Source organism: Tyto alba, unplaced genomic scaffold, assembly GCF_018691265.1.
Source record: "Tyto alba isolate M040663 unplaced genomic scaffold, T.alba_DEE_v4.0 Super-Scaffold_21, whole genome shotgun sequence".
Lineage (NCBI taxonomy): Eukaryota > Metazoa > Chordata > Aves > Strigiformes > Tytonidae > Tyto > Tyto alba.
In genome coordinates, this window is record NW_024881295.1 from 22,836,428 (window position 1) to 22,908,516 (window position 72,089).

A 72,089-nucleotide genomic window follows, 5' to 3' on the forward strand; every position below is an offset into this window, starting at 1 on the left:
AAATCAATGTTTTCATAATAAGGCCCTCAGAGTTAGTATTTTGTATCTGTACTTAAACAGATGAATAGATTTGCTTGATGACAGCAAAAAAGTATCTTATGATTTAAAAATCAGGTAATTTAAGTGTGAAAAACAAAGGTAGGAACTAACTTGTGACACCCATGTTATACAATGTTCTTCTAAAATAAGATTTCGGTTGGATTATTGAATATAATCCATGAGAAATAATGTATAAAAAGCAAGAAGTTCAAATTTTACTTGAGAGGAAAAAGAAGAAAAGCACAATACACACATGCACATACGCACATTATAACATTATATATACATATACATACATATGTGTCTCTATATATATGTATATATCTATATATACATACACACACCCTTTATGCAACTAGTATAAGATTTCCTAATGTAAGCATCAGGGAGGTCCTTCTTGTTTTGATCTCTGCTAGACTGGTATCTCTATACTGTACTATATGTAATCAAGTTTCAGATATTCCCATAATAATCTTGATGTAAGAAATCAAAGAAGATTTACATATATATCAGATACTGTGTGTTGGGACAGTTATAGTCCAGTAGAATATTCCAATGTTGTGAGAAGCAAAATGTGTAGTGTAGAATTAGAATCAGTAAAAACTTTCTGTTAATAACATTTTTTCCTTCTTTCAAGACAATTTTAATCTAGTTGCTTTACTTAATGCTACTTCCACAGATGAATTGGATAATTAGTAATCCCATGAAGGCAAATTCTTTATTTTTTTGTGGATTGTACCCGAGAGGAAAAAATCTTAATCACTTGAAATCCTCATCTCCTCCTCCTTACCCCTGACCCGCAAATCGAGACGTGAATCGAAACAAAACACCACAGCCTCCCCTTCCCCCTCCCCCCCCCCCCCCCCAACAAACAAACAAACAGACAAACAATAAAATTATGTTGCAATACTGTTTTAACTAGCCTTGCTGTGAGGAGGCGGGGAGGGATGAATGTTGGTTCTGAATAGAAGCTTAACATTTGGAAGACTTGTTTGCACTGAACAGTATCATTAAAAGAGGGACCAGTATAGGTTGAGTCCCTAAATAAATTATTACTATTCCTTTTCAGACTAAAAATAAAACATTTTAAATATATTGATTATACCTTAATCAGAACATAAGTATTCTATCTAGCCTATAGGTTCCAAGAATCTCTATTTGGGCTTAATTTACTATCATTTCAAAATAAAACAATTAAATGTGAGATTTTGCACATTAGGATGTTCATAGTGACCACATAAAGTTAAAAAAAAAAAAAAAATCACAGACCATTAGCCATATATTTCAACTTTTTCTCACAATTTGAAATTGTTGAGAATTGAAAACAGTATCAGTTTCATTTTAGGAAAATATTCTATTTTTTTCATTCCTTGTCAAAATCAGATACATTTCTTTGTGCTTTTTTTTTTTTTTTTTTGAGAATATTGACTTTTGGGGGGCATGCCATGAGTGAGAAGGTAATCAGGTAAAAATAAAAACATGTGCTCAATGAAAATCTCGATCAGATCATGCCACCGACTTTAAGTCAAGCTATACACTGATTTCAGGCTAGAGTGTGGCTTAAAAAGTCTTTGTCATGATATAGGACTCACATTAATCTGAACAGGCTTTCAGTCCTATCCATTGTTCCCTGACTTTAAATGCTTTTCTTCATCTATATTTCTGACTTGGAGTAAAGATTCAGAATTGCATTTCAAGTCTATGAATATTTGTGTCATTCTGACTCTTCTGCCCCATCTGCACCAATTTAAGATTTCTTTGCCATTGCTGAGTGACAAAAAGTTGAAAAGTTACGGCTAGTTGTATTTCTATTTTAATAACCATACCTATCTAGTTGTCATTTTCATACATTAAAAAAATATTTATGCTTTCTTTTATATTTTAGTCAAGTACTTTCTTAAACAAAACAATAGCACCACTTTGGCATTGTTGGCCAAATCAGTAACAGGTAAAGCAAATATGCATACGCTTTTCTGAACTTCTCTTATCATGCACTTGTTTGTTAAAATGAAGAGACAAAAAGACACTGCTTGGCCCAGAGTCTTCATTAATCAACTTTAACCACTAACACTAAGTCAACAATGAGCTCATGGGACAACTGAACATAGATACTAGTTGCAGCTGGAATTCAGTTCTGTAAAGAAAGCCTACTGCTAATTTACCCTTTAATCTGTAAAAAGGAATTGACATTGTAATCTGTTTTGGGAAAAAAAGCGCCTACTTTAATGTATCTACAGGGACTGAATGCAGTTGTCCATTATTTTATTTTCTTTTCTCTCTTGACTGAATGTACAAGTGAGCCTCATACAAGTCTTTCACACCAATGCAAGGATTGATTTATAAGTAAAATTTGAACAGAATTTAGAATTTATTAATTTTCCATTTAAGCTCTTAATGATTAATTATGGATGAGGCTCAGATTTTGCTACCTTGATGAAAGAGATCTATTAACTTCAGTGGGTTTAGATTTGCAGTTCTTTTTGAACTAACTGAATGTAATGAGGCTTTATTCACTTTTTTACTTCTGCACTTCAGTGACATTCTGTGTAATAATTGGTGATTTATGTCTCTTCTAGAATGCAAAGTTCTGTGACTTCTGTCATGTGATTTACATGATATGGAAGGATGGGGGGTGGTATTTTCTTTACAACTTAAGTGATTTATGAGAATCAGTGACATCCAGTGGGAGCCCTGTTCCTAAATATCTGGAGTGCTTTTGAAAATCCAGATGAACCCTTCAATTTCTCTAATCAGAAATTTTTCAAGTCAGGCTGCTTTGTGCTTTTGGGAGGGAGGTGTTTTGGCTCATGCTTCAACTTCTTTAAATAGCAGTTTTATTGAGATTATTAAACTGATGTAGCCCTGTATCTTTCACACTGACTGGTATATCATGTGCTCTTTCCTATATAACTGGAGATTTCTTATACAAGTATGCATTTTCCATCCATGCATTTCTCACCTCTACGATGGTGGAGCTACTCTCTATTTTGTCATACCATTTATTCTCTAGTAAAGCAAAGTGTTGCCTGTGAAGCTTGTAACTATTAATTATTTATTGTAGTTTCTTTCAAGAATTGTTCTAATCTGTTTAGACAGTTGTCAAGTTCTGATGTTAGGCATTGCTATCTATGAGTGACATTTTCTAATTATGATTTCTCAACAGGGGAAATATGGTGGCATGAATTTGAGTTCATGAATCCCAAGGTAAGACCAGAATTTGAATTAATTTACAGGAATTAAATAGCACAATAATGTAGGGTTATTCAGTTATGTTAACAGTGCATCAGTAAAATGTTATCTACAATGAAACTTGCCACCATGGAGATCTGCAAATTGCTTTTTGCACTCACAACTTTCCTCCCTCCTCCCCTTAGAACTTCAGAGGAAGTAGGGGAAAGAAAGAGTCACGGGATATGAAATGGAAATATTTTGATGTCTGTGACATCAAAATAATGGCTTATTCTTAGAATGCACTTCAGAATTCTTAACAGCCATTGAAGTAAAAATTCTTCCCTCTCCATCCCCTCTACCAAAAAAGAAGGCCTGTAAGAACTGTGATAGATAACAGAATTGCTACCTCTGTTTATTGAATCGACGGTAAATAATTTAGGTTAGTTTCCCCATTTGTTTCTCTGTACTTCCTTTTTTAACACAACTACCTTAGTCAGTCACAGCTGTGATATTCTTTTTATTCATTTACTGTTCTGCTTTTACAATGCAATGACAATCTATTGCGTATGTAAACATGCATTTCTCAGAAAACAGAGAGTTTATAGAATTGCCTAGGAATATATCGAACTTTCCTTTGGAAAAATATGAAACCCAAATTTTCTATGGGAATAAAAAAGGAACTATAATCATGTTAGACTTTTAAGACCTACATTTCCTGTCTGTTTCACAAGAAACTATTGAGGAGCTATACAATATCCAGTTTGTAGAGATTCTTCTCTGATGTTTAAATCAATAGTCGTCATCTACTCCCATGGATATAGTAGAAAGCAAGGCAAATTTGAGCCCTTAAAAAGATCTAACTCCTTTACAGATCTAAGCTAACCTCTTCCTAATTGCTCCCTTCATACAGTAGTCTCTTTGCCCCTTTTTGGGGCTGACCAAGGGATACTTTATCCCTTGTCTGGGCTTACCGTGTGCAGGGCGATGGTGGGAAGAAGCTGAGTGGAACCATGCTGAAGTTCTGGATAGGGTGGAACAATACATTTTCCCCTGCCTTCCCTTCTCTCACAGAGAAGTTTATTGCTCACCTTGGGACACTGCTGTCTACCTGTCCCCCTTTACTGCATGGCCGATCTAGCACTGAGTTGACTTACAAAAATGGAGCACAGGACACGGTGTTATTCAAGGTAGAACCAGCTCAGCACCTATCAATGTTCCATGGCAGAGATTATCCAGAAATATGCGTCTCCCACAAAAGTGCATGAAAGGCTATCGAAAGTAGCAATTTAAAGGATGTTACAGTTCACCTATTCTTGAGGACTCTTTTGACACTGTAATTTGGTGATTAGATTAGTTTTTCTGATATGCAGAGAGATGCAGCAGCCTAATTAACATTCAATTTAGTCACATCTGATTGTGGGAAGAATTAAAATGACAGAGAACTCGAGTAACGCTTTGTTACATTGGAATAGAATTCTGATATTTAGGAAACATTTTAGCCTTGATGGGCTACCCTTTGAAGTCATTTGAGGGCTGTTTTTCAAATTGTCTTCTCTGGGCCTAGGCATCTATGACTTTGTGTTCCACATAACTGTAAGTGAAAACACCTCCATTCAAATATCTAAAAGGAAACAAGTATCTGAATTTTCTTTTGAAGATGGGAGAATTATTTCCATGTTGGAATCTAAAGCCATTTTAGTTCATTTAAACTGAATATTTTAAACACTAGTTTGTTATTTAATCTTTGGCTTGATCTTTCCATATTTGCTTCTACCTATTACCATTTTGGTCAGACCCTTTCATATTACAAACTATAAAATAGCACCTTTGTACTATAAAACAGAGATTTTTTTACATACTGTTTGATATATGTGTATTATTGATATGCTAAATTTTACATACTGCATTATATGGAGGAAGAAAGAAGTTACCTATACTGTTGAAAAATAATTACCTGGAAGAATCATTAATGGTTTGAGAGCCTATGTATGCTTTAACTGCTTTTAAAAATCCTTTGTCTCACAAATTGCAATAAACTGCATCTTTGCAAGAGAAGGAAAAACAAAACTGTCTTAAAACAAATGCATCTATAACCCATATTCTGTCAAAATGCCACAGATGGAATTAATGGATGTTTAAAAATGGATATGTTACCTTACTGCTGCTGTTACTGGGAATGTCAAACTGTGCAAATATGAAGGGGTAGACAAACAATGTTATCAGACACTGTAAAACAAACAGCCTGTTGCTTGTACAGAAGTGCAAATAAAAAAAACACCACTTAGACAAGGCTGATGAATGACTCCAGCAGCCAGTGTTCATAGGTTAATTTAGTGCAATTGGATCCATCAAAGGCCCATAAATTTGCAGGCTTTTGAGGGGCACAGGACTTTAAGAGATTTTGTGCAGGACTTTTAAAACAGGTTAAGAAACAGTAATACATCAACCACAGAATTTTTTAGCTCTGGGCTGGTTAAAATGTTCTTTTCTCTAAAGACTTAATATTGGAATGTTTAGTTGCATTGTTCACTGGGAGAATGCCCATTGGTTGAGATTGCATCAAGCTTATTAAACCATAGGGTTTTTTAAGTCTTCCAATGTTTAACAAATAATTTATTTACAGCAAAGTATCCTGCAGATGGCACATTCATTCTTCATTCTTGTGGATGGCATGTTCTTACATTCTGTAGTTTCTGTTTCCTGTGTTCCCTCTGCTTGTATTCTTCAAATGCACTTCCTGAAGGTGTAGAAAAAAATAATTATTCCAGGTAGATTTTAATACACTGTATGACCACAAAACTTATATTAGTGCGAAAACAGCTATCCTGAGCACTGGAATTGTTAGAGCCTTTCTGCCAATTCTCAGAGAATATATCTATGCAAAATTTCTGTACACTGAATTCCCTGTTCTCCTAGACATAAACACCTCGACTGCTGTCACTGTTGATCTCGACAGAGGAAACATCTACATCCTGGAACCTGCATGGGCTTAGACATACAGTAGGTACCAAAGATTTTCTTTCTTTCAGAACAAGGACATTTGCAAAAGCAGGATGTACAGGGGCTAAGGCACTTCGGTGTTTTAACTGAAGGATTTATGGAGTCTCCTGAGCTTTGGTACTCTGTGGTCAGAGGTTTTCAAAATTGGTGAGTGGGACTCTGTTACCCACATTTTCCATAAATGGCATATTAGATGTGTTAAGGTTTTTGTCGGATAAGGCCTTTAGGAGCATAGAAAGTGTGGGTTCAGTGCAGGAAATGCAGCCAAATGATTTGTATTTTCAAAAAGAGACAGAGTGATGTGCCAGGCAAATCAAGAGGGCTTTGGAATGAATAATGCCCTCAGTTCACTGTCATTCCATGCACAGGCATTTCCAGCAGCAGTGATGAGTGTGACGTATATCTTTTACTTTGATTTCCTTATTTGCCATGCTCGTAAATATTAGCTGGGCCCAAATCTTTGCACGTTCTGTACCAAACTTGAGGCAGAAGCGTTAAGTGACTCCCCATATTTATAATCCTAATTAGAAGTAAAATTCTTAGTTAACTGAAATCTTATATGTTGTCCTTAGAAAAGCCAAAACCAAAATATCTCCCTGAGAAAGGTGAGGCATGTGCATGTAGCTCTACCACTGCATTATCTGCTGTTTAAGCCCTAAAAAAAAAAAAAAAAGGAAATGTAATCTCTAAAATTTAAAAAATAATTAATTTTAACCTGCTTTTTTGATGGACAGAAAGAAAATAGAAGCTGATTAGCTGATTTGGTGCATTACAGTAGTGTTGTAGGTTTTAATTATTTCCTATATAAAATATTAATCTATATATGACTTTTCCATTTGCTTCCAGTATCTATTAAACATAAAATAAATCAGAAATTGGCAGAGATCACAAAACTTGAACTCACATAGAGCTTATTAATTTTCACTGATTTTAGTTTGGGTTCTAATGGATATGAATCCCCAAGTAGCACTAGTAATTGTTAAATTAATTTTACCACCAATAAGTAAGAACATTGAGCTAAACTAAATTTATCATCCCTGACAAGCCAAATTTGTTAATAGCAAACTATTCATAGTGAAGAAATGTCTTTTCTAGGAATCCACCATTCTAGACATTCTTGGGCTGAAATGAAGAAGAACAGATTAATCATCTAGTCACTATTCTGGTGATTGGTTCAGTAAGATACTGCCTTGTCTTTGTTAAAATATTGCTAATACGACTATAAAATAGCTTCCTTAGCATGGATCGAGTACAGAAACTGAAATGTCATCACAATTATGCTTATCCATAAATTTTTTTTTTTTCTCTTTTGGTGCTTGTTTTCATAAACTACCTTTTCTGTCTTTAGTTTTCCCTAAGTTGTACCGTAGTTTTCACCCTGAAGTAGTCATTCTGGATGAACACTTCAATTTTCACTGATTTTCACTAAAATCATCATTTCAGCACTTCATGGACACTGTTAAGGATCCTGCCTTGTGCTACAAATGCTTATGTTGGTGACAATGAGCTAAGAAAACAGGCATTCCTAGACTCAGGTGCCCTGTATTTTTCCTCAGGTCAAAAAAGTAAGATAACCTTGTCAATGCTGACCCTAGGTTCTCCTCTTTGAAGAGAGTTTACCAGACATAGGAAAAGTTATTTGCTACATTTGAAAAAAAAAAAAAAAATCATACATTCTTAAAGACTACTTGTGATCTATAAAATGGACAGTGAGCGCCTTATTATGAAACAACATCAATTTTGCAGTGCAGTGGCTTTCAAAGTATACTCAGATCGAAAATTAACTATATGTTTCCCAAATGAAAATATAAATTCTCTCCACTGCTGTTGTTAAATGACTTTAAAATGGCTGTATCATCCAAATAGAGCAAATATTAAGATGCAGTAGGGTTTCACTTATACCTTTTAATACTGACATGTAGATGGAAAAAGAGCTGTCACACACAGGGCCAGCTTTTAAATTGAGGGAAGATGGCAACTTACTTTTAGAACAGTTTCTCCTCTGGAATCAGTATTTTGATGAATAACTACAAAGAAGTGGAACTGGTGGTGGCAGCAGTAACATGCATGCCAGAAAATGCTTTGACCCACATAACACATTTTTTCAAGTATGCAATGTCGAGACCATTGGAAAAAAAAGAAGTGTGAGTGCCTGAATTGAGTTCTCAGACCCGCATTTGCACTGATATAGAAAAGCTTGACTTATTTCTCAAGTGTTTGGAAAAAAAGGTAATTGGAAATAAAATTGTTATATGTGATGCTTGTTTCTTTATCAGATCCTCTGAGATGATATTCAAACCCAGACAAACACAGTAAGCATTTTAAGATAACAGGTGCAAAATTTCACCTTTGCATAAATCAATTCATGAACAGAGAAGCACAGTTTTCTAACCTATTACCTTAAGCGTGGATCTTTGGAGACAAGGCAGCTTTAGCATGTGCATAACTACTACTTCAGTGATAATAAACGTCATTTAACTAAGATGGAAGGGTATTGGGAAGCATGCAGCAGCATTCTTATCCTATTAGGATGGACAATTCAAACTTCATATTGGCATTAAAAGATCTCTTGCTTTACTGGTAATAAATGGAAAGCCTAATGTTTGTGGTATCAGGCATGATATCTTAACTGTGAACTCCATGATCTCTTTGGAAGCTTTTTAGTTCTGTGGGCAGTGTGATCAGTAATGTAATAACAAGGCTGGAAAGTAAGCAATGGGAGAAAATAATTTTCTGAAGAGGCCAAGTTCTATCTGTTACACCTAAAGGTTCCCTCATTGGTGTGGTGAAGTGATATGGCTATAATAGGAATTAGGATCAGTGCCATTGTGCATGTTTTGACCTGTAAATGTATCTGGGAGTTGATACTGAGCTAATACAAAAGAATCTTCCAATCTTAGAAATATTAATAAGAAATAATGCAGTATTTTTTCTGTTTCCTTAATGGCATCTTCTTAAACTAAAAATATTAGCATCTTTTCCCTCTCTCTCTTAGTCCCACTTAGTATTTATTTAAATATTGAAGTTTAGATAAAATCTGAAAAGTATTTTTGAGAGAATCTGTTTCCTTTTGATAGTTTTCTGGTACATATATTTGTCTGTTTTCCACATATGAGTCCTAAGGAAGAATAAGGACTAAAAATCTGAGGAAGAGCAAAATTATATCAAGATGTACACCTCTTTGGTCCTTTTGCTCAGGGTGCAAGAGGATGGTATGGCTCTACATTTTTTGCTTTCCCTCTTCTTTATTCACTGGATTTTAAAATCAGCCTTACCAGTGTTCACATTCATGTAATAATTTTCAAGGTACCTTGTAGCCTTAAATTGGTAAGAACTTTGTACCACTGGTTCTGTGACGCTGCTTCATTCAAAAAGGTCACTGTCTTCCCTCATGTGCACAGTAGTGGAAATAGCTCAATTATTTCCTTTGCCTGAACAGAGAACAGTTGTTTTTCAGAGTTCTATTCATTAGTTTTCCAAATTGCTTTTAAAACTTAATGCACCTAAGGATAAATATACTAAAATTTTATTATAATTTCTCAGAAGAGAAATGAATGAATGAAATAAAAGCTAGATGGAACCACATACATTGAAGACAGAACTTTAATTTCTTCTCTTGCTCCTGTTTCACAGTCTAAAACTCTAAATATAAACATAGTGTAAAAATGGGTGAAATCATTACTTTGCTTTTTAGCAGATAATGAAAGTTTCTCCCTGTTCCTTAGTCCTATTTTACTAGCTGATGTATTTGCTCATTAAGTGAGATTTTAATCTGAAAACAATGTCAACAAATATTCTCATAGTTTTAGGTTTAAAAAAAAAAATCTTGATCTGTAATATGCTTTGGTTTCACACATGTTCTTTGTTAAAAATTCAGGGACATCTTTAGTTTTGTAAATGATGACATATAATTCAGTTGTGTCCTCTTTAATAATCTCTGCTCATACACATGACTACCTGCAATTGAGGTAGAATTTTATAATTAATTATGTAGTTGATCACTTCCTATTTTTTATCAGTTCTGACAAGATGAATACCTAAGTATCTCTCATTTCTTAATGGTAAGAATTCTACTGAAAGCTTTCAACAGAGTATTCAAATAGCAAGTAAGTAAACAAAAAAGGATTTGGATGAGCATAACTGATGAGTGATCAGTTAGTGAGTGAACAATAGATCCTGCAGGTTGGTTGAATTTCTTTCTTCATTTCTTTTGTTATGAGTCTGTGAGATACATTGTGTGTATAATACCCCTAAGTATATCATAACAGTGTGCTTATTTTTCACTTTTCAACATGCTTTTATATTTATTTGTGAGTAAAGGTCTTAGAACAAGACAAATAATGGTCCTATAATGAAAGAAGTATTTTGTTCGTTAGCTACAAACAAACAAAACTCTATACATACGGTCTCTTTAATTGGATTAGAACTATTTCTTGATGTTGGCCTTATAGGAGCAAATAGACATTTTTGGGCTTCCCAGCCCACATTAATCATCCAGTGCCTGGCCCTCATCAGATTTGTGTGTGTAGTGTGGCAACACTTGTTAACCTATAAACGTAACCTATGAACAGAAGAACAGCCCTGCCCCATTGAACTAAGTTATTCTACCAAATTGTGCATAGGAGAAATGATCTGCTCTAATTGGGAAAGCAGACCACTTACAAAAACACTTAAAGCAAATCCCAAGTCCTGCATATTTATTTATAAAGGTTATGAGGAGATGCCAAATAAAAACTACATTAGAAGTATGAAAGCATAAGAAATTGATTGTGTATGAAATCTGAGAGTAATTTTACAATATATTATATAGTCCACTTAATCCTGCCTTAAATCTTGTGTCTAAATAAGAAAATATTATATTGTATATATTATGAATATTCACTTTATATGTGTATGTATCTCATATGTAACATATAATATTAAGAGAGAAAAATATTCTAAAGCAGAAAAAAAATTGCTCAATTGAAAAATAATCTTACTTTAATTATTTTTTAAAATTAAAATCAGTGACATATCAACACTATGAATTAGCTAAATAAATTCATATTGGGGTAGCCTATCCAAAGAAGAAAGTATGAACATAGCTTTGACTTTCCTAATAGAGGCAGGTACAGCTGACTGCAAAAAGAAAAAAGAATTACATGAGAGATTTTTTTTCACATAGCTTTTCTTAATGAATTTTGTTTCCCCTCACTTCCCTGTATTTTTCTTTTGTCTATCATAAATCTGAATAATAATTTCTCCTCTTACTTCTGTATTTTTGTTTCCTCAACTAATTTGCTCCATCCACAGATATTAATGAAAATTTCAGTTTGTTTTTCTCATCAGCTTTCTGTTATCACAAAGTTCCCATCAGGAATCATTTATGATTTTTCTGCTTCTGTTCACTTCTCTACTTTTCACATACATTTTCTTTAAAGGTGTTTTTTTCTTTAATATTATTTTTTTTTTCTCTAATTTTATTTTCTCTCCCCTTTTCTCAAAATCCTGTCTTTTCTGTTGCACCGTGGTTCATTCAGTTCTTCAGTATTTCGCATCTTCTCAGGCTCTTTGAGCTAATTCCCTCCCCTTCCTTTTTGTCTGCTCCTCATTGCCCTTTCACTGTCCGTTTTACCTCTTGATTTTTTTTCTCCTTTTAATTTCCTGGATGTTTTCTTCTGCATACTCCCTCTAATTTTTTTCTTCTTCCAGTATCCTCTCTCAAGCACTACCTCCCCTGTTGTTGCAGAAAGATGTAAGAGCTTGCTGCTTCTCCTTCCTGTTTGTGAGGGAAGTGTTTTCCTGCCTATATTTTGAAATGGGAAGAGGACAGATGACTAAAGAATGACGTTATTCCTTATCCCTCCAAGGAAAGTGGTGTGGAGATCCACCAGAGAGCTGACAGGTATCTTGTATTATTTTACTTGAAGTTACAGGATGTTTTACCCATCATCTTAGCAACAAGTATGGGAAGGAGCACACAGTTTACTGGCCAAACCTGTTTTCTTCTTTTCCTGCAAGGCTTAAATATATGTGTACGCAGATAGGACTAAACCACAGGGTTTTCTTGTCTATAGCTGAGCTGTACCTGAAGAAGACTTCACGTGTTGTTATGTGTGCCTTTTGAGATGTTCACAGCTAAGGCAATACTTTCCAGGAAGAATCATACAGCTACTACTTTAAAAGGTTGTATGATTTTCTTGAGGAAAAGGTGAAAGGATTCCATTCTGTGGATTGACTTATGGAAAAGAAATTGATGTTGGAATTATTACAACTGTTCTTTTCATAATTATGACATTAAGGAAATTAGTGTATAGTTCTGGTTCCCTGACTTCCTATGAAATCTTGGGATTTCCTGCAGTTCCATCTTTTGAGAAAAAATTTTCAGATAACTGCAGGAGTGGGACCAACATATGTGTAGGACAGACAGGGTCAACAGCAATAAAATATATCACTAGAGGCTTACAGCAGATGACAGATAACGTGTAAAACAGATGTTCAGAACTCAAACAGGAGAGACAGTTGGACATGAGCTTAATGGTAGCCTAGTCTACGATGGGTTTTCTGAACTAGAGGCTCTGTTGAGGAGAGATGAGATTTACTTAAATATATGTACAATATATCTAGTATGACTGGAACAAAAATCTAGGTACTCTGAACTTCACAACTGTACAACTAATACCATTGAATATTTGAAGTGCTTGGAGACTACACATATTAAACACTAAATAATTAAAATGTATGTAATGATTGCAGTGACTATCCAGTTAATTTAGTTCTGATAAATAATAAAAAAAAAAGGCCAAAATTATGAGGAAAGGAAAAAAAAAAAAAAAACATTTGTTCATTTGCATGTAAAATGAGTAACAGAAGATCTGTGTTTTCCCTCTTGATCACTCGCTCTACGTCTTCCTGACAAGGAAGGGTAAGTGAGGCGGTTCTGGATAGATCAGTTGTTAAACATTCAGTGTTTGGCTTCTCTTTTGAAAGAAGTCTTAAGTGCTGTTTATGATTGGATGATAGGAGTACTTGTCACCTACTACCCAGTAGCAGGATAAAGACTCAAAACTACTAGATTAGCAATTCCATGTTTTATTCAGTGTTCTAAAGGATGAGACAGAACACACCACTTCCTATTTATTTCCTGCCATGGACACTATTTTCCAAAACTCCACTAAACTCAGTGTCCTTAGTAGGCAGAACACATCAATTGTTTGCTAAGTTACCAGCCTTGATAAAATTTTCCTTCCCTAAAATAAATAGGGTTTTTTTTGTGTTGTGGTATGATTTGGGTTTTTTTGGTCTTTCTTTCTGTTTTTTTTTTTTTTTTTTTTTTTTTTTTTGTTTTTTTTGTTTTTTTTTTTTTTTTTATTCAGCCTGGCCTACCTTTTGTGCTTTTGGCATATCAGTGTGGCGCTGAGCACGTACAGAGCGTGCAGATTTAGGTGGCTTTATTGGAGCACAATACATCTCCAGCCTCCTCAGGTCACAACTCTGGAAGCAGCATTCATCCACTATTCCCTTGTGGTGTAAGCGTCTACTGCTGGATCCATACCCTGTAGGTTTACCTAGTCAAAACAGAAATGAAAAGTTTTTATGTTAGAAAGAAAATGCAAAGATCTCAGAAGCAATCATATTAAGTTGCATTATTGTAACTGAATCACCAATGACAGTTGTAGAGGCTGCCTGTGTGTATCTATTCCAAGACCTTGTTCTCAGATACAGTTTCGAAAGATGTTCCTGGAAATGGCCAGCTTTGATCTCTGTCTATGGGTGGTTGCTATTTAAGCATTTGAGCAAAATTACATCTTCTTAGGAAAGTATTATTAAAAGATTTTCTTGAACTGTCTTGGCATTGAAAACGGAGAGGGAGGAAGTTGAAATCTGTCATTTAGAAGCCTTGCAAAGGAAATTTGCCCTCTAGCTTTTGGATGAAAAGTGATTGCTGAGCTGACTGAGGTAGCTGGTGTTTAAAGATCATAGAACATGCCTGTGTTGTAGGCAAGTATTTTCTAAGAAGTCTACACTGAGCCACTGTGTGAAGTCGGAGGGTATTCCAAAGGGGAAATAAATACTGTATACCACTGGACAGGCTGTAAGATCTGCAAGCTCAAAAACTGCTGGGAAGGAGTAAGAAAGATAACAAAAGTATTCAGTGAAATGCAGCAAAAGTAGGAAGATGGTTGATGGAACAGATAAAAGCAGAAGATTTTATATGCTAGAGCTTTACACAAGATAAGAAACAGGACTGATATAACATGGTCTTCCCTATATTTTGTGTTTGCACTGGGCATCTTTAGAAACTACTTGATTGGCAAATGTTTTGCATTTTTCACTCGACTCCAGTGAAAGGTGACCTCTGCATTCATAGAACTCTTACACCTCTCTTTTTCTTCAGTGATTTATGATTTCTTTAACAACTGTTGATTTCTCTACTATACAGTGCAAAAATTACAGACCCATTATTTCCTGGGCTTGTTTGTGTGGAACTCATTTTGCTGTGCAGTTGGCCTGTTATGATGGACTAGAAATGAAGGAACAACAAATTCACAGAAATAAGTAGTTGCTTACTTACTACATCTGTTTTAAAATTCTGGTAGAATTTGGTTTCAGACAGTAAAATTCTGAAAAGATTAAATGACATTTTCAACATTAAATTTTTCCTTTAACAGAATGATCCACATTGGTTAAGAACCCAAAAATATGGAAAAAAAAAGGAAAGAAAATTGCACCAAGAGCCAAAAAATGAAGTAACTCAATTCAGTCAGTTCTACCAATGTTTTTTCTTTATTTTTTTTTTTTCCCCTTCAGTTTTATCACTGAGACCAAAAATCTGTTATTCACAGAGTTTGGCAGGAGTTTACAGTTTAAGCAATTACTTAAACTGGATAAAGGATAAGGGTACTAAAAAAAGATGAAAATTCAGTTTCTCTCTGGGAAATTATTTCCTTCGATGCTTATACAGCAAATTCTAGGTTAATATCCATATACTTGTCCTGTAGTTATCAATTTGAAGACAACAGTGTGTTTTGCAATTCTCTGTGATTAAAACATATGTCCCACTGATGAAGAACCCTTGAGGCCTTAGTACATCCATAAATGAAAAGACCTCTAGTGGTAAAGTATGTCTAACATTTTAGCCAGCAATACAGTCAGCTACTAACTATCCCTGTGAGCTTTGTAAATGCAGACAATAGGTTTTTTAAATGTCTTTTTTTCCAGGGACTATAAATTAAAGAAAAAGAAAAACTTGCTTACTTAGTATATTGCAATGCACTGAGGGCCTCTATACTGTACATTGCCTGCTAAATTATTTTTTTCATAAGACTAAACAGAACAGCAAGCCAGAAGCAGATTAGAGTAATAGTTTGATTTGTCGGGGGAGGGGGTGGGGAGGGGATGGCTAGGGGAAGTTGTTTTCTGTGTATTGCTGAAAAGTATTATAAATATTAAGACATAGAGTTTGTGGGGTTTTTTTTTGTTTGTTTGTTTGTTTGTTTGTTTGTTTTCCCAGACTATTATCGCTCACTGAGTTATAATATAAAGTTCAAGCTCTCCTGTGGAGATTTTTCTGAAGTTGTTAATCAGGTTGACTTAGCCTAATACTTTTAAAATTTAGCAGTCATGATAAAATGTGGAATGTCATTACTGTGCAGGGTACCCAGAGCTGTTTCATATTTTGTCTTGTTCCCATTTAAAACATGCAAAGGCAAATTCTGTTCCTGGATATGCAGGTGTAACGCCTACTAATATAGCCAGCTGAACTGTAGGTACAAATAGTTGATTACTGAAACACATTCTAAAAGCTTCTGTTCAGGAATTTTCCTTTAAATGGTATTTCATAATAGCTAACAGGCATAGAGGTTTGGTTAATTCCCTGGCTACAACTAACACTAAGGATGGACCATTCAATGGTTAGTATCATCTGGCTTATCATGACCTTTCTACCCAGAAAAGAAGTTACCTATTAAAAAATTTGTATCAATTCAATAGAAGATTTCAGAATTAGTTGTATTTCACACTTCTAAGAATCTTACAAATATTAGCTCCTCATGACATTCATGCTAGGTAGATAATATTACCTCTAGCTGACAAAATTTAGAAACAATAAAATGAAATGTGTTGGCCAGAAACTTCCATGAATTAACAACAGAACTTGATAGAATAAATCTTCCTGCCATGAGTAACAAGACTATAAGTGTTTAATGACTGATGGAGGAATTTTTTATGGGATCCAGTGGTATATGAAGAGGTTATAAAGGAAATAGTCAGATGGAATGTAAAGTTTGCAAGGTCTCAAAATTTTGTTATTTAATATGGTTAACAATTAGCTTTTTCATTATTAAAGCCAAAGATGAACTGCTTGGTAGAGGTGAATTTATTTCTGGAAAACCTTTCATCTCCTTTAACAATCAATAGTTCTTTCCAATTTGTCCGTGTCGAGCCTGTACTTACACAGCATTGTTTGTATTTTGCCATCTTAGATTTAGCTCCGTTATGTAATCTGATGCTTTCTTTCCTTAATTATTTTTTACTCAAGACATAAGATAAAACAGTGACATGCAATAGGTTATATAGTGTTCTACCAGTTTATCAGTATCATTTCTTGTAGGAAATCTATGTCTTCCTGGTAAATACAGTAATTTCAACAGGAATGTGTTTGATTTTTCTTTGATAGTACATGAACTAGAGGAACTAGAGCCACATACTCTGACTTTTAATAACATCACTCATTTATTTGTATATGATATCTCCCCAGTAAGTCAAGCAGGAACTCACACAATTCTTTTGTTAGCTGGAAGTTGTTAGTTCTGAGTTTTATTCTCATCTAGCTACTATCTTGTTGTGTGATTACATGGAAGTTATTTTACCCCTCAGTGTCTGAATTTAACCATTTATAAAGTTGATAAAAATCCTTGAATAGCCGATGAAGAATTGCCTGTCTTACTTAGTAATCAGTAGCAACATTTCTATTGTATTGTCATATGCATAAATAGTGAATACAAATACTGAATCCTGCAATCCGTCACGTGAAGATCTTGGTGTACTTCAAAATTATTTTTACTGTAGCCAGGCCAAAGACATATATGAGTTGTTTGTTTGTTTGTTTTTTATGACAGAATAATAACTTTCTTCATAAAGTTACATTATCTTATAGCTCTTTAAAAAAACCTGTATCATTGACACATCAGTGATGTGGTCAGCAATGAGACATTTATTTATAGACTTAAATATTCATGTATTACATGGCATACTAAATGCTTTTCCTTCATAAAAAGATAACATTAGTATTGTGAATTCAAATGCTTTTATTTTTTTCTTTAAAAAAAGATTTTTGAAAGACCTAAGCAACCAAGTATACTTAAAATTCGTATGAAATAGAAAGTGATATTACCTAAAGTGCTGTACAACAGAGCAAAGAACTAGAAAAAAATAGGAAAAAACATTATTTTTCAGTAATCATTATTCTGGACTCTACTTTTGAGAAGTGTCCGATGTATAAATTAATTTTAAACCGATAGATTTTAAATTGCTGATGTCCTCTTAGGTGCTGCAGTATACAAAGATGCTATCACAGACAAAGATGAGATAAAGAATTATAAGGAGACACTACCAATTCTACAGATATTATCAGTATTTGGCCCATCTTCTTCTGGAAGGACTCCACGATAAGATGGTCCTAGTTCATCAATTTACCAAAGCATGCACTTAGATCTAGGCAAATATTTAAGCTCCTACAGTTTGTTGGACTAAAACACATATTCAACAGTAAGCACATGCCTGGGTGCTCCCCTGTATAGGGACTGATCTAACTAAGCACTTAAGTTAATTTCTAGACCAAAATCCATATTAGTAAATATAAACGGCTGTTGGTTCTTAATTTTTCATATCAGTTTCCCGTTCCTTAATTTTTTTTAGATATTGCTTTAAAATACTGATTGATCTTGCTGTATCAGTATACTGGGCACCCAGATAGTTTTTTCTCATCTTTCTGACACAATCTCAGTGCTGCCTTCCAGCTGTTACCAAAAAGTCCCTTATATTTACTCAACCTTCAAAGTGGTGCCTGTGGACATGTAACAGTCCTAGGCATTCCTTTTTGCTGATGTACACTGATTTCCTTGGAGGTTTCTTTCCTTTTTTGTCAGTTGCTAGCTCAAAAGAGGTTTCATATCATGTAGGTCAAAGTTTACTGCATAGCATTTTTGGCTCTCATTTAATCTACTGTACCAAACATGTGAATGTTTCTTTCCACGTGCTACCAGCAGTTACAAAGTCTAGTTACACTATTCTGAAGTCCACTGAAAGCAGGCCAAGGTACAGAATTCCAGGAGTTAAACAGCTGGCTTCTGTACTAACAGCTCTTCCCTTTAAATAATGCGAAGTCAGTGGAGTAATTCAGCAGGGCTTGGTTATGCTTGAGTTCGTTGATCTCCCCTTTCCCTCCAGAATATCTCACTGGTGCTGCCTTTGGTTCTCCTCTACTGGTGGTTTCAACGTGAGAAGCACTGGTGTAGGTGAACTATAGAAGTGTCAATTGTCAAACTATCTAGCCATTCTGTGGAGAATTGTAATCTACTGTTGTAGGATTAATGTTAGAAATTACACGAGAAATAGCCCAGGATAAACATAAAGCTCATCTAGTGTTTAGAGGACTCCAGGAAGAACTGAGGTAATGTGTCCTGGCACTTTTATGGGACTCCTTATGTTTGTACATATCTGTACATAAGTGTCTTGTTTAGCCCAGCAGTAGAACCTGAGAATGTCATTTAGACTGTAGTTCTGAAAAACATCATAAATCTGAAAAACAGTTAACTTATTCCTAACCTATTATTAGAGTTAATCTTCAGCTATAACTGCAGTTTTTAAAGTAATGTGAAAGGCTATTGACCTATTAGTGTACTATAATCTTGTACTGAGAAACTCAAAATGTTTCCATCAAAACATCAGAGTAGTATAATTTGTACAATTTTGAAGCATTGATAGCAATTTTAGGGCACCTCTGTGGGGGATCCTCCAGAGAAGTTTGATGACAAGCTTTTTTTGTCATTTACCGTTGTGCCCGGTTTGTAGCTTATAATATCTGGATGTATGTAAGCATGCTATGAGGCAGTAGGTTCGTCAGAATTTTTCTGTGATCTGAACAAGGTTGAGAGTCTCTGGTGCTATATTACAATGTACGAACTGAACAAGCACATCCTGTACGCTAGATCCAGACTGGCAGCTGGTGGTTGGAGCATTTTTGAGTTGTGTGTACTATCTGCCGTATGGTGGCACAGAAGACTAAGGATGCTGAGTTTGAGATTCATCTTACTCAGCTTTACTATCTGAAAATTAGGGATCTAGCAGGTGTGTATAGAGACGGAGTTATTCCTGTTTTGAATGCTTTGCTTAAAATGAAATGAATCCTTGTACTCTGAAAGAGCCCATATTCTTTCATTGAGTACAGATAAAGCTACTTGATATAGTTGTAGAATATACACACAACTTATTCTAGATAACTGAACTCAAAGGAAATTAATTCCATTGGAAGTGTTTCTTCCTAAATCACAAAATGTGTCACTGGTGGAGTACAAAGCCATCCTCTTTCATTTCCATTTTAACAATTAAATATAATGACACATATTCTTCTAAAAGGCATACCAGCCAGTCTACTGTTTAACTTTAGATTTCCATATATCTTCTACTATGTCCTGTATATCAGGCTAGTATTCTTGTCTATTTTTGCATTTTAAATGCATGCATATGCAAAATAAGGGATTGTTGATACCACTTTTCACCTCCTTGGGATCTTAGACAAATAGTTTAATGTTATATTGGTAATACTTCTTGAGGGTACTCTGGGATTTCTAATCTGTATTTGGAAAATTATGAGTCAATGTTCAATCAGCAGGAAATGCCTGTATTTTGGTACTTCTATGAACTGTTAAAATAAACACACAAGCAAACAACAAATCCTGTGAACTGTTGTAAAGTCCCTTAACGGAAATGCCTCAAGGTTTAAACATTGCAAAGTAGGTGATCTGATTTTCATGTAAATAAATTGCATGCATTTTGAAGCTGCAGTATTTAATGTTTAGTTTCCATTTTTCTTCAATGTTTTGTTAGTGCCAAAAAATAATTATGCTTAGACTGATTTTTGTTTGTATTCATCAAAATGAGCATATATTAGCATTTATAAATGCTCAATGAATGGATGCTCTAGCTCTGAAGTCTAATTTAATATGCATTGGAATAGAGGATAATCTTTATCAGTATGCACAAGTAAAATCTTTATGAAAGCATATGCATTTGTTAATATTGAGATACTGCACTAGAGCTACTGCTTTGTGGAATACAGGATTGCATTAATTACCGAGTCTAAGGCAAGAACGTGTTTGCTCATTGCTCTGAAATTCTGGGCAAGTAAGACTGGGAAAACATAGGTGCTCTGTTAGTACTGATCTATAAGAGAAATCTATCAAGATTTGACAGAGTGTTCTGTCTGAATAATTAAGATTTATAAGCTGTACCTTATGAAAAAAATGAAAACTCTTTGATATTTCAAATGGAGAGTAAAATTACTATTCCATTTCTTTAAGTCAGTTGGCCAACAAATGTAGATTTATTCCAAAAGGTGTCTTAATTTTTAATTTGTATGTCTGTGTTTATTTAGTCTGCCACACAGTTGAAGAAGGTAATTTTTTCCTCTAGAAATATGCTTTCAAAAACATTTTTTTACTTCATCATGTATCTTATTGGAAAAAAATCTGCTCTTCCCCTAAACTTATTTCCAAAGTACAGCACTTGTGACAATTTCCTCTCACATATAGCGGCACTGTACTGTGCCTTTTTTATGGAATGGCTGATTTGGAGGCCATTAAGTGTACTAAGCATGTGATAGAGCCATTATGCTTCACACAGTAGCTCCTAAGCCAGTTGCAATGTATGAATAGAAAGATCTATAGTTTTGTGAGCATTGAACTGGGATATGAAATGGAAATTTCAGAGTTTAGAATTCTTTTGAGGAAAAAAAAATAGCAGAAAGAGAGGGAAACAATATAATGTATTATTTTACACCAATTCAGTGCTCTAGAGGGTGAAAACTTTGCCATCCGAGCACAATTTACAAGCCTATGTCAGATTCCAGGGCTGGAAAGTGCCAGGTGCTGCCAAAAAATATATGCTTTGGCAAGGGAAATGCTTTGCTGGAAAGAAATAGACTATTGTGAATAGTCAAGTTTATCAGAGTTTAGGACAAGATAATTAGAAACCAGTAGGTCATTGTTACATTTAAATATTGCCCCCTATAGTGCATCAGGGAGGACAACGCTAATATAGTCATTCATCCACAATGAAAACACATTCTCTCTTCTTGTATGTGCTCTCGCACTAAATAATTAATGATTATCCTTGTGCGTGGTAGAAGGATGAGCAGTCATGATAGGACCTTTCATACCTTTCTTATCCCATAGCCAATGTAAAACTTCCTGTTATTTGGATTATCAAATGAATAATAATGCAAGAACCGTAACTGAGTGAAATCCTGGCATCACTGAAGGCACTTCTATATAACCTGATCCACAGTCTATTCAAATCAATTAAAAGAATTCTGTTGCCTTTAGTAGGCTTTGCATCAGGCTGATAATGAACAATCCCTCGCTTTTTCTTCTAATCTTGCATTTCAGTGAGTAAATACTATTTTAGTGGCACCTAGAGAGATTTGCAGGGAGTGGGAGTGATGTGATTCCCTGAAGGAGGCAAGAACAAAAGAATACTGCTGTACAATCTGAATGCTGTGTGGTTGATGACTGCTCTGGTTAATGCCACTGACCACATAACAAGCACTACATTGCTTTGTGCTGTGTAATCAAGATTTTTATAGGTACTCTTTCTCAGCTTTATTCTGAGAAACTAATGCAAATAGTAAATGACAAACATGGTACTCTCCTTCCTTCATTTTGGAATTATCAGCTGATTAGAGGCACCAGTTATTACTGCTGTTGCATTAAGTAATTCCTGTCTAATACCTTTCACAGTATCCAGGAGTGCACCTATTGACGCACGTTACAAATTTATTTCTATTTATACAGCAGTAGCACTGACAGGAAGGTAAGCAGTTGGGTGCAAGCCACTGACATCTGCAGAGGTAAACAATTTTCATGCCCTTATTAGAAACAAGTGTGACAACAGAAAAGAAAAGAAAACAGGAAGGGAGAAAGCAGCTAACATTGAGAGCCTGGCTCGCTTCTCACACTAGTTTTGTATTTGTCTAATGCAGTTAACTTCAGTGGTTTTACTCCAAAGTGCTCTATGCTCTAGAGCCATAAGCTCTGTTTAGTAAGATCTGATAACATCGCTGAGGGCTTTGTCAGCAAGAAGCATCCAATCTTGTACAGTGATGCAGCAACAGATCATAAGGAGCAAACGTGATTCAGCTTTGTATGTGTGCAGTGTTATCTGAATCTTGTTTAGACTTTGAGTTATTGAACCTTTCTGTACAAGTCAGAACGACATTACTTCAAAATTACTTTAAGTATGGTGAGATGACTTAATGCTTTTGACAAAAGTCCAGCGTGTAATTTTCTTATGGTCCACATTTTAAATGTGAATTATTTTCCAGAAAACTTATTTTTGATTGTCCAGTAGTTTTGGTGTATTAGAATACTTCTACTCAGAAGAGATTCCTGATTAGCAAGGACAAACTATCCACTACATTCAGAAAAGGAATTAAGGCAGAAAGATTGAAAGGCATATTCTTTTATCTTCACTGATGTTAAACAGTACTTTATCCTAAATTAAGAGAGAAAGATAGTACTTAATTTGAGTAACATTTATGGCATCTACCTATCAGTTATTTGCACGGGAGAAGTCTCTGACAGTGCCAGGAACTGAACCTACATCAACATAAGTGCCAGGCCAATGCTTTAACTATACACCTGTCTTTCTTTAACCTTATTTTTGAGTCAGTAGGGCATGTAAACATCTAATCTTGAAATGAAACATTCCTTTGAGGTCCTGAGGCTCCTGTTAAATTTGTCTAATGAGAAAAAAGAAAAAGCAAAACTGTCCAGTGGAGTACGTAGTCATTAGGGAGTGAGGATGAAGTCATTGGGATGAGAAGGGGACAGTCAATTGTGTCTGGAAACAAAACCAGAACTAAACGTAGCTAAAATATAGTTATGCTCAATTCACCTTTCACTCACACTGGTTTTCTACCAGATGTAGCTCCATTCTTTAGTGATTTAGTACTGCGATAGGAACTAGGAAAATCAGTTCTAGTGACAGGAACATAAAGACAAAAGAAGTCACTGCTGAATAACAAATTAAACTACTCTTTTTGGAGTAAATAGGAAATAATATTTCTTTTACAGGGCTGACAATGCCTGGTCCAGTCACAGTTTTTAAAAGGTAATGTGGTTTCTGAGTATATGTTTAAGTTCTCACTTACTAAGTTTCAGTGGCCTTTTCAGAGAAGTTCAAAGGTTTTAGACGTTCATTTCCATTTAAAGAGAAGTTTTTCTAAGTAACCAGAATTATTAATTTCTCCTACTATTTCCTTTCCAATTTTTTTTGACTTGGTTAATGATTGAAAACTCTGCATCCGTTAAAGAAGTTTTTCAGTGGCTTCTCTTATTTGGCAATCTTGCTGTCCATTTTTTTCATCAGGTTTGTTCTGTGGGTCATACAGGTATACTACAGACTTTAAAAGGACTGTGGCAGTGTTGAACGTGTTCTGGCTTTTAAATTCCATGTGCACACTGACTTCTTTTAAGCCACAACTTTGTGTATCCACAATCATTTAAGCAAGGGAGTCCAGTTCAGCGGTAAAGAAGCAGGATGAGTGTGTATGCCTACAGTGGTTGAGACTTTTTAATTTATCTTATGGGTGTACTAAAGTGTAAGCTTAATGGTGACTCTCTAAATGTTAATCCTTTTAGATATGCTTCAGCCTACAAAAATCATTCTTCCCAACAGTGATCTGGTGTTTTTGCACATCATGACATCCACTTCATCAGGCTCAGTCTATCCCTGCTCAGGAGCCATGGTGGTTATGAAAAAAAAAAAAAAAAAAAAAAAATTCAAAAAATGAAAAAAATACTTGTCTTAAGCACACTTGTCCAGTGGAGGGCTTACATGGTATCACAGAAAATGAGAAAGTAGAACCAAGTAATTCCTTTGAAGTGCATTTCTCAAGAATCTCTTTTATTCCTGTATTGGTTATTAGAAATCATAGCCATTTTTAATTCTCAAGTCTTCAACACCTATTGTTCAATTTTTATTCCTTTAAATGTTAATAAATCTCAAAGCCTGGAGGACTTTGAAGAAACCTTTTGATCATCTGAAAGCATAGATTCTGATTTGTGTCTGAAGATATTTCTTGCACACAGGTATCAGTATTAAGGCCTTTTCAAATATTTGCGTTGTGAGTCTTTAGCTATTTAGTTCTGTAGTTACAAGTCACTTATCTGTATTTGAAATTAATAATCCAGTATTGAAATATGTCATTAAGAGTCAAGATATACAAAGGAAAATTATGGTCAGGCATACTCTGTTGCTGCCCAAACTTTGACTTAATAAGATCATAAATATTTCCAAATAACTGTCATTAAGTAGCTAGTTGTAGTTAATCCTACAATTAAATCTGATATTAATATACATAAACCAAATCAAATAGGACAGAAAATAATAAGGCCACCCAAAAAACCCCACCAAAATGCCAAAATCCTTGTAATTTTTTCTTTTATCCTTCTATTGAATTTGATACAACTAAAGGAATGGGCAAATGTCCAGGGAAGGCTAAGTCATTTTCAGATATTATAGTTGTGCAGTTACTAAGTGATTTCTTATTTATAGCTTAGTCAAATTAACTTTGTAATTAGCCACTCAAATGTCATTAAAAAGTGGAATAATATATACAATTTCCTGTGATTCTGCCTCCTAAAAGTGATATTGCATAATTGTGATAATACTTGCAACCTCCTGCACTTTGAGTGTGGATAGAGATGCCAGCGTACAATATTTCTTTCTCTTAGTCCTTGTGAACCAAAACTTTTTAGAGTTCTTTCCATTGAGAGTAATTCTTGGATAAAATACGACCATTGCTCACATTGAACCTTTGGTCAAAATGTATACCAAATGAAAGTTTTTTTGTGGTTTGGGAAAGTTGGATTAATTTTTTTCCCCTTATTTTTCATTTTACATTCCTCTGAACTCCTCTTTGCTAGCCAGAAAAGGAGGTGCCAAAATAACCCAAGGAGGCTCTTCAGCCTGTTCGGAAGTAAGAAGTTCAGCAAGTTTAGTGAGACTGGCTGTTCACATATGATTTCTAGCATAAGGGCCTTAATGAGGATGACACTTTAATTTTGCAGAACTCATTTTCCCCATTTGTGAAATTCAGAAAAGTTTCAGGTCCATACCCAGGATAAAATCCTAAATGGAAGTAAAATTAAGTCACTTTCACACTTCTGTTTGCTTAAAATGGGTCTGAGTTTTTTCTTCTTTGCTTCTAAACGATTATCTAAACTGCATCTCTTGTGATTTTGCTTAATTATTTGCAGCCTCTCCTCATCTGTCAGTTGCTTATGCCTCTCATGCATTACTTCTTGTCTTCTTCTAATATCACTTAGTAACTTTTCTAATGAATTTCTTAAAGTCATTCCAGCATTCTAGGTATTCTTTGTTTATCCCTCTAGCAGTTAAACAGCAGGGCATTAAATATGTTGTTATCAATTTAAACTTAAGAATTGTTTTGACTTTGCATCCAGCATCATAAAACTGCTATGCAATCAACTGTGATCACTCTACAGATTAAAACCACAAAAATAAACTACTACGTATTGTTTTCTCTATACCACTTCAGAACAATACTCGTTTTAAACCAGATAAATTCAATATGTATCTCATTTAGAATTTGTGACAACAAAACGCAATCAACATAAGCATCATCCTTGCTATTTTTTTTCTAATCTTAGTGATACAAAGAATAAACCAAAAGTTTTGATGCAGGAACTAGCTGCATATTATGGATTTGTGTGGGACTAAATCTCTCTCTTTATGTGTCTTTCTCTCTCTACTTGCACAACTGTCATCTTTTGCCAACAACTACTCTGCAGTATCTTCATAGAATACTGCAGGTACCATGGAGATGTGTTGCTTCTCCAGTGGCTTCTCGTATTTTCAACTCTATATATTATGTAAATATTACATGAATTACATGCTGTAGTGAAGCATACAGAATTGTTTTCTCTATCATATGAGAGAAGATTGAGTTGCGATGAAGTTGTTTCACTAGCAAATAGATCTAAGAACTGGAATTTCCTTGATGTTATTTATGTTATAGAGCAAACTGGTTATGCCTCTAGAAGATTTGAGTGATCGGCACATAATATATAAAATTTACCATAGAACATAAGGTTTACAAAAGACTTTCTGTGCTTTAAATTTTGTTAATCAATTGTTCTTAAGGTCAAGGTCTACTGAAAAATTTAAATGAAATATTTCTCTGATAGGGACTGCAGTTTATTTCTGCATCATTCTCAAGTTTTCTAATTCCTTTTTCAGTTAAGACTGGTTTTAAGGAGGATCACACATTACCGCTGAAATCACAGTATCTATAACAGCCATTAAGACTAGCTGCAAGTATATATGCCTTTTTTACTTCAGTGTTGAGATCCGGGAGTTTTTACAACTGTTGCATCCTCTGCCCAGTGTGTGTTGCTGGAGACTGACAGTGGCATAGCAGTCACTGTTTTGCTGCGGTATTTGTGTGCAAAACATGAGTGGTTAGGTTCAGTTTCTTTTTTACACTAGAGGGCTCCTTCACTCTTGGTTAGCAGCGTGGCAGCACCTACAACTCGGAGCAGTGGAAACACACTGAGTGTAAGGGTTTGCCTGCACTACAGGACGTAACAGGCTCATCGTGTCTTCCCTTCACAGGAACTGCTCGTGCGTATTGTGATGCTGTCACGTCACAAGCAGTAGCAGAGTGGCCTGTGATAACTTCCCTTCCTTCTTACCACGTAACATGGGAAGAACGGAAACATTATGGAACTATTTTTGAACAAAGAGAAGTTAATACTCGCTCTTTGTCCAATTTATAGGTACACATGAGAATGGTAAATGCCATAACCAAGCCACCTGGCAAACTGGAAATCTTACCTCGAATGTTTCCTAAAATTATGGTCTCTAGGTAAGATTTTTGGAGGCTATTGAAAATCATGCCAACTTGTCTTTCTGCTGTTGGAGTGACTGAGTAACTTTAATTTCAGTAGTGAGACCTGTATTTTTACAGGTTGAAGAAAATGCTTATTCTAGTGCTGCACGTTGCAGTAGTTTCTCCTGTCAGTATTTGGATCTTGGACTACAGTGGCTCATAAAACAGACAAGAACTAGGAAGTGAGAAGAAAGCTTAACTGCTGGAGGAAGGCACCACCATGTGATAACTCCTCTTGGCCTTTTTTAGACCAGAATTTCAGATAATTTGACCTGTAAATACAGTTCTGGAATTTGAAAAATAAATACGTAGAGAAGATGTGCAAACCAAGAAGTAAAACACCGCTCAAATATCTGTCCTGTACTCTGTCCTTTGGCCTCCTTTCTGCATTACTAATAGTTTTCTTAATTGTCTATACAGAAATTTCTTAGTATTAATCAGGGTAGGCTTTCTTCATTTATAGTTTAAATGAAGAATTACAGTAGAAAACCAAGACACTTACAGAAGAAACAGCTGTGTGATGTAGTTTAATAACCTTGTAATTTTCTAAAATAACTATATGCATTGTGAGGGGTTGTGTAGTAAACAGTGTTGTCCATTCGAGTAACAATATCAGAAATTGTTACCAAAACACTGAGTTATGTTGATATTTTAAAATATTGCTACTGATCTCCACAGCTTAAGCACCTAAGCCCTACCTGGCTCTTTGTCAGCTTCATGCTTGGGAAATGTCAATGGAGTGACAGCTGGAAGAGTGAAGGCAAAGAACAGAGAGGAAGCATTGAAAAATACTTGGAACATGTTGCTGCATTATAGGGAGAAAAGATACTAGAAATGTAGAAAACAACATATGACTTTTAAATCCACAAGTGCCATCCTATGTAAAACACTGTTTAGTATTGGTTGTAATTAAACTTATATGCATGATGAGAAATATATTTATCAGAACTCCTTGTCGTTCTATAATGCAGCAACATGGAAGATTATCCTTTCCCCTACTCCAGGATGACGTCATTGTACTGATAAATAGGACTTAGGAAAGGTTTATGTTCTTAGCACTAGAATTAAAGAATATAATACTCCTTTTAATATAGTAATTTCTAGCTGTACTAAATTTCAATGTTTACCTTGCAAGATCATTAGGAAATTCAGAAATCATTTCTCTGGTTTGAGAGAAAAAGAGTGGGGTGATCTGAGGATAAATAAGCTTGCTGCTGTAGTGTACTTCTACCACTTTATCACATCTGGCAAGTATCTACAAGGTCTTTCAAAGTGATATGCTGTAAAATTGCTAAGAAATGCAGTCTTTAAAAATTCAAACATATTGTTAACATTTTAGCATTGAAGCTGGTAGTAATTATTGAGTACTATATTTGTTTCCTAATAGAACATGCGTTCTTAATTTATCGTTTCACATTGAAAATTTTCACATTAGACATGATACTGGCTCCAGACAAAGTATCAGTGATAGGACACTTGTTCTTTCTTTTTATTCAGAAAAAAACAGTCATTATTACACCATGTCCTATATCTTGCTAGGATTCATTTTGACTCATTTCCTTACAGAAATTGCTGAAACCTCTCCAGAGTTCTTCATGGACCATTCATTCATTATTGTCTCAGTGCTCTGGTGTAATTATATAAAGTCGTATTTAGTGGATGTAGAAGAAAGATTAAGAGTTATCTCTTCTGGATGGGCTATATGGCATCTGGTATAGCTCAAGCTGGAATCAGTGAGGGGCAGCCCAGTCCCTAAAGAACAATTAATTCTATCTTATTGCACAAAGTGCATATACGTGTTTAAAAATTAAATACTTCTGCAAAAGCAAGCTAAATATCCCATAACATTATGATCAACTGAGCAGCAGAACACAGTTTGGTAATCATACATATAAATTATGATTGTTTGGCACCATAATATTACCACTGACACTAATATTTGGAGCAGGCAACAACACCTGAACTTCAGATTGCCTGATACTTTTAATATTAACATCTGCGTTAATGTTGTTACAATTTAGCCAAACCTTAACTGACTGGTTTTCAGGTTTTTGCATTGTGCATGTTTGATAAATTTCTGAGTATTTCTGTTTTCTTATTGTAAAGGAATGGGAGACAGAAAGGTGCAGCTAAACCCATTGAGTCATTTCTGACAATAAGGTTAGAAGCCGCATGGTTTTGCCCCTAATAAAACATAAGTCCTCTTCTCTGAAGTATATGGCTGTTTTATTGAATAATGCTTGTGCTTCTGTGATGGAAGGTGGAATTTGGAGAAGAGACAAAAAGGAAATTACTTTGGTTGAGATATGTGTAATTGTGTCCTACATGTGGTAATGCACCTGAAAATTGCAAATGTCAAAGGTTCTGAGGTATTTATCAGTAAAGGTAGATATAGGTATTTAGCAGTCCAGTATAAGTATTTACCAGTTCAGTTCTCTGTATAGTTGGTCTGACATAAGTGTTCTCCTCTTTATACCACCCACCCCCCCCCCCTCACCCCCCCCTTCATAATTTCAAGGAGTTGTCATCTGGCAACTCTCCTGCTCTTTAGAATGGCTGCTACCGTTTGTTAATGCCACCATAACCGAGCCTGCTGTCTCATATAGACATTTCCCCCTCGGAATGTTGCGGAGAGGTTTCTCTTAAAAACATTTTTTTTTCTTGCACTCTACTGAGATTGAAGTCAAATGAGATGTGTCTTCTTTGTGGTTAGGTGATCTAGTGCAGGTATTTCTACAGAGATGCTTCACAATCTGTGCTAACCAGGACTGCAGGATTGAGATTTCTGTAGCTACCCACTGACATGCAAGTGCTAGTACACAGTGCAGTCGCTGCCCAACCCAGATCTGGTAAGAAAAATTGGACACAGCTGCATGTGCTGTGCATTTCTGAGAGAAGAACTGTCCTTGAAACCTGGTTCAAACATGATTCACCCTCAAAGGAATCAAAGTCCTAGTTCAGGTAAGGTAGCTGCCAAATACAGAACTTTATTAGTAACCTTTAAAGGCTCCGCCATCTAAAATTGTGTTTTCTTTTGATTCATCATTTTTACCTCTTTGCAGATGAAACTTTTCTGCTTTGCTTATAACACTTTTCTCTTACTGCTAATTCTCACCTTCTTTTCTTCTGCAGGTAATTCTGATGTATAATGACTGTTTTTAAAGGAAATATACTAGAATATTGATTCCTTTAAATTAATGATGGATATCTGAAAGCTCAGACTAAGGGATTATTTTTTTTTTTATTATTTTTCCTGCCTTAAGAATACTGGAAACTTTTGAACGCAGTTTCTATGGAATTTGAAAGAGTAAGACTTTTCTCAACTGATTTTCCCAAATCAAAATTACTTAGCAGTTCTGAAAAATAATACCTTCACAGTTCATTAACGCAGTATTGACCCAGAACTGACAGATATCCTACCTACGGGGAAGTCACTGACTTCAGGAAAGTTAACCTCATGGGAATATTGATAGAAACAGGGCTAGGAAAAGAGCATGCAAGGCAAGTGTGCTGTTCTCCGAGGTGACTCTTTTGATTTATTGCTTCATCTCCGTGTTAACATTGGCAGAATGCTGTGGAGAATTAAAAGAAATTGCTTAGTAGGCTCTACCACTTTATTGAGAGGATGCAAGGAAAGCGGTGTGAGAAGTGGAATGTGTGGGGAATTAGAGTAAGAGCACGTTATTTTATTGCTGGCAGATGTCTGCTAGGCTTCACCATTTTACTGGGGTGGTACAATTCAGTTGTTATGACACATCCAGGAAGAAAAACAGAAAACACGAGCTGGAGGCTTGGAGAAAATTAAATGATGATGACTCAGAACTTACACCCCAAAGTAAAATGAAGATTAAAACACTGCGCCAGTTTGTTTAGCAGAGGAGTCTGAGGTGCACACGGAGAAATTTTGCACTGGTCTTCAGATGAAAAGGGTGATGTTAGAGAGCTAGTGTCAAGGTGAAAGGCAAGGACAATTACAGATAAAGTGCAAGCTGAGCTTACGTTTTTGCTGCCACTCTCTTTTCAAAATACTCTTTTTGTTCAGTGTGTAGCAGCCCCACATCTGCTTCTGCTGAAATCCAAGGAAAAGTGTTTCAGCGCCTAGAAGTGTTATTGTTTGACTCGTTTGGCGGGGAGAATGGGTCTCAAGTAACCTATGAACTCTGTGCCATATACTTGCAGTAAGCAGAGGGCCTGCTGGGGTGATCTACTTAACTTACCATTAAGTTTTATGTAACTGTTACTGTATTGTCTAAAAACAGTTTGAGGGATTCTCTGCAGTAATGTGGCATACATTAACTTCTAGTTTGGAAGTAGTAGCCAATTGTTATCCCTTATGTAAACAGATCTACTTCTGTTGTATTTACTGAACTGTCTTCCTAAGTCAGATAGACTATTACCTATAACTTATCATCCTTACTGGAATGTGGCATTTTACTTAAAACTTTAACCCTTCCAGTGCCTGAGTTATATATGGGTGAGCTTCTAAAAAATAGTTTTTGGATAGATCTGAATGGTTACCTGAATTGAGGGATTTCAAAAACATTTTAAAGGTGAATAAATATCATTGCCTCATTTTCACATATGGTGAAAGTAAGACAAATACAGATAAAATGGATTTGTTCAAGGTTATGTAATCTAGTTAGTCCCAAAGCTAGAAATAGTCATGGCCCTCCCAGCTTTATCCATTATCTTTATTTTCTTTATCCATTGCCTATCTACAAAAGCACTTGGTCTGTCCTTTGAAATATTGAAGGTGACAGAGTTTACACCAATTAAGCTTCTCGTATTTGGAGGTCTAATTTCTGGATTCATGGACTGCACAGAAAGGGACTGTGTTAGCCATAATTGTGTACTGCTGGACTCATATATTTCAACACCTCACCATTTCTTTTTATGGGTGAAAATTTTACAAATAAGTTTTCTGTACTGCTGAGAAACTGATTATCAATAAGATCATCTTATGCAGCATATCAAGAAATCAAGTGACTGCGGGTTTGGTGCTGGAAGTAATTTGTGTCCAGAATTATTGCGCACTTTAAGTAGCAGTTAAAATTGCCAAGTGTTGAAAGACCAGATGATGGTCTTGTTATTTGTTACCAGGGAAATTCAGGTCCTTTTATCTTTGCCAAAGAAGCTGTAATTCAGACTACCCTAGGGGATGATGTTGTATGAAGCATATCATCCCTTGTGAAAGCACAGCCTCAAAATGCATTGAATAGTATGCAGGCTATGGGGTATAGTAAGCCTTTTTTTCATGTTTTTATGCATCATAAAGACAGTGTTAGTGGTCTCCTTGGAGGGCAATGACTACATTACACCACTGCTGATGACTGTGATCACGTAAAGGGACAATGAGTCCAACATAGTGACTCTGGTTTACAGCTCCAAATACTGATATTCTAAAAGGGCAGGTAACAGATAACACCAGATGCTCCCTACAGCATGTCACTTGAGGCAAGGGGTACGTGCCATTCCCTTTACTAGTACCTGGCAATACTGAATTCTATTTATCACCAGCCACTTGGCAACAAGCACTCTTCCTGGTCAGTGCTTTGCTGCTGCCCTGCAGAGCAGCTGCTCTGGAATTTCCACAGCTTGCAAGGATGAGGCAATTGCTGTCAGTCCAGTGAGAGCAGAAAGAGGCTAGTGGTTCTTCGGAAGGGTGCTTAGGCTAGAAGAAACGGAGAGGAGGATTACATTTCCAGTTTCTGTTACGTGCTGCTCTCCATTGCTTACCGTTGTCAGGCCTAATCTATACTCATCTAACTTGGACTGACAGACCATTTACTCAGAAATTTGGGAGTACTCTGCTGTTTATTGACTGCATACGTTTAAGTGCATCATGGCCCATTTGTAATGTAGAAGCTCAAGTTTATTGTCATCCATTAAAATGATCAGGATTAGCTCTCTTAACAGACTATAACACTGTGAGTTATATCAGTGATGAAACCTGTTCTTACTGTGTCTGTTGTCTGAATCCAAGCTTCCACTGCTAACATTGACTTAACAAGCTTTACATTTTCTTTTCCCCTTATAAAAGAAAATATAAAGAGCTCAAATTTCAAAATAAAACTCCCGAATTCTACTTTATTTAATATCTGACACAGTTGAGATTTTAAGCCACTGAATGCACATATAATGCATTTTTAAAAGTGACATTGCTATGGTTATGAGTTACACAACAACATGATGTCAGCCCTCTGATTGGTGCCATGGTATTTAGCAATGCCACTTGGACAGGAAAGTCCACACACAGAAGCCTGTCCAACAGTTCTAAGAATTTTATAACTTTTGAAGTATTCAGTATATTTCTTTATGTGTTGAAGCACTGGCCTTCCAAATCCTTGTTTTTATTTTCCAGCAATCTCAGTGAACTTGGAGTCATTGGATTGCTTGCTTTCTCACTGGCTGCACTGAAATCAAGCAGCCATCCGCTAAAGTACTGTAGTTTAAATGTGTCTAAATGGAATTCAACTCAGTACTTTAAAACAGCATTATGACTCTGCTTTCAACATGGCATGAGGATATATAACACATTATGTTTTTGTAGTGACTGTTGAGAAATGCACTAGTGGTCTCTGCTAACACTCACATTATAAAAATACTTGAATGAATTCTCATCCAGTTGGTAGTTTCAACATCCCATGAAGGGATAAGCCTAATTTATGTCATCATTACTGAAGATAGGAAATTACTTATTCCAGCTGAAAGTTTAGCATGCAACTCTGAGAGGTGTTTACGGAGCTACGGTACTTAATGAACTTTACGTGAACAGATATAGGGCTTTTCTGTACCACCTTTTGTGAACTCCTTCATTAGCTGAAAAGTAAAATAAATGTTTTTATGTTATTTCTTAATTGTTTTTAACCTTTTCATCTAAAATTAGATCGTTCACCCATACTTTTTAATTATTTAAAATTTTAAGTGATTCTGCACTGAATTCTACTTATCACCAGCCACTTGGCAACAAGCACTATTCCTGGTCAGTGCTTTGCTGCTGCCCTGCAGAGCAGCTGCTCTGGAATTTCTGCAGTTTGCAAGGATGAGGTAATTTCTGTCACTCCAATGAAAGCAAAAAGAGGCTAATGATTCTTTGGAAAGGTGCTTAGGTTTGAACAAAAAGAGAGGAAAATTACATTGCTTTTGTTTCCAGCCCCCTTAGCAAAAGTGCTTTGATAGCTCAGGTATGTATGCTGAAGCTGCTTTTGAGCAAGCAGCACACTTGCAGCTGCATGCTTAAAAATCTGCTTTTGCCTTTTGTTTCAGCTTCTCCTATATTAAAGGAAAGGTAATATGTTACTATATCTCTAGGTTAAATACACTGACATTTATATTCTGTTTTGAACATACGAAGCACTAGCAGAAATATTAAAACCACTTTGCAAAGAAATCCTTGCCATCTCCAGTTGGATATGCAAATACTAGGGCAAAAAATCTTACCAATGCTCAGAGGAACAGATGATTCCCTGGGAAATTATAAGGTATAATGTATTTGTTTGAGTGCTGCAATCAAATACTTCTATGATGAACACTCTAGAGGAGTTTATGAGGAAAATATTAATTCTTACTGTCTGCAGTGTTTGGATTTGGAAGTCAATAGGGCATGAGACTACACATTACATAATGAAGACAGAATAAACAATTTTTTGAATAATTGTTTCCTTCTCCCAAGAAGTGTGTACCCTACATAACTATGGATACAATTTTTTGTTAAATACTGTAGTCATTTAGTGATGGACTGTATCATAATGTAAAAGCGATTTGACTGTGACCAAAATTAAGGCTAATATTTCTTGATTTTAAGGGATTCTTAAGATCACAAATTAAGTCACTAGTTCTTTCATTAAGCTCTTCTGTTTGAGTTGCAGCACATTTAAAAAATATGCTTAATACACACATTCCTGCATTATTTGTCATTACAGAAACTAATACTTTTTAATAAAACCTGCAGATTTTCTTACTCCTTATATTATAATAAATTTAGAATTATTGTAGAAAATTTAGGTGCTGTCAGATGGTCTCATTGCAGTGGATAAAAGGTCTAAGTCTCAAGTACATGAAACTCCAAAATAAGACATCCTAAAGAAGTTTGAGAGGTTTTTAATTATTTTTTTTCTGGTCAGAAGACAGAGGAAACAATAACATGTGTTGTCTCTAACTTCTTACAGTGATTGTAGTTTTTCTTATGTTCAAACTTTATCCTGTATAGTTAGTGGTCCGTGTGTAGGCTTTGGCACCTTGCAAATGAAGTTGGTAGAAAGGTAGCATTTACAGTACTTGTTAACCACTGACTGTTCCAGAATGCATCTTAGAATATTTATTAAAATTCAACCTTCATTATTTTTAGCTCACTTGGGAAATTATTAGCTTTCATTTGATGCCTCACATATTTATGCTAGAAATAAGAAGATTTAATACTAAGCATATTAGTATGTTTAACGTCAGAGAGGAAGCCAAGTCATTATGCCAATTCTTATTATAAGGAGCTTTTAATAGTGATAGCTTTTTCACAAGTGTTCAGTAACATCCATAAGCAAGATTTAGATAAGGAGTTAAGGACCCTGACTCGTATTTCCAAAGCTACTGAGGCAACTAAAAACACATGCATATACCTAGAAAGATTTTTTTAAAAAAACTGAGTAGGACCACGTATCATTGATTTCAGTGGAAATCAGATATATGACAGCTTTTTAAAAATCTCTTGAATATCCATTTGCTTCTTCAGTGACTAAAAACCATTGACAATCTGCATTATATGCCTTTAAGAGTTTCCAAGGTCTCACTGACTTTTCATGAGATTCATACTAATTTTTGAAAATAGATTAATCCTTATAAAAGGTTATTGTTCAATCTTGTAGATGTAGCTATCTACCTGCCACAAAATCAAGAGCAATTTAGGTACTTCAGCAAACACTTACGTACAAAGAACTGATAATTTTTAATAGTTTGTACCATGGATTGTAGATGAACTTTAAAATTACACTACAAACCTTTCAGGTTGGTTTGAATCAATGTTAAAAATGAGGATTTTTTTGATGTGCATGTACCTTTTTCAAATCAGGCACAAGTAGTATTTATTGATTGCTCAAAAGAGCCTCTATTTGCTAGATTTGTAATACAGAAGGAAAAATATCAGAAATTCAGCTGGTAGTTCTTAGGAAAAACGGATGACTAGTTAGAAACCAGCAGGAATCCAGTCAAGGGAAAATACTTGTGTTGCAGTGATACCTATGGCCAAAAGACCTAGGAAAATAAATGATCAATGTTTTCTTTAGTGAACATAGAGAATTCCTCAGATTAACTCACAATATTCTCATTACACTGAGCCAAAGCCAATTGAAGTTAAGAGATAATCTTGAGTAAGTATCCATGGACTCATGACTGTGGATTATGAAGTGAAGAAACTCTTGGACAGGGCCAGTCTGGATTATTAACATCACTATTTTCCCCTTCTTTGGTATATCTTTGTCTCTCCTTCATCGTACTACATATCAGCTTTTCCTTGACAATGTCTCTCTTTTCTCTGCCATATGAAAGTGTAGATAAGCACTTTTTTCATATTATATCCTAAAAAACCCAACAAGGTTATTCCCACCTGTTATTTAATTCAAAGATAATTTTGCATTCAAAATCTGTTGCAGGTTATTTGGTACTTGATGGGAGTTCAAGCCTTATTTATTAAAGAAATTTTACTCTTTTGTCACAGATCTGAGCTTCGTTCTGTTTCATATCAGAGTATAAATTTCTATTTGTAAAGAGCAGCAGACAGAATATCGCCGCTTATGAATTCTAATCATTTTGTTAGTCTTCATCTTAGTGATAGCAGGCAATAGTTGCCTTTTATTGCATCAACTCCTACTGCTTTCAAAAACTAAAATTAGATGACTATGTAACAGAAATTATAGTATTTGACTTAAAACCATTAGAGCTGCAGTTGTAAAATTTCATTCCGTTGAGTGCGCAAAAAGAAAGGTAAGGCACAAATTCTGTAAACAAATCTTCTTACTATTTTTTGAATGACCATCTTATCTTGACCATCCCAGTTTTTGAAATGATTGTATGTTGGGATAGTTATATTAAATCTACTATCTCTAATTCCTGAAATAACTGGCGCTCTGCAATTCTATGAAAATCATTCATGTGAGCATCTCAAACAAGATCACCCTTCATGATTTTTAAATGCAGTGGTCAATATATAACTGTGAAGTGAGAGAGTGTTGTGGAAATACTACCTTAATTTATTCCGTCAAGTCAGACCAACTAGGAATGGTACAATGAGTAATATTAAGAGTAGCCTGAAATAAGCTAAATGATATACATGTTAATTCATAGCAAATATAAATAATCCTTCCTGTTTTTTAGTGTTGTGCTCTTATTCAAAACAACACAGTTACTGAAAAAGTTTTATCAAGATCTTAACAACCTAAAGTACAGTTCTTACACCCCGTAGCTGGTTTGGAAATTTTAGCTATTACAATTACTATTCCCTGCAAAGGAATCACTTTAGAGAAGATCATGGAATGTGGTTACCTTTGAAGTGTTTTTGTACCGTTTCTGTATTGCCTTGGATGAAGGGAGGAACTGAAGTGAGGAGGGTAGAGGGACTTTGTCGTTGGTTCAGCTCATTGAAGGCTAACAACCTCAGGCAGGGTTCTGTCTTATTTCAGGCATATTATTGCTTTATACATGAGCTAATTAGATCAGCAGTATCTAATTTTTAAATCTTCAAATTGCCTGACTATCTCAAAATTGTACTTGAGTATCATTCTGTCTCCTTTCTCCATGATGATGCTTTATGGCCCAGCATTCTAACAGAGAAAAGGCTTCTTTAGCGACATCTGATATTTAGATGTCACTCTTGGTTTTAAATATTGTCATTGTCTCAATTTCTTAAAAAACCTGCTGGGCCATGTATATTCATAGGAATAGAAATGAATCTGTGTGAACAGCAGCGTAAAAAATTGCTTCATTGTTTATGCACGGATAAGTGTACCTTGTCTCATTATGCAGGAACAAAACAAGAAGTGTTACTTATTATGTCATGTAAGAGTATATTCTATCTATTTTATCAAGAAAGAAAACATAGATAAGCTTTTCCCTTCTACTTTTACTGTCTCAGAGTGGAGTGCTTTCTCCAGCAGAATTCACACTGAGTCAGAGTAAGGTCCGGGAGTTCTTAAAGGCCAAAGGAGTAACTAACTGGTGTTACCTGCATAAGGCACATTCTGGGTCTTTGCTTAACTGTATGATACCATGGGAGCTAAAATAAGCTTGGATTTGCTTTGATCTGAAATGTGGTCCATATGAGTGCATCCTTACCTCCACATTGAAGTTTGCTGTGTGGTTTTAAATGGATTCATCCCACCAAAATGTAGGCTCCTAATGGAGGATCCCTACTCAACTGACTTATTGCCATAGCTTCCTTGGTTAATTTAGTGGAGAAGGAAAAGGATGTCCTACAGGATATTCAGAATTTAATGAGAACTCTGAAAGTTTCTTACTCCTCTGACTGACTGTAGAATGAGCTTGAGTAGGGTCCTAACTCCGATACCTTATTTAAGTGCCCAAAAGCAGATGGAACGAATCTGAACCAGCATCTGCTTGTGTATGTTGGATCAAGCTCTGTTTAGTCTTTAACATTCAGAAAGTTCAGTCTGAATGTGGATAAATTAAAATTATGTTTGTCACAGATTGTCTGGTTAGAAAGAACTGAATTTAAAAGTCTTTGGTCAGAAAAGAGGTGAAAGGAAGAATATAGTCAACAACATAAAATAAAGGTGAGATCTTTCCTAACCCATCTGTATGAATCATGGAGGTGTAATAACATCACCTATTCTTTCTATGCCTCTATCCCCCCTTGGAAAAAAAAAAAAAAAAAAAAAAAAGAAGAAAGAAAAAACCCACCAAAAAACATCAGTAAGGAATACTTTGATATTACTGGACTCCAAAATACAAATAAGGTCATAATGCAAATTATTTCAGTAGTACCTGTGTTTTCATTCAATGCCTAGTGATTTAGAGTAAAATGACAGAAACAATTAGAAAAAACAGTAGTGTTCTAAAAGCAAGTATATATGGTGGTTTTGCATTTAATCTTAGCTATATATTTCAGGAATAAACATGGCTGTTATTCAGGACATGTATTTGCCAATAATATATCTGATTAAAATAGGAAAATTAGACATACTATCAGTAGCTTGCTCCCAAATTACACAAGAAGAAATTAGATATATTTTCAGTAGCTTGCTCTCAAATCTCTTCAGTCTATGAGTCACCAGATTCTTCCTGCCAAACTAAATATGTCTGTGAAAGGCTGGAAACTTTAATGGAAAGAAACATAAAACTTGAAATACGTAGGAAAAAGTAAGTTTTTTTCATGGAAGACCTGTTGACTAGTAATTCAGGAATTCGGGGGATGTAGAAACATATTATTACATCTTATTTGTCTACAGAAGTTTCAAGGTATGAGACATATTCAACTTAAACCTGTTACGTTAACCTCAAATAGATGTCCTATTAGCTTTCATGTAACCTAATCAATGAAGACTTATAAAAAGTTGTAAAAAATTATAATAATAAAAGCTCTTACTCAATCATTTGGATAGAGCTGAGTTAAAAGAAACCTTCAGTATAGTTAATGCAAGTCTGAAAAAAATCCCTCTGTTGTAAATTAGATTTATTATACATAGTACCACACAGCCATCAAAGATAATTAGGAATGTACTCATCTTTTCAGATCCACAACCATAACATCTTCTCCACTATGTTTTCCACAAAACATACTTTTTCTACCTTTGCCTAAGTCATACCTCTGTAAATATTCTTCAGAATACAGACTTCTTGTGAAATACAGAGTTTATGCGTGTAATTTAAGCTTTTATCCATTGCCTTAGTAGGGCACGGCTGTTAATTAACAGTAATTCATTAATTTGAAGTAAACCCAATTTTCAGTAGTATTACTTTCCTTAGAAGTTTCTTTAGGAGCTGGGGGTGTTTCTTAAGTGCTTATTTGTTTGGAGATAAAAATAGTTAATAATTATTGCTAGAATATTTATTTTCAGAAAGAAAACAGTTTTGTTCACTAAGCTGGATTCAGTCAGCATGGTCTGAGCCAATCCCTGCTTTTTTCTGCTTACTCAGCCTTGTGCAAATTTCTGCCCAACATACAAATACACAAACAATATAAACAAATAGTTCTGTATCAAAAAAAAATCATATAATTTCACACTTGGGCATGAGCCATAATTTCCTAATAGAATTGCTTTAGCAGGACACTCTTTCCCTAATTCCACACTTTTATGGGCACCTAAGGAAGCAGAAGGGTCTGCTGTCTGGAAGCATTCTCTTACTCTAAAACAGTTATGACATTAATGGGAAAACTGGGATCACAACTGAATTTCAAAAGTAAGATGGGAAATATATAAATACGCTGCGGACTCAGAAGAAAAAAAGAAAAAAAATAGAGAGGTGAGCCCTAAATTGTTTATTTGATAAAAGGAAGCTATTTCAGTTTTCACTAGCAAAGGATTTAACGTGAGGTACGCAAAGAGATTCTGCTCTGTCTTGTAAGAGCAAGAACATTGAAAGCATATTAAATTTGACTGTACATGGAATTAATTCGGAAAATACAGCAAGTATCTGATTTGTGTCTGATTTTATAGGATTTTAAGTTTACTGAGGAATTCAAAGCAGCTTTCTAAGAAGTTCCAAACCAATTTACCTGGAATTGACTTTGGAGTGGCAATCAGAAATTTAACCTAAAAGTTGCTCAGATAAAATTGACCAGATAAGCTCACCTATGTAATTTGTTTAATACTTAAATTAATCTGAAGAGAATATAGCATTTGACTTTTCTTGCTTTGATATCATAAGAAAAGCAATTAATCCTATTATTTTAAAAGTTATGTGTTAATCGGTGCCTAAGGTAGAGCTTTCTGGTTGAAATAGGCATTCAGTATCTAAATAGATTCATTTTTTAAAAAACATTTTCTTACAGTAACAATGCAAAATTGTCTATAAATTGGAGTGACCCACTGGCCAGTATACAGTATGCCCCTCCAAAGTTATGGATGTGTTAAAATTCTTGTCTTCAAAACTTCATTCACTGATGCAAACATGAAATATGCCTGTCATTACTTAACAATTAGACCTAGTACTTGGGTATTGATTTAGCATTAAGTGCACCTCAAAGAAAGGATAAATTAATGGCTTTTTCTTCCTTTTGACATGGATGTTTCTGTGGTTATTAACAGATAAATTTAGCATAAATTCTTCAATATATATACATTTGAGGTATTTCTTTTGTCTTGATTTCTAGACTGAGAAATTTCTTAACTCTTGGTTACCTCTTTTATTTTGTTGTCATATTTTTGAACAATTGCGCTTATATCATAGGGAAATATATACATTTGAATATGATTTAATAAACGAGTTCAGATCCATCCTTGTTTAGCAAAGCTTTGAAATGAAAATGCCTTCAAGTCTCTATTTGATTTTCAGTGCTGTGAGAGGGTTTGAAACATGCACAAGAGCTAAAGTGCTGAATAAGTTCTAGAGAAATTAACTTCCTTCTTTGAATGATCACTCTATAGATTGCAATAGATGCTCAGGTAGTTGATGCAAGGGGTTTTAATTAAGAGACCGTGTGATTCTGCTAAACTGAATAATTTGCTTTGCAACTCTTGCTGCTGTTGATTAAATATTGCAAATGCATTATTAATACTCGAACAAATGAAGAAGTCCATATGCAAAGGTTTTGGCCAGTTGCATAAAGCATATGCCATAATTGAAGTCAGTGAAGGGTTTTTCTTGGTATTTAAGATTCTATGGAAAAGTAAGAGGGGCAGCTATGCCAAGAATTAATGCTGATCTTGCCAAGTGCTTCTCTGAGTGACTTTATCCAACATGAGACTAAACAATGTATTAAATACACATATAGCAGTTCGGGAATCAAATGTCAGATAACAGCTTGCTTATATTTGAGACCAAATTTGAAACTTGGTCTAGTGCGTAGATAAAGGCAAACATAATAAAAAGCATTAGCATCTCTAACATCTAACAGCTAATAAGGACACATATAAATTGAACTTCTGGAGAAACTGTACTTATTTGGTTTTGGCAGTAGACTCTTTTTGCAGAGATGTTTCTTGCTGAAATTTTGATCAATGGTTTGCTTCCAGTCACCTCATTAAAATTATCATTACTACTACGTTCCATTTAATGAAAAGGTTGAAAAATTATTAAATCCTTGGCGACCTGAGAACTAGCTGTAGAGGAGACCTGTTTGCAGAGTCTAAATTTAGTGTGTTTTAGAAGCTAAATCCTCCTAGACTCACTGTGTGATCCATGGAGAAAGAAGGCAGAACATCTCCCTCTCTGTTATTAAAGAGGTAACTTAAGAAGATTAACCTCACTAAACTAAGGTTAGCGTTTATGAACACTCTGTAGCCTTTCTTAACGTGGTAAAAAAGGACAAAATTTTTTCAAAGACTGGCTTATTTCAAAGAACTTCCTCAATGATTGCTACCAGGGACAACAGAGCACACATCAAACTTATGTATCAGTTATTTGACTATACCATTCCAGAAACCAGAGCTGTCTTTTTTCTTACAGAAAAAATATATCAATAATTGTGCCTATAGTCCTGGTTCCCTGAGCACTGACCCTGCAGACCTGGCTAAAGCACATCTTAGCTCCTTTCCACCCTAGCTTTCCTGTAAGTAAGGAACTTGGGGATAAAGACTGAGGAATACACTCAAATATTCCATGGATACAGAATTTGGACATGGATGGGGCATGTAGCCAAACCAAGGAACTTAAAAACACTCTCAGATCTTGCTGTGTGAACATAGCTAAGATGACCAACATTTCTTTGCAAAGATTTGTAAGACTGTCACTGACACTGCAGGCTGTGTGTGTCCACAGCAGCTTTTCAGCATGCCTCTCCTGGGCTTGTAACATTAGCATTCTTTTCAGTCAGGCATACAGAGAGGAGCTAATGACTCATAGCTCCTACAGGTATGGAGTAGCTAAAGAACTGAGTGCCATGCGATCTATTGTAATTATGTTGATAGGTTTGACAGGCTTAGAAACTTTAATAATGTCTTAAAAGCAGACTTCCTGAAGTAAACAAGAAGCTGTTAGAGGGAAATGGATGGAAGCAGCAAAACGTTATTGCTTATTGCTGTGCACCTTATGTCCTCCCTTGTAAGGCAGCAATTCCTCCATACATACCTTAGATCTACAAAGCAATGAGATCTGATGGCAACTCTGGTTACCCAAAATTGTGTTTACTGTCTCATCCCGAATCTTCTGATGATTATAAACCAATAGTCTTACGTTGTGCACAGCTAGGGATATTTCCAAGGACAACACACAATTCTGATTGTCTTAGTGGAAAAAAATGTAGTAAAAATCTGTAAGGATTCTCCACAAAGCAGTTGTCACAGCGAGCATTTATCTGGAGAACGGAAAAGCCTGTCTTTTATGGGATCTACTCTTTCACATATGGAACTATGTGCTAGATCATTCTCCATTCTCTGAAGAATATCAGAGGAACTCCATTGTGTCAGGTATCTAAATTCAGGTCCTTCTTTTCTATGCAAGTGATGCTTCAGAAGATTCACCATAAGCCCAAAGCAGTTTTCTTACAGAAAGCAAGATGAGTTTTTAATTCATGGAACTGATTACCATTGGTTTCAGATAAATATTGCCATCTAACTTGGGCTTTAGAAATTAGAATGACCGGAAGTGTCTAAGGAAATAAGAAAGCTATTTCTTTATTGGCATTTGTATATTGTTAGCCAAACGATTATCCATTTATTGGAAGAGGAAAAGGTTTATTTTCAAAGGAGAAGAAACTAAATAAAAATGAATATATCATTTGCTCCTTAGAGCAAACTACATGTGTTTTCCTTTCTCATTAACGGTCCTCAGTAAACAGCATGAACAATTGGCCATCAAATTCAACTTGTATGAAGAAAAAAAAGATATGTTTTTGTTTGATCTACAAAGTAAATTCCTGTCATAAGACTAGACTATTTCAAGCAAAACTTTCCCCCTCCTGGGCTATCACCTCTAAGTTTCCTGTAATTTGTCATTTCAGTTCTTCCAACATTCTCTTCCCTCAGCATTGTTTTGTAATAGCAGTGGCTTTTCTAGGCACTAAAATTTAAATGTACATAGCAGCCATGCCACTTTTCTTCATGTCCATTGAATCCAGAGTTTTTGAGACTAGAGAAACAGTAATTGATAAGAGCTGTGTTTAAGTGTAGCCACTTGTGTGGCTGTGTCCAGGCTCTCTGTTGGCTTCTCTCAACATAAGCTAGCACACAGGAACTTGAGTGGCAGAAGTTCTTCTAGAGAGGTATTGCTAGATAAAAGGTGCAACCAACTGTTATTCACTCATGAATCATGGGAGAGAAAAAGCTGTCCAAAAAGTAACCAGTGCCCACTGGGGTTAAATGTGACCAAGGAAAAAAAACAGATATTCTATTTTGGGATCTGTGCAGTGTTCTCCCCTAAAAAAACTTTCAGAAATGTTCCTTGCCAGTCTACCTCATGTGGTAGAAACCACATTTGATTTCCTCTTAAAATCAATACTTTTCTTTGTGTGTGGTAAGCAGATGGGGCATCTCTTCAGAAGCTGTAAAGAATTTCCTTTTATAGCTAGGAACTTGGGCAGAGTAGGCTATATAAAGGAATTTTTTTTCTTCGAGTCCTAGCTGTAGATACAGCCTTGTGGCTGTGGAGTACAGAGTTTCAACAGAAAGTAACTCAATTATTTCTATCTTTATTTCCACCCACAACTCCCAAGGAATAGTCAGAAGTTTTGACCTTGAATCTGAACCAGGAGCTCCACCTCAGCCAAAAGGTATTCTTTATATTTGGAGTCTCTAGTGAAATACAGAACGATGGAAGAAAAACCTTCCCTCACAGCTATTTCCTGTGCAAGTTAAAAGCAAACTTTACCACTGATTATATAAAGGAACCAGGGTATGAGAACAGAAGGCTTAAAGTACGGTTTAAATTGACATCCTCTCTAAAATAAAGGGAAAAACTTCATTGGACTTTTGCTTCTGCAAATGATGTGACACTCTTAAAAAGTCCCAAGTAATGGAGCAACATTTTCAACTTCCAATAATATGCTGCATTCTGTAGTATGTTTAATATGAGCACCTCAAGTTGTTTTACCAGTGTTACTGAACTTACTTTTCTATAGTTCTGTATTTTAGACTAAACACTAACAAATAAGAGGGAGAAGGGTAAAACAGATTAAATTGCTGCCTCATGAATCAGAAGTAGTCAGGTAGAGGATACATATTGCTTAGCGTCCAGGGGCCACATATCAACTTCATAAAATTCCTGTTGAATGTTGCAGTTGCAGTCTGTTGAATACAACAGTTCAAGACTTTCCTGAAACAGGGTGGTCATTCATTAGTAAAACCCTCCATAAGCTGTCATACAAAACAAGGTAGACCTTTATGGTGTCAGCAGTTATATTATTTCAAATGAAAACTCAGAATGTAGGAAGGCAACAAAGAAAACTAGAGGGAAAGTCTTTACTGACAGCAGATAAAACTCAAGATTTCAATGACAAAGATTTCCTTTAAAACTTCAGAAACCCATTCTGGTATTTTACAGTAAGGATGATCTAGTTTAGGGAACGTAGAAATAGATGATGCGACCTTAGAATAGCTGAGATTGAAAACAGAGAGTTGTGCCTGATGATTAGCGTTTCACATGTCCTCTTACCTTGAGGAGCACAGACTACAAATAACAGTAAGTCTGATTGCTTGGCAGTAACAGCCACTCTTGTGGTAAGCAAGTAGGATAGTTCTCTGAATGAGCAGCAGACATTTTGCCAGGAGAGGAATGACTGGGAAAATGCCTAAGATACATGCACAGCAAAAAATTTGCTGTGCTTTTCTAAGGATGCAATACACTGTCTCGTTGTTTTCTGGTGCAGAAACAGGAGGGGGAGATGAAAGACTTGACATTCCTTCCAGCCATAAAGAGAAAGTATTTGTAGGACACGCATAGCCCCTTAAGTGTAACTCAGCTGTTGATAAACGTAACAGATTTTGGTGTTCCTATGAACACATAAAGAGTTGTAAAAAAAATGTAAATTCCTTCATGAGAGATTCCAGGATATTTAATATTGTGTTTAGCACCAGAATATTGAGTTAAACAGCACCTGAGAGTAGATGCTCATGAACGATACTAAAGTATTAAATACAGAAAAGAAGGGTTCTTTAGTGAATTACTTTGCATATATGAAACTAAGGCTCCCAGTTTCAAAGGCAAACTCTAAAAGAAAGTGCCAAGAAGATAATGAAAATGCCTACAGCTTGAAATCAGGATTTTCTGTAAATTAAAGGTGCAAGAACCTGGATTTCCCTAATTCATTTCTTTTCTGCAAGCAAGGAGAAAAATATTGAAAGCAATAACTCAGTTGCTTTACTTGCTTCACCAGGAATGGGGTGGGTAATGTCAGAAAAATGAAAGTGATAGCTTAGAAGGCAAGAATTAGTAAAATAAAATGAGGATTACAGGAAAAAAAAAATCAAACTAGACCTCATATAGAATATAAAAATAAATAGAAAAAAGCCCCTTCAGTTAATTTCTTGTCTTTGTAGCCTAACAACCCTATATTTCCTTTTCTTAGTTATATTCTTGTTTAGAAAGGTAACTGAGGCCCTGAAGGAGATGTAACTTCAGACAAGAACTTTATACAAGCACATATTATTATTAAAAGTAAACACTAGCTTGAAGGCTCTAAAAGCACAAATTCTTGCATGTTTTGAATAAATATATTAATGAATTAATTCAGAATTAATATATTCCTAGCTTAAAGTTTTATTAGCTTTATGTTATTTGAGTAGCAAATAGCTGAGAATTAGAAATAGGTTTCTAGTATTTACAAGTTGTATATTTCTTGATCTTGACAGCACTTGTAAGAAGGTACTAAGATAAAAGAGTTACTTATATAACCACTCCAGTTTTACACAACCTAAAACACAGCAAAGGAAAAATATTGTGATGTTCAGTTCCAAAGTTTATGTCTTTCTCCAAAAAAGTTATTTGAGTGCTAATATATCCACACTCTTGAAGACATAATTTATCTGTCGTCTGTACTGGTGTTAATCTTTATTATCTCACCATGCATGAATTTTCCTTCACCTGTGTTTAACTGATGAAGCATGTGAATACTTGGATGCGGTAACTTTCTGCTTGCTGCCTTCCAGCTTTTCTTTTTTTCAAACCAGATGTTGAAGCTTAGTGTGTTTTTAATATGATACAATGTGTACTTAAACTGTTTACGAGTAGTCTGACATATAAGGTACATGCAGTTTTGCCTCATGAATATCTTGTGTCTAGTATGTGCTTTCACTTATTTAACTTCAGTGGCGGATCAGCAGAAACCAGTAATATAACAGGTGGAATAGGAGCAGCTGGAAAGTGGTTAAAAACAATAATATATCTGAAAAGGAAATTTTGTCAGAAACTCAGAGAGGCTGAACACAAGCACAGCTTTATTCTTTACTGAGAGTTCATGGTCACTGAAGACTTTGGCATCTCCAAGATACAGGATACTGGTCATATTCAGCAGCCTGGTTTGATCATTTCTAAGATTGCTTAGGGCAGTTGCAAACTCCAGTGGATTACATGGAAAGGTTTAGCAGTTGAATGAAAGAAAGGGTTGACTTACTGAAGTAAAAGCCTCTGTCTCCACACACGAACTGAAGAGCATCAACCAGCTCAGCACCACAGAGTGTTTCTGGGCCAGCAGCAGCAGAACTGGTTAAGGTAAGCAAACACAGGCCAAGGTAGAAGAAATTAATGTAGGACACAGTGTGCATCTTCACCTGCCAAGGAAGCAAAAACAGTGTCAAAATTTCCCAATGGATTCCTGAGGAAAATGACTCCTGCACCCTTGTGAGTTGAGAATGCATATGTACTGTAATATGTTAGACAATAAACACAGTATCAGGAAATGCCTTGTTATGATTTTACAACTGTCTACATATTCTAGTCCATGTATTTTGTAAACTGATTACTTCCTCTGGTGAATATTCCTGGTTCACATCCACATGTAGAGAACCTTGTAGTAAATATGATTTATGGTTGCTCCTGCAAAAAGAGGATATGGAAGAGTGCAGTAGACAGGCAAAGGGAAGCTCAGACTAATAAGAGTAAGGAAGACAAGACAACCTTATTTTTTTTTGTCTGAGACCAGATAAGATAAGAGAGAATATGACTGTTGCCTGCCAATGTACTGTGGTAGTTGGAGGTGGCATATAACAGAGAAGAGCTATTTAAAATAAAGAATAAATGGCTGTATACTGTAGGGAAGGAAATTTGGCCCAGTAGGAAATGGGTTCAGAATCAGTACTCCATGGTTCTCCAGCCACCTTAAAAAGTGAAATACCAGGATGAAACAAAAGAACTTTCAAGGCAGAGCTTGCCAAAGTTACAGAAATGTTGTTGTGGGACCTTCCATAGTAGGGGACTACATTCAGTGACTCTTACAGCCCCCTGTTACTATCAAGTTAACATTTGGAAGCATTCAAGAAATTAAAAGCACTAGTGGGAGTGTTAGGGATTTGTGTTTTTACTTGACGGAAGCAGCTATACTTTCACTGACCTCCATTATATCTTCTTGGTCAATCTTAGCTATGAGATATACAGAGAGGTGGTAATTCTTTTCTCATTTACGTTTGGTTACAAACTATCTTTTTCCTGGATTTATGACTGAAGAAAGGCCAATCCTCAACGGGTGTAAATTTGCACCTTTCCATTTATCCATTTCTCTTTATATCCATTTATATCAATCAAAGATCTTGCCCAACAAGTCAAAGAAGATAGCATTATTTTTTAAAAATACTAGAAAAAGCTATATTTAGTAGTATGACAGTGAAGAATGTGTTTATTGCATATTCTGAACTGATTTACATCACTTGCCAAAAATGCTACTTTTGAAATGTGTATATCTGCATTTAATTTCATTCTGTTGCAAGGTTAACATTAGTATTGCAGTCAGGTAAGAAGTTACAAATCTTTCTTGCACATACAGTTAACAATGGCTTAAACCAGTTTTGTATTAGCAGACTAGTGCAAAGTAATTGGAGTGAAATGATTAATCTTCCCTAAAGTTTCTTTCAGGGTTTCAGGGACCATTTAATTTTATGTTTTCCCTGAACTTTTGAAAAAACGATGAAAATATCTATTGTCTCCTCATATGGGATCTGATCCAGTGGGGTATAGAGCCCTCTCTAGCCAATAATTTTTAAAAATTCTTTTCTTGGCAAGGGATCTTAACACCTTGCTGGATGAGTCCCCTATTTCAGCTTAAGTCAAAGCTGAATAAGTAACAAATCTATAAATAAGTCAGAATTTATTCCCATTTTTTTTCCTGATATTTCCACTGTGAAAATAATGAACAAATCTAAATCCCATGATATATCATAAAAAAGAAAGAATAATTATTTTCCCATGCACAAGAGTTTTTAGCCAACTTTGCCATCCTAAAACCAACAAGCTTTAATGCATGGACATGTCTTCAATAGTAGATGGAGGAAGATCAGATTATAAATGAATGATGATAACATGAGGCATTATTTCCTGTAATGATTCCAAATCTTAACAACATCAATTTCTTTTTTCCATTGCCATATTTTTGAATTTCTAAGATAAATGTGATGCACCTGCAGTTTAAGATGGTTCCCAGTTCTGAGGATGTAAAGCAGAAAGCTGTTTAGCACACCACCTCAGAAGGCTGAATGACATTAAAAATACAAGAACATTATGTATTTAACAATTTGTTCTTGTATAACATTTGGGCCAGAAATAAACATAAATCTTAGACATTTAACAATATTGTATTTTTCAAGACTTTTCAGCTGGGTTGTATTTTCAGATAAATATCAGCACAGAACTACAACAAAACAGATTATCTACTGTTTTTCCTTTAGTGAAAGCCAAAAGGCTGCACAGTATAAACCACAGAGAATTTCTAACTTTATCTCCAAATTTAAAAACAGTCAAGAACTTTCAAACGAGTAAAAACTTTTGGGAAAAGAAAACAGACTCATGTGTTTTTAGGGCTCAATCAATTATTTGTTAATTTAAGTGCTGTTTCATCAAAACTAATCCCAAAACATAGTTTAAAACTTTATTTCATCATTTTAATTAAACATAACATTAGTTGATTCGATGTGTTTGTGATAAAATCAAGTTCCCATTTATGTCTGAGGGGAATAGTCTTAAGAAAATACAAAGTTGTAATCCAATATTTCTTCAGGTCCTTTGCAAACAGATGACATATTGCAATATCCCTAATTTGACTAGAAAGTTGAGAGTTTAAAAGAAAACTCATTGGCATGTGGGTGGGGTTTACTGAGGCATCTAATTACATTTGGAAATTGGATACAGGTTCAGGATGAGCCTGGTTAAGTACTTCTTTTAGTTACATAGAATGACTGACCATATTTTCACAGCTGGAATTTCCTCTTTTTTTTCAGTAAAATAACCAGCTTTTGCTGCATTCCTCTTTTAATAGTCCAGAAGATTGGCACCACAGAGGAACATCATATATGAACACTCTACATCTCTTTTACTTCTTAATTCTTCTATATGTCATCTTCATCTAACAAACTATCATTTGGCACAAGTTGTGTATAAGAATTCTTCACATGCTTTATCATTTTAATAACAGATAAGAACATCTACAATAAATCTAAATATCTTAAAGGGGCAACATTTTTATGGATAATATATGCTATAGAAAAAAATCAAGAGTTTTATTCAAAATTACATTTTGCTACATAAAGGTTGGACCAGATTACTAAGTCATAGTAGAATTATGTAGTTAGTATGTAACAACAGTATTTACTAGTAAATTTTATATAACTAAAGCATATATACTCTAGGATGGATCGAGGTTTAAATACTTCTAACTTTGATTAAGGAATCTGGGCTACATCCTAACCTAAATCAATATGGTCCATTGATTCCAGGGAAGCTTGGCAGGATGCACCAGCTGAGGAACTAGCACATTACTTTTATGTCTCTTAGTGCCTTGATCAATACCTTAAAAAAAAAAAAAAAAAAATCTTCATCTTTCAAGTATATTGGAAGGGATGCCCATTTGTACATTAAGAGAATGGTTTCATCCAGTGCAATTACAGACCTGCTTTTTTGAATCACATTGAGGAATGAGATAAGTGTGTTTTAAGTGTAAGACACACTAAAAAAAATACTGGGCCCTAAACAATGAAAACAAGAGAATTCTGTCAACTGCATAAGAGTCCTTGCAAAATATTAAAGAAAAAAGTTCTGGAAGGATATAAATTTGCTGGTAATGGAAAGTTGAACTAGGGCCAATTAACAGAAACAGAGGTCAGTGCACCTACTGAAGCCAAATTTACTTAAAGGCAGTTTATATTAATGTGTAGAAATTATAGGGTCATAACATAAAACTTCACATGTAAACTTTCCTGAAACAGCCCTCCCTATAAGGGAAAACTTGGAGATGAATATGTAGGGGAATTTTCATTTTCTTTATGTACAATTGCTTAAGCTATACAAATATGCAAGGTCAGCAAGAGTGGCAGCTGGTTTCTAATGTAGAAAACAAACTGAACTTCACATTTACTTTTAATTTATGAAAGCAAAAAACATGTAAATGCTACAATGCTGACAGATAATTGCTGCAGTGACAACATCCCTTAAAAGTTTCCCTGTGAAAGCATGAACATTTTATCTATAATTATGTATAATAAAACTGCAGAAACTCAACATGTGTACAATATCTTTTTCCTATAAAACCCTGCACCTGCAGAAAATAGCTAAAAGTTCTTATTTACAGAAGCATTAATTAACAATATAGACAATGATGTAATTGGACCCTTTAATAATGACATTACTGAAATATTGCAAAGTTCTCTGAATAGAAGTGAAATTTAAGACATGTATCTGCAATAGTTTACCTTTACAGTTATCTATGTAATTGCAACTATTACATACAGCCATTTTCCAAATCACATAAAATTGCATGTTCAGCAATTTATAAATAATTCTCAGTTCTAAAATAATGTTATTGAAAAGTGCACAATACTCTTCAAACCAGCAGCAGACAATACACAGTAAAATAAAACTAAAAATTATTTGAAATAGTAATAAAGATTTACCTTCAAGAAATCACAAAAGCAGCACTTAACTAATTGTGTTGAAAGACTGTTGATTTTTTCCATTGCTTCTTAAAAGTGCAAAGTCTGGAAATGAATTTGTTAGCAGTAATGATGATAAAAAAGAAATCCAGAGAGATGTGAGATGTTGAGAGCAATGTCACATTTCAATATTGAGGACTTTATTCCATTGCGCAGGCTCTATCTGCTCTGATTTTAGCAGTGACAGTGAGATTTAGCAAACAGAAGAGGGATTTAGAGAAAATCCTCACATTTATCTACATTACACAGACACTGTAGACAGGAAACAGCTGGGGGAGCATTTGCCTTCTCTCTCTCTCCCTCTTCTGGCAAAGTTACCGAGTAAGGACTTTTTTGGGCATGGTGACAAATAACATCATACCTTTGCATTTTAAAACTAGAGCACAGAAGCATATTTTTTTCCCTTTAAAAGAATGTGAATTAGTGACTGAGGGGTTAGCAGGCAAAAAGCTTGATCTGCCATGAAAAATAAGAAAATGTATTCTGGTTAACTTTCAGATATTGATGTGTGCATTTGTATTTATGTGTGTGTGTGTCTGCATTTCAAAAACATTAAAACTTATACACATAAAGGCATTGCTTGCATACATGCATACCTTTGTATATATGTACACATTTATGCATAGAGGAACAGGTATTTTATTTATATAGTATAGAAAGACAGACAGTTGGTTATCGATGTTTTTCTTAATGCTTCTCTACATTATTAGGCTTGGCACACCTATGTGCTGAGTAACAATTAAAAGCTCTGACTCTCTGTGCTATTAACCCTAAAATAGCAGTTTCTAATCTACTAAAAATAACCGAATTGTTGAGAACTACTTGTAAATAGGGCAAAATAGCTTTGTGATCTTTTAGCAACCGCAGTGGAGAAGTCATATAATTTCCTAGAGTTTACAGTACTATGACTATAATAACACAAGTAGCCCAGTTTGGGAGGCTTCCACAACATTTATTTTAAATGTGCTGTTGTAATTATAAAGTGATTTTTTCCTCCTTTTTAATAGTAATCTTCATAATTACTCTTGATAATAATTTAAATGATACTGGGAAAGAGAGAATTCAACTTTGTTAGTTCTGCAATACCTAACTTTTGCCTTTTTATTTTTCCTCAATTATGAGTATATTATAAATAACACCAGCTGGCCAGCAATATGCTCTCACGGGTTATGATGTCATTCAAATCCCTCAACTGTGTTAGTGGCTTGCAATGTGCTCCAAGCCAGCTGTTTTTCTATTTATAATGTATGCTTGCATTTCAATACTTAGCTATTGAGAATAAAGTTGTGATGTTGTTTCATAGATACAATTTGTACTTGTTACTCTTTGGTTTTGTAAGATGGCATTTAAAAGTAGAGGATTAAACAAGACTGCAGCTCCAGAGAGCAAATACATGTCTACAAACAGTGCATGATTTCCATAAAAGCTGTTTCAGAAAATGGCATTTTGTCCCTATTCCCTTCCACTCAAGTGAGAGTTGCATGCTGAGGTGATAGCTGTAGTTTATTATTGAAAATAACAATCGAGATCATGTTGGCCCAGGTCCATCCTCAGTTTTCAGACCCACCTTGAACTATATGGTGCTTGCCAGCCAGAAAGGACATATTTAGTTATTTGTATCCTCTGTGAATGGCTAATATTCTGCTCTGTACAGTTTTAAATGGTGTATTGTTAGCTAAGCTGCTTAATCTTTGAAGGGGTTTCTTCTAATGTAGCATAATGGCAGAATCACAGAGGGCTTTGAGGTATGTTTGTTTAGTTCGGGTAATACCAATATTTCAAGTGTTCTAATACACATTTGTACTACGGGTACTGTATTTTAATATTCTGCTCTGTTCTATTCTTCCCTCTGCATTTCAGAGGTCATTGAACAGTGGCACCATTCTAAACTTAGTTTCATGTAGCCTGCTGCAACTCGTAGGACGTGTATCGCTTATTTCACCAGCCAGATAGAAGAATGTGGAAAGACAAATTATCAGAGCTCTGATATTCTTTACTTTTGAATTTTAGAGTGCTACAGAGGGGTGCAAATACTTCCGTGTTTTGCTTCCTAAAAAACAGAAGGAATCCACTCTTTCATCACTTCCCCACTGCCTGAGCTTCAAACCCCCATTCCACTCCCCACTAATTTCTTTCTCCTGGGTTTAACCAGGACTCTCTTGGTCATGAGATCAGTATGCAGTAGAAGATTAAACTTTTGGCTTTCAGGGTAGTCAGAGAGTCCTGGTGTCTCTACAGAACCGCTATTCCTGTTTCTTTCCACGGAGCCATTCTGAACTCCTATCCTCATTCCACCTGACAAGCCTAAGTTTCTGAAGCACTTCACTTACTTCTTTTAGTTGTTGTTTTAAAGTGGTATTGTGAGAAGGCAGGAAAACAGAATAGATTCAAGAGAGGTTTATGGTAATAGTTTTGAGACTTACTGCTTTTCCTCACTAACAAGTAATGCCATTTTGCTTCTAGAAATACAAGCATTCCTCAGGACGTAGTGATCTGGGGATCACTACTTTCCTAAAACATATCTTCTTTTCTGGTGATAATATTCCAGTCAGCAGTCTGTTAACTAATGGTCATTTGTTAATTTCTCCCTTGTTAAATACAATAGCTTTTACTTTATAAACCATTTAGAATAAAGTACTGTATGATTACTACTTTATGGCTGAGTGCTTACACAGTTACATACATTCCCTTGAATAAAATGCACCTGTAAAATACAGAATATATGGTAGTCATCAAAATGCTCACAGATGATGTGCAGGTCAGAAAAAATTATGTAATTGAAATGTGTATATCTAGTCTACATTAAAAGGCAGTAGCATATATATCTTTGTTTGGCTTTTTAAGTATAACCTGCAGTGATAGAATAGCCACAAAGATATATGAAGTGTATGAGATAGATAATCAGATATTTAAGAATTTAGGTGTTTGATCCTCCTCTTTTGCACTTTAATACTCCTATGATATACGCTGTAATGTTGTAGAGCTCATGCGTCATCTTTCCAGGGAGAACTCCATTTTATAGAAGACAGTTAGCAAAACTATGAATAATCAATTATCCTAATTAATATATTATCCCTCCTTAAATCCTTCCTTAAAAGGTAGGAATGTTGCTACAATGCCAGCAAAAGTCTGAACTATAGTAAGGCAACCCATATGTCACCCTCTTGCATTCTTCTGTGGTAGATCACTCTTACCTATATGCAGTTATTTGCTATCTATAACTTGTTTCTTTTCGTATGTTGGGATTATAAATTTTCTGGAACCAGGATAGAACCACTATAATAGATATCACCTGAGAGGGTGATGGGGCTGAGAGCACGGTGGAAGACAGGATGGAGGAAGACAATAAACACAGTGGTTGGTGAACAGCTGTTCTTCATTATATGAAAACAGCAGAGACAAGATTGTCTTTTATTATGTTGTTTTAAGGACATTCATCCTGCACAGAACATACACAGATGCAGTAAGATTCATGCAGTGTGAACAGATGATTGAGCTATACTGAATGCCGTGTGCAATGTGTCCCCCGTCCTCTCCACCCCCCACTGAAAAGCAGAAGAGACTTTTTAAGGAATGGTGTCTTATCAGTCTTCCCTTAGTTTACTGTCTGATTACTGAATTCAGTTCGCTGGGCCAATGGGAACTGTATTTTTTGTGTGGTGTTTTTTTTTTTTTTGAGGTCCCAATCATGATGTTAGATATTAAAGACATTATTAATTTACCTAAGTCTAGGTATCTAATGTCATTTTTAATGCTGCAGGATATTCTGCATGCCCCCAGCTTCCACTACAGATGATACTTATCTCCCATAAGTCTCTGTGTCCTATCTGCTGACCTCATACAGATTTCCAGCATGCTTTAGGGCATCTCAAATAGTCTTCAGCACCTGGGGGTAACTGTACCCCACCATAAGGCCTTCTTTTGGCATACTGATCTGGGATTCTCATGAGTGCAGCCTTTGACATGAGTATTACCTTTGGCTTCTTCATAAATAGAGATATTCTGTCTTCTGTCATTTACTATTTTTGTGATCCATTTGTGAAGAGGTTTTTATGTGGAGAACAATTTCAATTTAATTTCAGCATGATCTGAGTGTATATTTTCCTTATTTTCCTTTGCTTAGCCTTCAGCTTAAGCTCTTTTGGTTTGGAGCTGTCTCTTTTTATTTGCTTCATAAATCATTGTGTTTACTTTTGGATGATATAAAATATTATTTACAATGTTAATATTATTTCCTGAAACACCCAAATGATTGTTTAGCTCTTATAGTCTCTAGCGAATTATTTGTAAAATATTATGTGTTTACTATTGGAGAAGTTTGGCTTTCTTTTCTAGGAAGAAACTTCAGATAAAGGGGTGGAAGAGGCTATTTTATTAATATGGAATGTTGTGTTGAAGTTAGTGACAAGTCAAGTTAGCGATAAGACTTTTATCTAGTTAAAAGTTAGGAAATCTAGAAAGAAAACATTTTACTAATTCAATTGATCTAATCACCTGTTTAAAAAAACCTCCAGAAACCTTTTCTCATGGAGGCCTAAGTAGCATCATCAATATATGCAAAACAAGTAATAAATTTGATGCAGAGGATGAGGGCGTGCAATTTAAGCTCTTGTTACATTGGCAGTATTGAAGACACACCAAGGAGAGAGCAGTGCCCTGAAAAGCTGTTTCTCACTTGGGCAAAACGGAAAGTTTGATTTCCATGATTAAATGAGGATCAAGTAAATTGAAATCTTTCATATTCACTGATCAAGAAAAACATCAGTCTTTCAAGAGCAGGATGGATGCATAAGAACCTCAATCCAAAATTACTGCTTCTGTGTAGTAATGGTAGAAACAATTGGTGTTAGTAACAGCTCAGAACTGATCCATGGACTTGTAAACTGAAAGTACTGAGTACTTCACATCGTGTGGAGTAAGAATGATAGTTTTGCTAAGATCAGAAGAAGGCAAGGACTTTACTGCTTGCAACTAGTATGCAGAGAAAGTGTGTGGTTAGAATGTTGTGATGAATAAAATGAAGTACTGTATAACTTTAATTTATGGTATAAGTTGAAGTAGCTACCATTTTGAATATCCTTGTATTAGTACGTTTTTGCCCCAGGTTTTAGAAACAATCATTGCTAAATATAATACAAACCTAATTATTTATCTAATTTTCCTATTCAGATGAAATATAAATCAACTATTGGACATATTGTTTTGACAATTTAAATACTTATATTAAAAATATGTATACTATGGAAATTACTTATTATTAAGTGGCATGAAATGACATGTAGTTACTACTGGTAAAACAAAAATACAAAATACGAAAAGTAATATTAAATAAAGAAAACTAAAAAGCTCAAACAAAATGTGTTTCAACATTTTTGAAAGCATTTTAAATTTTTTTTTTAATTTGTTTTGTGGGAAATTTTGAAATAGTTTGTTTTGATTCAAAATAATCAGAATGCCAGAATTTTCCATTAAACTGGAAATTCCCAGTTTCAGCTGTTTGTAGGCTCGCTCTCCCTTTCCCAAAGTTAAGCACTGAATAGTTCATCTTTGCTCCAAAAAGTTGCTTGCTTTCTTATTCATACAAGATTCAAAAAGTCAGAATTAGCAAAGAAAAAAAATTGAGAAAGATGACTGCGTAAGCTCTATGCTTACATACACAGAAAGAAGGCAAAGCAAGTGGGAATTGCAATAGGCTGGGGTTTACATATATGTGTACATCTTCTTGGTAGATGAAAGGTGATTTCCACGAGTCACTTAAATGTCTGTATCACAGGAAGAAAAATGCATGGCCTTAGGTATTCCTTTCATTTCTGAAATTTTTACCTTCCCATTTAAATGAAATGTAGAGACATGTTATTTTTTCTGTCATCTCAAGGATTAATCTGTGATCATAGATTGTTATAAAATACAGTCTAGCAGACATATTTAATGGTATTTTGCTTTTTCTGTAAGTTAGACACATGAATGCTAATGTCTATGTGTGATTTTTTTTTTTTTTTTTTTTTTGGTTTGCTGACTGAGTCCCATAAAATTATAAAATTTTATCACAAACAGGTTGCATATTTCCATACAAAGCAAACAGCGTGATGTGAGCACATGGCAAAATGCCTATTTATTTTATCTGGGCCTGAAGAGTGTTTGCATGAGTTACAATAAGGAATACTTTCTGAAGTCTGTACTTATAAACAAACACTGCAGATGAAATTAGATGTCTCTAAACAAAAAGAACATCTGCTTAGTCCATTTTCAATTTCTTTAATTTACAGTTAATCTGGCTTCTACTACATTGCCTAGGACTCTTTCTTCTGGGTTCATTTCTCTTCGCTCCCATGATTTAGTACACTGAAGGGGCTTATCTCATAAAATTTATACAATGTTTTGTGGACTGAAACCAGTATGTTCGGCACCTTCAAAGACTAAGACCCCTCATTGACATTTTCATTTCTATTTTCTTCAGATAGAAGTTACAGATACCTCGGTCACCTCTAGTTTGGCCTATTAGTTACAGTGATATTCTGTTTGGTTGTTTGTTTTGTTTTGTTTTTGGTTTTGTTGTTTTTTTTTTTTGTTGTTGTTGTTGTTTTTTTTTTTTTTTTTTTAATTGAAACATTAAAAGCTAATGAAAAAAATAACCCAAACCCTTAAGCAACCACACCTAATTAGAATTTTTAGATTTTGGTCAACTATGCTTTCATTAAGAAACTACTGAATAATTCATTTACCTACTGAACTACTAAAAGGAACCCAGAAAATTACAAAGTTGCCCCAAATAAAAGCTATATAGTGATTCATGAGTGCTTCTCTGTAATAAAACCTTAACTAGTGTCATTTAAAGCTCAGACCTCAATCTATGCTGTAGCCGTAGGATACAACAACCATCTCAATAACCAATGGTATTGTCTGATCAAATGACCAAATCAGATTTCCTTTCCCTCTTTTCATCTTAAAATGAAAAGTATGTTGGAGTATAGTGGAATGAGGTTCTGCATTTAGCAAAATAGGAGTGAATCTATCTTAACTCATGAATGATTCTGTGTTCTGAACAATATCTGCTTAGAAAGCTTGATGTATTTTTCTGCCTTCATCTGCTTTGTCTTTGATAACATTATTTTCTCATTGGATATGTTTTTAGGTTTTCTGAAAGGCCATGGCATCTTAGGCCATTGAGACTGTTTTTACAAATCTGTGGTTTTGGATTTCAGGGCATCCTGTATGTGAATGCATAAAAACAAACAAAAATGCATCTTTGACCTTTAAATACGATTGCATTGAACTTGGCTCTTATTATCATTTTTACCTCTGAATTACTTTATTATTTTGAGCTACTTGAGCCATTTCTCCCATCAGGTCCATATTTTCCTGTCTGTGAAACAGGAATAATAGTTCTGAAATGTTTTGTAATGTACTTTGAGACTCATAGAGGGAAAGCAGCACAAGCCATGTTATGTATTTCTTGGAAAACATCATCATGGCCAAAAAATATCTCTGTATGTTTATAGAAAGTGAGAAGTTACTGTGTTAGCCCTGTACGCATTGTGTCTCCGTCGTCTTCCAAAACTATTAAGTATAGCCAGAGGAGTTCCCAACAGATACTACCTTTTACTTATTTTCTTATTTTTTCTTTTACATCATTCACAAGTGTTCTTGTCAAAGGCCTTCTCTGAAAAACTGTCTCTGGAATGATTGTTATACAATACTAATATTAAAGTATGATGAAAGTTTATGTTTCATTACTCTCCTGTTTAAGAAAGCAATGCTGTTATTTAGACTTATGTAAGTGAGGAGTAATATATGTGAAAACAGTGAAATATAACTGGAAAGGGAGTTGAAACCCATGAAGTGTCACACACCAACATCTAGCTATGTATTACTTGAGATGTATAGGAAACGATTTAATAAATAATCCTTAGTCTAAAAGTTTCATTAGCATGAAACTTTTTTCCACTCCCTGAACCTGCCTATGGGGTGCCCCTGTGCAGAACAAAAGCCCTGCTGGCAAAGAGGCTACTGTCTGAGTTGCTTTTCAGTGGTAATGAGCACCTGCAGCGCTGACTTGACATCTTTTGGTGTTAATAGGTGGTTACCATTTAAGATTGGTAAAGTTGATTTGAATCTTACTTACCCTTTCCATAGTAGTTTAACCTCTTTTCCTTCAGTGTTATGTAGAATATTAGATCTTTTCAAAAAATAAAAAAAAAAAAAATCATGAATATGTAAAGTTTTATCACATGAAAAAACATACAAAGAAGTAAGAAAGCATGCTTTATTTTTGTTAGAGGGGCAAGTTCTGTGATAAGTATAAGGGGATAGAAGTTTAGATGATGAAGAGAAATAAGACTCTTAAGCCAAATTATTTAATTGCTTAGAATTTTGGCTTTTCTCATAAAAGATTAAGAGAAGGAGAACACATTTACTTCATATTCTGTATTATCTATTTAAACAGGACTTTCCTGTTTTGTGTCTATTTTCATAGCTATCTCCTCTTTAGTTTGGTAAACCTCTTTTTATTTTTTGCATTTTTTTTTCCTGTTACATAGGACATTTTCTAGTTCAAATATTATTATTACTTCTTTAGAAAAATGTTACTGTTTTAAATCTTTCTTTTTGTGGTCAATAACGTCATCATTATGGTAAAGAACTGAATTTTGGTGCAATTTTGAGATGCTTCCAAACATCATTGGTCCTTTAGGATTTGAAAAGTATAGCAGGATGTGTAGCAGATTTTATCAGTATAACAAAAATCTTTTCTTATTGCTTGATTTAAAAGGTTTCTTTTTATATATTTCTATTTCCCTTCTTTGGTCTTTTGACAGAAAAGAAAGCATACATACAAGCATGGTATCTACCTATACTCTGCAATGTTTGTGGAGGTTTTTTTTTTTTAATACTTATCTGTCTTTTGCTGAGAGATACAGAGTTTTAACTGGGGATTTTTATGTTCCTATAATCACTAATACTGGGTCTCTATACTACTGGGTCATTCAGAAGCACAAGTTTGAGCAAGATCAGCTGTGAACACAAGATCACATTTAAGCTGAATAAGGCAGAGCAGAATTCAGCATTGATGTGGTTTTGTGATGGTTGCAGGAGACATGGCATTTTATTCTTCATATCATTAGAGGGGTGCAGGCCGTTGTTATGTGAGCTGGCATAAAGACTGCAGGTACAAAATTAACCTGTCAAAACTTGAGCAAATTTTAACAGGCACAGTGAGTTTTGTTTGTAGCTTTGTGCCATGTGTGCTTGGAATATTTTTATATAGTATTAGAAGCCCTAAAACTGAGTGTACTAATCATTGAACCATGGATTCCAGCAAGATAGGAATATATCGGATTAGAATCAGTTGTATTTTTTTTTTATTTTTTAAATTATCTTTAATTCTTTTTTGTAGAGTACAGTCCTCTGATATTCATTTTATGTTTCTGTTTCTTTTATTCTAATCTTTACTGATAATTTTTATAATTTTCATCTATTCTTGTTCTATAAACATATATTGTTTATATGGAGACAAAAGTATTCTAGGTGCTTTTCTGGTTACTTTTTGTTGCAATAGGTATATACGATTCCAGTCATGCTGAAATACATGTACATTTATTGTTCAGTTCTTTACTGGAACAACATTCGTCTGTTTTGCCAGTATTTCTTTTATCAGAAGAATCTATAACATTGCTACTATATGAAAATAACATTTCCTCCCCTCTAAATTAAAAAGGGATTTTGTGGTTGAAAAATCAAGCACATGATATGAAAAAAATGAAATTTACAGTTGCACCTGAACCCTTTCATCAGCCCCTACTATGCATTCAGTTTCTTCCCTGAATGAAGAAGGAATTATTTAGGGGAAATACTCTGTGGTCTTGTAATTACAGATTAATAAAAGGATGGACTCAATACTACAAGTGGCCACATGTTTGGCATTTCCAAGATCACTTTCCAGTCTTTCAAAGCATCCATCTGAATAGCAAACACATAATTTCTTGGGCTTCAAGCATGAAACTCATTCCTTTTGCTCATACTTTACTCCCCCTGCCACAGAAGTGATACTTCATTGCCGTTTAGTAAATGGCAATTTATTGCTTCTCCATGGCTGCACACGATATGTAGTGCCCAAAGATAGGAAAAACAGCCAGTATTGTTGTGTTCAGTACCATACTTAGAGCAGGATCATTTCTGAGGGCTGTGTCCACACTTCACAGAGTGGGAAACTGAGGCATGACCCTTCTTTGGAGATTACAGCAAAGGGCTGCATGCTCAGGTCTTCACTCAGGGCTCAGGGTGTGTACACCTCGACTGGGGAACTTAGAAATGCTTCTCAGTTTCACTGTCCATATGTAGTTGCAGGAACCTCATTGACTAAATATTGCCAGGGAAATAGCCTCCTATAATTTTAACGTGGCTCACTCTTTCTGGCGGCAACTATTACATGACCTTGTCTGTAAAAAGATCTGACGTGAACCAGATGCATTGTGTACTAATTGCACTTGCTAATTACTACTGGGTGTTCGTGGCTGTCAGGTCAGTTGAGACATCTAGAGCAATCTTCATTCCCAACACATGAAATCCTTCCATAGCTCTGCAGGCACGTGGCCTTTGGTAATCACACTACAACATATGACAAACTAACCGAGATGTTCTTATTATTTGATTGGGAGGCTCTGTAAAGAAGGCCTGTCTGCTAAAATAAATGGCTTAGCTGCTACTGTTATTTAGCATAAAGATGTGAAAGCATACACTGATGTCAAATGAGAAAGTTTTAGCCGATGTTAATGATAGGTCCTAGGTCCCCGATTTTATCCTTGCAGTTACAGATGGTTATGTTTTTCTCTCCTTCCTGTCTTGCACTGGTACAACATGCTGTGCACAGTGAAAAAAAAAGCTATCATGTTCCTCTGGAGCTCTATACAGGGAGACATTTTTAACATTCTTATGGACCCTTCAAGACACGCACTGATTACGAATATTTATCAATTTATTTCAAAATTAATGAAGTCTGTATTTTATTTTGATCATGTGTGATTCTTCTTTAAAAACAGTGCTTGAATAACAGGTGAGACAGAATGGTTTGCTAAAAAGAAAAAAAGTGATGTTTTTATCTCTTTCATCCAAACTGGTTGCTGACTTACTACCCACAGAACTATAAACATGTTTACATTTATGCTTAAATACTGTTCAGTGTGATATGGCTAGTGAAATTTATTCTCAAAATAACTGCTGAAACTGGTAACTAATCAATGAAAATGTTCTCAAAATCATGTTTTACAATACAGTATTTTAAATATGCATTATGTGGATACTTCTGGTTTGAGTTGATTCATGTGTTATAAGAACCAGCTGAAGTTCATGATGTAACCATGTTAACACTTTTTAATAGCTTTTTGAGAACACAACACAATTGTGTTAATGATAATCAGTTAAAGACTCTATTTGTTCCAGATGTTACTTTCCTAGGCAAAAAAAAAAGATTAAAAAAAAATAATTTTGTCTATGTCCCTATTTAATATCAATTACTCAGAAAAGTCCTAATGTACATCTAATCTCTTTCCTTAGATAACATACCAGCAAGCCATAGCTCGTATTAGATATGTGAATACAATTGTGAAAGGAACAGAGATGCCTAGAAAAGCATTTTCTTTTTCTGGCATGGGACTTTAGTTCCCAGTGGCCTAAAGTCCCACACCACAAAATCACTATAATTGGCATGGCTGGCAACAACTTCTCTCATTGTCAAACAGATCTTTTACAGTAAATTTGTAGGAACTCTGAAATTGAGCTAATACCAAAAGTATCAAAAGGAAAAAAGAAAGGAAACCACACACAGATTCAAGCATACCCTTAAAGGGCTGACTTTTGATAAACTGTAAGATTAAGTGACCTATATTAACAAAAAAAAAGTGCGTTTCTTTATTAGTTGCTTATATTTCAAAGGTTCCTCCAATGGAAACTTAACATTCAATGCGTCATCAGCAACATGGGTACATTTTACTAGGCTTATGTTAGACAGACATGTCCAGACTTGTTCATAATGTTAAATAAACATTGATCTTAATGGTTATAACTTCAGGAAAGAAAGGAACTAGGATCTTGGGAGATGGTGAAACATTGTGCATATATCTCTGTGTTGCAGTAGTAGCTGGAATATATCTTTACTCATTATAATAGGCTGCAAGAAATAACTTTTTCTTGGACATATCCTCTCTGCATAGTTTAGGAAAAGGTATGATGGTCCAGAAACTCTTCTGCACTAGAACAAGCTCAAGAAAGGAAAGAAGTTATTTATGGATTCCTAGTTCCTCTACATTGCTCCTGAGGATCTCCCCAGTAAGGATGTCTCAGGCAGAGGGCATGTACAAGACCACAATGAATATCCCATGATTTTCAACCACACCATTCACGTTTGCAGGAAGTCCTTGGGATATAGTCTCTTGTAGCACCTCTTGGAAGGATACTTGTTCTCTTCTTTGCTCTATACCTCAAAACACTCTGTGGCCCATCATGGTGCTTTTCATAAAGGAGCTTTCTCACTGTTCCACTTCAACATTGCCACTGATCTTTCTGTGACTACATGTTCTGATTACTCATGACTAACAAGGTTGGAGAAGAGTGAGGAAGGAAGCAGGAGGCTCCAAGGAAGGAGGTGAACCTACTGCCCAGGAATAAAGTAACATTCTTCTGCCCTTGGCACACACGGTCACTGTATCTTAAGGACTGTGTCCTTTTGGACAGTGCTTGTTCTAGTCAAGTCCCAGTTTCTCTTTGCTGCACCAACATAAGAGTACTGGCTAACTGTGTCTTGGTCATCATGGGCATGCATTGTGACCATCCTTAGGACTATCATACAACGAGACTACAAGGAATTTAGCTACATGGAACAGCTGCCACATACCTGCTGAGTTTTCCTCTGGTTCACTTAAAGCACAAAGGCGTTGATTATGAAGCAGGTGGACTGGCAGTGTGGAGACTGCTGTAAGGATCACTCAGGACTATAGCGTCCTTCCAAATGCCTGTAAGGATAGCATAGACTGCCACTGTTTATTCCAATGCAGCAAAGACCTTGACCTCGGTAGCTATTGCTCTTTCAAGGTAAGGGAAATATCCCATCTCTATCAAAATATATTGGATATTAGGCCAAAATAATAGTCGTTTTTAAACAGCAAAACCAGTTTTTTTGGTTAATTTTAAAATTCACTTCTGTTTTCCAATTTAAGCAGATTTTGTTAGCTGTACATGGAGAAAAAGTCTTAAAACATAGTGAAACCTGAAAGACAGAGCTGTTTTTCTCTGTTGTAAATACAAACAGTCCCCCCACAAAAGGCAGAAAATATTTTTTGCCAATACAGTCATAATTTACATAAAAAAGCTACTCATATTAATCTCAGTCAGATTAAACATTGACTTTTTACAGAAGCTCTGTGACATGTTCATGCCCTTGATGGGGTACCTTATTTGGAAGTTTTCATAGTGTTAATGAGTTTTTGCAGTATGATCAGGGAAAAACAGAAAATTTAAATGCAAGTCATGTAGTGACAAGTTTTTTTTCGAAGCATTTAAGAAAACAATCATCCGTTAACAGCATCATGTGTTAGTGGAAGAAGAATGGTCAAAGAGTGAATGCCACTAGCCTCCTCTGTCATACATACTGTTGAATTCTCAATTGAGTATTCTTTAAAAAAATCTCTATTATCACAGTTCCTGTATACGACTTAAAACAGGACACCCTGCCGTACAAAAACCAAAATCAATACTCAAGAAGAGCCCCTTCTCCACATCTGTCAATAATCCTCTGGGAAACCTGTAGTTAGCAGTCACTTTACTGCCCAGTGTTGAGGATATTCTGGATGCCCTCTCTGTACTCTTTTCGTGGTCATACAGGTAAAATCACATGCCTGTGATTTTCATTCCCTGATGATTTATATGTATAGAACTGCAGTAAACAGACAGGTGAGCTGAGCTGGAGTAGTGCTACTCTGTGTTTAATCGTATTAACAGTGGCCAGTTCAGTCTGCACGCCCCGTTTACTTTTGCTTGTGCCTTAGAGAGAAGGGGACAGTGGCCATATAGATAGGAGAAATGTTCCACTGCCTTTATCTGCGTACTCACATCTGTCAGACCTGGGTATCTGCCTCATTACATTTCCCCTCCCAGGGAATGATGTAGTCCGCTTCCTCTTGCTTGCCCCTGAGGTCATGGTGACACTGTTCTCCCAGTTGTAGACATGTTGTCTCCAAAGAAAAAAATGCCTGCCTTATGAGTTTGGTCTGTTCAGCAGGGTCTTGGAGGGAACATATCTTGTGTAGAGGTACGGGGGGTTAAGCAGTCTGATACGAGATTGGGGCAGGATGGGCTATGCTGTGTTAAGCGTGATGTTTTGCAGTACTGGGGTGGGCTGGCAGTAGCGCAGATCATCTAAGCTGTGTAAAGAATTAGAGCATGCTGGAGGAAAGCTCTCTTAAGGTTTATTTCTTGACATTAAAACTGCAATGCTCTCAGTTTCACATAAAGGAGATTTGAAGTGCTAGACAATGTGGGCAGTCAGAGAATCTGGTCTTGAGTGTGCTGCTGAAACTGTAACAAGACAAACTGTAACTGCAACACAGCAGTTGACTCGACTCGTTCTGGCCATAGCCCTGGCATGGCTGTTTTAACATGTGCCAAGCTGATTATAGTCTGCAGGAGACTATGTGCCAACTGAGAATTGCTGGAAGGCAGGCCAACATCAAAACAGTTAGAGGGTAAACTGCTTGTTGACTTTGTGAGTGACTTCTGGGAAGAGGGGCAGCCTCTGAAATTGCTGAGAATGGAAGGAAGTAGTGTCCTCTCAGAAATGCAGTTTGGGGTGGTTATGAGAAAAAAATAACCCTTGTGCCTCTCTGAGACAAGAACTGTGGGAAAGATAGAGTGAGTTCATGGACTTAGTGTGGGGGAAGGGAATGAAGAAACTTGTTGGTTTTGTTAGGAAATTGGTTAGTTTTTCCTTGTTCACTCCAGTCCCATCCAGGGGATTGGGGCCCTATATGACCCAATGAGGTCAGGATGGCTTGGAATACATTGTCCTTATTGGCCACCAAAGCAAAAAGGGAAGGTATTTAAGTCCACTCTTTTAATAAAAATGCACACATATCATGCAGATATCCCTGGACTTTATTCTTTCTGCTGGTAATAGGTTGACCAACACCCCTCAGTTGATTGTTGCCAGTCTTCTTAATAGGAACTGAAATTTATAAGCCATAGCTGTATTTCTTGGCTTTGATTTGTGCTTAAAAGCATTACAGATGGAGCAGGAGTTGATAGTTGATAGGCAAAATTGTGGCACTTAGATCTAGGCTCTTATTAATGATAAAATGCATTTAGTTCATTAAATCAGTCTCTCTGAGCACTTTTCCTTCTGCCCTCAATTCCCTGTATCATTACATCCAAGAGGAGTTGTAGTGTCTGCATGTTTTTAAAATAAACAGAAAAATCCTTGATGGTGCTGGACTAGATGTTCCTGATAACATGTTGCCAACAGAAAAGTTCTCATCCTTGAAGAAAGTTTTTCAAGTGGTCATGACACTCTCAATCACATAAGCCTCTCTTCAGAACAGACATTCGGTGCCCTCAAATGACTCTTCAGACTTGGCTCAGAAACAGGCTGACACAAAAGGGGCTAATTAACACACACATTTTCATGTGGAAGAATCTGGTTTCCAAACAGATTTTTACCAGTAATATAGCTGACGAGCTGAATCTGCTAGGGCTGTTTCTTCCGTCCAATTTGAATGAAAATGGAAACAAGGGATAGGAGAAAGAGGCGTTTCATTCCAGTGACGATACAGACATGATGAATTCCTTTGAGCCCAAATTCTGTCATGTTATATTTCTTCTTAAATGAAGTAAGGCACAAAATATCAGAGGAAACAATTTAAAATACAGATAAATGTTACATTTGCCATGTACATATCCACAGAAAATGTGGCTATGTACATTTCTGGAGTATTTATGGAGAAGAGACAGAAAGGGGGTAGAGAGGTGGTCCTTCATTATAGCACTGGCCTAGAATCATGAAGACAACACTCCATTTCTCACTTCTGCTGTAGACCCCATATGCTGTAATTCCCTTATAATGATTGCAGTAGTATAGCTCTAGTCTGCACAAAGGTTTCAAGGCTGCATGTGCATCTGTCCAGACAGTTGTGACAGAACAGTGAGACAAAAGCAGTGAAGTTGGTAGAGCCCAGAAATCACCACCTCTACTCCCTCACACTCACCCAACACCAGTTAGGATAATTCCTTAATGTGCAGGGCCTTGGGTTCTCCTACTTACTTTCATATGCTCCCTCTTCTACCTGAATTGATTCTGAACCAATTACTATTTCACTGTCATCATTATGGGAAATATGTGCCTCTCTCCCCACCATAGCAACAACTACCAAGGGTTGATAGCTAATTGTTCCAGACCAATCCTCTGCATGTACCCTTGTGTCTGACAGGGCATTGTAGTGGCTGCTAGTAAAGGGCTCTGAAGATAAGAGCAGATTTTCGCATGTTTTAGTGTATCACAGAGAGTCCATTGTAACATTGTGCCCTTTGGATTAACATTAAAGAAATGATTTTTTGTCAGTTTATCAAAGAAAAATTAAAGTTCCTTAGACATCAGTTACATTGAATCTGAGCCTTTAATCATACTGACAAGAAAAGATAGAGACTTTGAGCTAAAGAATGTGTTCATAGCCTTAATGTTGGATGGCTGGTATTTAACTCTGTAAGCTACTCATTTTCACAGGGAAGAGTTTTGTCTCACTAAAGATACATACTTCTGTATCATTTCAGTTTAAAATATTCTACCCCATATACATTTACCCCATATGGCAGACTGGATTTTTTTCATTCCGAAGACTTTTAGATAAATTTCTAGGAATGGTTCATTCAGAAATCAGTTTGTTTTCCATCCACCAACACAAGGAACTCAAACAGAAGTCTAGGGAAAAAACAGTCCTGGTTCTCAGTGACATTGCCTGAGCAGTCTTTATTCCATGTGAAACTCTACTTGCGGTATTACCAAATATTAATGTACTGAAAACTGTTATAAATGGGTACTGGAGCAACTCCCAGAAAAACCTGTAGGAAATGCTTAATGAAAAAAAGTGCTGAACTGTAAGCAAGTAAGAGAATGCTAAGTGAAAATAGTATGCAAACAGAGGGTGAGCTGATTTGTAAATCAATTACTGTACAGTTATTTAGGAGTACAGGCTTTTCCACATCTGACCAATAGAAAAATGAACAAACAACTTAAAATTCTAGAATGAAAGCCTCCTGGACAAACAGCTGGGGGTGATTATGAGACCATGACCAAGCCATCAACAGTGTAGGTGTTACTTTCAGTTTGGAGCCAAAGGGAAAAGGAGGCAGTGTAAGACATACTCTGGGGAGAAGGAGTAGGAAAGAGCTGTAAATATAATAAAATAAAGGGACACCTTAAAAAAAAAAAAAAAAAAAAAAAAAAAAAAAAAAGAAGTAGTAGAAGTAGAGAGCATACAAGGAATATACAAGTTCAAAAGAAAACCACATTTTTAGAAGCAGAAAACTGTACAAACAGCAAGAGAATTGTCCAGAGTCAAGCTGGGTCAGGTGTTACCAAAAAAACCCACAAAACCCAGTTTAAATTCTTATCTAATTTTCTCTTCTACTCTTCCTATAGTGGGCTTATGGCACCTTTTCTCCCTCTTGATATATAATTTTCTGTTTTCTCCTTCTATATATTTTGCAGTGCAGAAAGTATTTTGTAGTTCTCCTGTGTGATCTTTGTCACTTTTATTAGTGTGTACTTCCATGGTTTGTCCTTTTCACTGCCATTACTAACTGCAACCATGTTGAGTGCTTGGGATAGTGAACTTCAAGTGGATAGTGAACTTCAATCTCCAAGAGATTTTTCTTGGAAAACCTTTGCTTCTAATTAAACAAAGTTTTTTTGCTGTGAAGGATGTCCAGTCATTGAATGCCATGGGTGGTAACTTGTGCCAGAAAAAGTATTCAGTTAATATTAAGACTCTGAAGCCCAAAGCCTAATGGGAGACAGATTTGTGTGGTATGAGCAATGAAGAAGTGATAGCTGAAATCTTGTAGGATAAAAGGGACATACTGAGATGTGGGATCAGTGGTGTAATTAACCTAGGAGGAATGAAAGCAAGGACTGTAGTTTTATGTTGCTTTAAAATAGTATAGTGTGTCTTCAATGTCTTGCTGAAGTATTAATCAAAATTAACATGAAAGAGAAATACCCAGAAAAAAAATTAACGGTAGCAGTTCATATAACAGCATAGGTATTCACTGGAAGTCTAAAATTTACATTTTGGACAGATACAGTCATTCATTTTACATTTCTCGTGGTCTTTACTCAACAGAGTAGTATTATAGCCAGTATCATTAAATTGTTGAGAGAACTGGAATTGATCCTCTTTAAGTTTCCATTCATATATTAGTCTTCAGTTCTGCAGTGATGTAGGATGCAGAAGGAGATTTATCAGTTTTACTGATTCAGAAAAAGTAATTTTTCTGGATGAACTCTTAAAAATGTAAGCAAGACTGACTAGTTCCGGGGCCTGAAGGAACTATGAGATGAAATTCAGTCTCTCATTCAGATTCAAAGAAAATAAGAATGAGAGAAGGTCAATATGCTTCCATACAAGAAAATGGGCAATGAGAATGAAAGAGTTTAAGAAAGACCTGTCACTAAGAAGTCTCATCTGAAACACCTGGTGCAAGCAGACCTTTAGCTCCCTAGTTTTGTTACAGCTTGACTAAAGTACAGCTGAATTTTGACTTCACAGACTTTCTGATATGGCCCCTCCCTGGAAGGGTTCAAGGCCAGGTTGAGTGAGGCTTTGAGCAACCTGGTCTAGTGGAAGGGTGTCCCTGCCCATGGCAGGGGGGTTTGGAACTAGATGATCTTTAAAGACCCTTCTAATCCAAACCATTCTATGATTCTGTGTTTGTGTGGTATGTTCCCTACTGTCAAACTAGTTCATTTTTTTTCCTTTCATAGATTGATTGCCTGTTCTGACTGCAGTGTGCTTTTTTACATTTGGAAATACTGGTGAATACTCTGAAATTCTGGTTTATGATTTAAATGACACTATGAGGCATCAGGTATAGGTTTGAGCATTTTTTAGCACAAGTTCTTGTGGAAAGCACCATACAAACACCACAAAAGCTTTTGACAATAAAATTTGAAGGAAATTTCTTGAAAGAAAATGTTGAGTCACAGGGAACAAAAGAAAAAAAAAAGTGTAATTTTAACTTGTTCTGTTGGTGTGGACTAAGCATGTATTCCTCTGCTTGGGAGGTGTCAAGTCGAGCATGCTATCTAACCACAGCCCTTTATAGTGGCTGAAGTCTAAACTTGACCCAAGTGCATGTTTAGCCAGGTGTCATTTGCGATTACAGGAATTTGGACTGACTTTCAGCTAAACCACAAACCTGGATGAATGAATGTTGTTCCA

General features: G+C 35.5%; 1 protein-coding gene across 1 annotated transcript; it reads right to left on the minus strand.

Moving 5' to 3' along the window:
• Positions 1–5,527: 5,527 nt before the first annotated feature.
• Positions 5,528–52,884, minus strand: IGF1 (insulin like growth factor 1). Its single transcript, XM_009962820.2, has 4 exons — positions 52,576–52,884; positions 48,096–48,252; positions 13,576–13,757; positions 5,528–5,947 (listed from the first exon to the last, which is right to left on the minus strand). Exons 1-4 carry the CDS (start codon positions 52,636–52,638, stop codon positions 5,888–5,890), a joined length of 462 nt encoding a protein of 153 aa, XP_009961122.1. The 5' UTR covers positions 52,639–52,884; the 3' UTR covers positions 5,528–5,887.
• Between the last annotated feature and the right edge of the window lie 19,205 nt (positions 52,885–72,089).

Excerpts from the sequence above, each read along its gene's own strand:
- IGF1 (XM_009962820.2), bottom strand. The coding sequence starts at position 52,638 with ATGGAAAAAATCAACAGTCTTTCAACACAATTAGTTAAGTGCTGCTTT. Across the intron at positions 48,253-52,575 it reads GCTTTTGTGATTTCTTGAAG|GTGAAGATGCACACTGTGTC; the intron begins GTAAATCTTTAT and ends CTTCCTTGGCAG. Across the intron at positions 13,758-48,095 it reads AGACAGAGGCTTTTACTTCA|GTAAACCTACAGGGTATGGA; the intron begins GTAAGTCAACCC and ends TGTTTTGACTAG.